General features: G+C 44.9%; 1 long non-coding RNA gene across 2 annotated transcripts; it reads right to left on the reverse strand.

Moving 5' to 3' along the window:
• Positions 1–34059: 34059 nt before the first annotated feature.
• Positions 34060–58616, reverse strand: LOC137383887 (uncharacterized). 2 transcript variants are annotated; one of them, XR_010977486.1, is made up of 4 exons: positions 58567–58616; positions 58290–58367; positions 48335–48462; positions 34060–36520 (listed from the first exon to the last, which is right to left on the reverse strand). It is a non-coding gene; the product is annotated as an uncharacterized lncRNA (long non-coding RNA). The 2 variants fall into 2 exon arrangements; XR_010977505.1 differs by lacking the exon at positions 34060–36520 and adding an exon at positions 37747–37829.
• Between the last annotated feature and the right edge of the window lie 13473 nt (positions 58617–72089).

A 72089-nucleotide genomic window follows, 5' to 3' on the forward strand; every position in this document is an offset into this window, starting at 1 on the left:
CCATGGTACTTTCAAAAATGTAGTAGTGCCGTCCATGTCTCCGTTATAAAGACGTCTGCAAACGCGACATGAAATCGTGTGACATTGATCACAAGTCGTGGGAGTCAGTTGCCAGCATTCGCCAGAGCTGGCGGGCAGCCATAAAGACAGGGCTAAATTGTGGCGAGTCGAAGAGACTTAGTAGTTGGCAGGAAAAAAGACAGAGGCGCAAGGGGAGAGCCAACTGTGCAACAGCCCCAACAAACAAATTTCTCTGCAGCACCTGTGGAAGAGCCTGTCACTCCAGAATTGGCCTTTATAGCCACTCCAGGCGCTGCTTCACAAACCACTGACCACCTCCAGGCGCGTATCCATTGTCTCTCGAGATAAGGAGGCCCAAAAGAAAAAGAGTAGTGCAACCATGTTAATTGGTCTTCTGTCATATTGTTCAGTGGGAAGAAGATGAAAGTGGTGTCTATGCTGACCAATGAACAAATTGCCTCTTTGTTCCATATGTATTACTCTAGTAGCCAGGTGGCTTTGCTAATAATTGCTAGTGCCATCCCTATGTTGCATATTTGATGGCTGCTGGTGTACTTAATGTAGGTGGAAAAATTCTACCCAGTTGCAGAATGTCAAGCTGAGGCTCAATCAATGGCAGGTAGTTCTGCCAAGATCTGTAAATATGATCTGGAGATTTATCTGCCCAGCATGCCTGCTTTCATCTTGTATCACCTGAGCTATTAAACAAAGTATTTGAAATGTTTTAAAAACAGTTTTGTTTCAAGTAATAAAAGAAAAATCCTCCAACCCTTTTTAGAAAATGCTCAAAAATTTAGCAATATGGTCAAATATTTAACAACAGTGGCACCATACCAAAAAGATACTTTAATATTGCAAAAAATACATTCCAGGCAATTCAAGATCTCCATCATTCTTGCAGTTTCCTTTGCTCACATTCCAAATTAATGTACAAAAGCAAACCTGGTGCAAATCCTACTGAATTGTGATTAATGCTGTATTAAATATCTTTGTATCAAACTTGTGGCCTTAACAAAGCTGACAAAAAGGATACAAGCACTTTAACTCACTAAACACAGAACAGCACTGTATTGCAGCCCAGAAAGAAAGTGATGCAGGGGCCGCCATTTGTGCAGTAAATTCTCCTCCCCTCTCCTCTCCACTCTCCTCTCCACTCCACTCCACTCTCCACTTCACTTCTCTTATCTCCCCTTCCTTCCCCTCTGCTCTGATTCCCCTTCCCTCTCTCCTTCCCCCTCCTCCTCCCCTTCCCCTCTCCCTCCATCTTTCCCCTCCCCCATCAGTCTCTTTCTCTCCCGAATACAAAAGTAAAAACAAAAGAACTGAACAGATTTGAAGCTCCACATAGTATAATAAATGACCGCAATGCTAGGGAGATAAAGGATACCGTTTTGGAAAAGAATGTAAAGGATGTGAAGCCTCCAGCTTTACATGCTTTTTTATTGTTTCACAAGCACAAAGAAGAGTAAGAGAATTGACCCACAGTCACTAATACCAGTAAGCTCAGTTGGGGAAACAGCTTGAGACCAAATTTAATGGTCTCAGATAAATCTTCAGAATGTGTTAATGAAAAAGAATTAAGAAAATAAATAAACAAATGCACTTTGCCACCTGTTTCCATTCATCCTTTAGAGTGAATCTATTTATACATTACTTTGATAGACTATTCATTAATAAACAGATTCTTTCAGCAAAACACAACCTTGCAGCATGAGAAAGCCAGATGTTCAGGGATATTCTGGTGCAACTCAGTTCCATGCTTTTTTCACACAATTGTTTCGCCTCATTATTTTGTTTTCCCCCTGTAGTGTTTTTCCTTTTCACATTTAGGTTGAGCATGTATGCAGCCTCGGCATGTCATCTGTGTCCATAGGGCTGATGTCTCACATCAACAAAATATGGCTGACTTCCTGTTCCTGTGCAGCTGTTGTTTGCAAGTGAATCAACTGAAGCTTTTCTGTCAGCAAGATTTTAATCATTGAAGCTTACTGTATTCAATTACATTCCACTGATTTAACAATAATTACTTTGCCACTTGGCTGCTTTCAATGAGCTTTGAAACCATTCCATAAATGTCCAATTTAATCTTTAAAATTTATAAAGGATAATGTCTATGGTTTAGCACATACTGGCTGGTCCATCAGGGGTTTAAATGATTTCCTGAATTGGTGAAGCTTTAGTATTTTACATATCCTATTTAGTTCCCAATATTATGGTACATCCTACATCCTAGATTTGATGCTGCAGTAAATGGAGAACTAGCATGATTGGATTTGTGCGCCTTTTATTATAGATCCTTACATATCTATTTTCAAAAACACAGTATGCATTTTTGTTTTTAATTGCAGGAAATGACAATTTCCTAAGGAATTCCCAATTGTCAGAGTAACCTCATCCTTATAAAGTGAATACATGATTTAAATATTTCTTACCTAAGCAAATGTATCAGTTGACTTCTTTGCAGGGTATTGAAAGATTGCACTTCAGTATGAAGTTTGGATTGACACCATACATATTCAGAGCACACTGAAGATCTTTTCATTATCTCCACACTTATAATATTACAAAAACATCATGGAGTGAATTTCCATCTTTAGCTCTCCTGGTGTAGAATGTTCTGTGTTAGAAGCTTGAAAAACTGAATATTACCAATACAATTTAAATGCGTGGTATGAACAATAATATGGTCTTTCCTCTGCTAATGCCTGCTAAACAGGTATGAAGAAGGATGAAATCAATTGAAAAAGGCGCACAAATCCAATCATGCCAGTTCCCCATTTACTGCAGCATCTAATCTACGGTTTGTTTCACACTAGTGCCGGGAAGCACCCAACATTTTGCTCTTTATAACATATCTGAATGGCTTACTAGGGACCTTAATGCAATTTTCCAATGTTTCACACAGGGATTGTGGATTCAATCAACCAGCCATTTAAAATTAATACCCATGAATACCATAGAAGGACCAGCTTCCTTTCTTTCTTTGGCCTCCTTATCTCGAGAGACAATGGGTAAGCGCCTGGAGGTGGTCAGTGGTGTGTGGAGCAGCGCCTGGAGTGGCTATAAAGGCCAATTCTAGAGTGACAGGCTCTTCCACAGGTGCTGCAGAAAAATTTGATTGTCGGGGCTGTTACACAGTTGGCTCTCCCCTTGCGCCTCTGTCTTTTTTCCTGCCAACTGCTCGGTCTCTTCGACTCGCCACACTTTAGCCCCGCCTTTATGGCTGTCCGCCAGCTCAGGCGAACGCTGGCAACTGACTCCCACGACTTGTGATCAATGTCACAGGATTTCATGTCGCTTTTGCAGACGTCTTTAAAGCGGAAACATGGACGGCCGATGGGTCTGATACTAGTGGCGAGCTCGCTGTACAATGTGTCTTTGGGGATCCTGCCATCTTCCATGCGGCTCACATGGCCAAGCCATCTCAAGCGCCGCTGACTCAGTAGTGTGTATAAGCTGGGGATGTTGGCCGCCTCGAGAACTTCTGTGTTGGAGATACGGTCCTGCCACCTGATGCCAAGGATTCTCCGGAGGCAGCGAAGATGGAATGAATTGAGACATCGCTCTTGGCTGACATACGTTGTCCAGGCCTCGCTACCATAGAGCAAGGTACTGAGGACACAGGCTTGATACACTCGGACTTTTGTCTTCCGTGTCAGTGCACCATTTTCCCACACTCTCTTGGCCAGTCTGGACATAGCAGTGGAAGCCTTTCCTACGCGCTTGTTGATTTCTGCATCTAGAGACAGGTTACTGGTGATAGTTGAGCCTAGGTAGGTGAACTCTTGAACCACTTCCAGAGCGTGGTCGCCAATATTGATGGATGGAGCATTTCTGACGTCCTGCCCCATGATGTTCGTTTTCTTGAGGCTGATGGTTAGGCCAAATTCATTGCAGGCAGCCGCAAACGTGTTGATGAGACTCTGCAGGCACTCTTCAGTGTGAGATGTTAAAGCAGCATCGTCAGCAAAGAGGAGTTCCCTGATGAGGACTTTCCGTACTTTGGACTTCGCTCTTAGATGGACAAGGTTGAACAACATGCCCCCTGATCTTGTGTGGAGGAAAATTCCTTCTTCCGAGGACTTGAACGCATGTGAAAGCAGTAGGGAGAAGAAAATCCCAAACAGTGTAGGTGCGAGAACACAGCCCTGTTTCACGCCACTCAGGATAGGAAAGGGGTCTGATGAGGAGCCACCATGTTGAATTGTGCCTTTCATATTGTCATGGAATGAGGTGATGATACTTAGTAGCTTTGGTGGACATCCAATCTTTTCTAGTAGTCTGAAGAGACCACGTCTGCTGACGAGGTCAAAGGCTTTGGTGAGATCAATGAAAGCAATGTAGAGGGGCATCTGTTGTTCACGGCATTTCTCCTGTATCTGACAAAGGGAGAACAGCATGTCAACGGTCGATCTCTCTGCACGAAAACCACACTGTGCCTCAGGGTAGACGTGCTCAGCCAGCTTCTGGAGCCTGTTTAGAGCGACTCGAGCAAAGACTTTCCCCACTATGCTGAGCAGGGAGATTCCACGGTAGTTGTTGCAGTCACCGCGGTCACTTTTGTTTTTATAGAGGATGATGATATTGGCATCGCGCATGTCCTGAGGTACTGCTCCCTCGTCCCAGCACAGGCGTAGCAGTTCATGTAGTGCTGAGAGTATAGAAGGCTCGGCACTCTTGATTATTTCAGGGGTAATGCCATCCTTCCCAGGGGCTTTTCCGCTGGCTAGAGAATCAATGGCATCACTGAGTTCCGATTTGGCTAGCTGTATATCCAGCTCATCCATGACTGGTAAAGGCTGGGCTGCATTGAGGGCAGTCTCAGTGACAGCATTCTCCCTGGAGTACAGTTCTAGGTAGTGCTCAACACAGCGGTCCATTTGTTTGCGTTGGTCAGTGATTATGTCCCCTGATTTAGATTTGAGGGGGGCGATCTTCTTGATGGTTGACCCAAGAGCTCTCTTAATGCCATCATACATTTCTCTGATGTTTCCGGTGTCTGAGGCCAGCTGAATATGACTGCATAGGTGTTGCCAGTAGTCGTTTGCGCAGCGCCTGGCTGTTCTTTGTGCAGTGCTTCTGGCTGCTTTAAGTGCTACGGATGTTAACTCGCTGGGGGCTTTCTTGTAGTTCAACAGTGCAATGCGCTTAGCGGCTATGACAGGTTCCAGCTCTTCATTATGAGGTTGAAAACAGTCTGCATTTCTCTTCGCACTTTTGCCGTAGGTGGTCAAAGCTGACTCATCGATGGCGTCTCTGATGTGGACCCACTTGGTCTCAGCATCCCCTGTGGGAGTGTTTTGAAGGGCTATTACAAGTTAATTTAGAAATTTTTGTAACAGCTGTAATCATCCAGCCATTTAAAATTAATACCCATGAATACCATAGAAGGACCAGCTTCCTTATATGGATTAAATAGTCCTATATGAGGAGATGTGGTAGCATTTTGATGCCATTTCTGAATTCTTTTCCTTCTACGTTTTTGTTGGTTTCATTAATGTCATCTGTTGGAACACTAATCTTTTGGCAACTTTGACATTCATAATATAATTTTCCCTCAAGAATCCCTGTGCCTTTTTGCTTTTTTGGAGGAAGAGAAGGAAACAACAAAGCTGCACAACAGGTTCGCTGCATCAAACCTCCAGAACCTCACATTTAGACTTACAGGAAGAGATATCCAAACCTTTCATTTCTCAGAGGATGCCTGCAGAGCCTTAGATTTACAAGGGACTGCATAGTATGTTCTAGAGTGACTTTACAGTTGAATTCCTCCACAGACATGGCGCCATCGCTGGATGTGAAGGCCACAGCCACCTTCAATGTCTATGCATCGGAATTATTTCAGGCTGCCACTGAGATAGTCATCAACATTAGCCTATTGGCTGTTTAAACATATATGGAGAAATGGAATCAAAACCTTGCTTGCATGAACAGCAATTTTGTCCCCAAGGCATGACAATACTCTTGACCTAATCCCCATGTCTTTCCCCACCCAACACCCGCCTTCACTCCCCATCCAACCCCCTTCACTCCCCATTCAACCCCCTTCACTCCCCAGCTCTCCCTCCCTTCACAACTCACCCAATGCCCCTTCACTTCCCACCCAATGCCCCCCTCACCACTTCATTACCCACCCACTTTCCCTGACACACATAGAATTGTCCTTGCTAACATTTTGAAATGTAATGATTAAAATTTGATTGATGAATGGCATTCCTCATATGAATGAGTCTGGAAGAAATATTGGTTATATTTAAACATTTGAGCTCCCTGAAAGAAGGCAGACGAAACCAGGCAACTATCTAGTTTCAGTCTTAAGACACAGTTCAGGTTCAGCTGATTATTTTGCAATTCACTGCAGGAAGGATCAAATCATTGCCACAGCTTGAAGTGGAAGTCACAACAACAATGTTACATTGTGGAATTACAGGCATCTGTGGGACATAAAGGAAATGGAAGAATAGAATCAGAGGCTGGACCAGCCGGTATTTAACATGGAAGAATTGAAAAAATAAAGTCTGGCTGGAAAGTTAGTCTAATTTATCCCAAAAATGCTACTGAAAATTGGGTGCTGTAACTGATTCTTGGTGTATCTCCATTTTCCTTATCCTGGTGAAAAAAGCTAGTTCACAGAAATGGTCTTCAAACAATGCACAGAATTATTGTGAAGAATTGGGCTGCTTTGGGCACAGTGTTCCATGAAAAATACACAGAGTGACTGCACACTGTACAGTCAGAGTGGAGATCTCTCAGTACTAAAGAAATGCATTTCCAGGTCACATTATGAAACCAGACACAAGCCACCTGTCAAATAATGCAGCTTTGCTTTCAGTCTCATTGACACAAACTCTTCTGCTTTCTTATTTTGCTTTCAGTCTATTGTTAGGTATCAGTCAAAGGTCATATTTTCTGCTTTATCCTTTTAAATATTGCTGCCATAACACATGTTAACAATCACATTTTTTTCTATAAATATCCTTAATCATTTAACATGGAAAATACGAATTAAAAACAAATTTTTATAGTAAAGGTATTAGAAGAAAGTCATATTTTTTCTTTCGGGGCATCGCTGGCTAGGGCAGCATTTATTGCCCATCCCTAATTGCCCTTGAGAACGTGTTGGTGAGCTGCCTTCTTGAACTGCTGCAGTCCTTGGGGTGTAGTACACCCACAGTGCTGTTAGGAAGGGAGTTCCAGGATTTTGACCCAGTGACAGTGAAGGAACGGCGATATAGTTCCAAGTCAGGATGGTGTGTGGCTTGGAGAGGAATTTGCAGGTGGTGGTGTTCCCATGCAACTGCTGCCCTTGTCCTTCTAGCTGGTAGAAGTCGCGGGTTTGGAAGGTGCTGTCGAAGGACCCTTGGTGAGTTACTGCAATGCATCTTGTAGATGGTGCATACTGCTGCCACTGTGCGTCGGTAGTGGAAGAAGTGAATGTTGAAGGTGGTGGATGGGGTGTCAATCAAGCGGGCTGCTTTGTCCTAGATGGTGTCGAGCTTCTTGAGTGTTGGTGGAGCTGCATCAATCCTATCAAATGGAGAGTATTCCATCACACACCTGACCTGTCCCTTGTAGATGGTGGACAGGCGTTGGGGTGTCAGGAGGTGAGTTACTCGCTGCAGAATTCCCAGCCTCTGACCTGCTCTGATAGCCACAGCATTTATGTGGCTGGTCCAGTTCAGTTTCGGGTCAACGGTGACCCCCAGGATGTTGATAGTGGGGGATTCAGCAATGGCCATTGAACAGCAAGGAGAGATGGTTAGATTCTCTCTTGTTTGAGATGGTCATTGCCTGGCACTCGTGTGATGCAAATGTTACTTGTCACTTATCAGCCCAAGCCTGGATATTTGTCCAGGTCTTGCTGCATATGGACATGGGTTGCTTCAGTATCTGTGGAAGCGCAAATGGTGCTTAACATTGTGCAATCATCATCAAACATCCCCACTTCTGACCTTATGATGGAAGGAAGGTCATTGATGGAGCAGCTGAAGATGGTTGGGCCTGGGACACTACCCTGAGGAACTCCTGCAGTGATGTCCTAGGACTAAGATAATTGACCTCCAATAACCAGAAATATCTTCCTTTGTGCTCAGTATGACACCAACCAGCAGAGAGTTTTCCCCCGATTCCCATTGACTCCAGTTTTGCTCGGGCTCCTTGATGCCATACTTGGTCAAATGCTGCCTTGGTGTCAAGGGCAGTCACTCTCACCTCACCTCACCTCTGGTGTTCAACTCTTTTGTCCATGTTTGAACCAAGGCTGTAATGAGGTCTGGAGTTGAGTGGCCCTGGCGGAACCCAAACTGAGTATTAGTGAGCAGGTTATTGCTGAGCAAGTGCCACTTGATAGCATTGTCGACAACCCCTTTCATCACTTTGCTGATGATCAGGAGTAGACTGATAGGGCAGTAATTGGTCGGTTGGATTTCTCCTGCTTTTTGATACACTGGACATACCTGGGCAATTTTCCACATTGCTGGGTAGATGTCAGTGTTGTAGCAGTACTGGAACAGCTTGGCTAGGGGCACGGCTAGTTCTGGAACACAAGTTTTCAGAACAATTGCCGGAATGTTGTCAGTGCCCATAGCCTTTGTAGTATCCAGTGCCTTCAGCCGTTTCTTGATATCACATGGAGTGAATCGGATTGGCTGAAGACTGGCATCTGTGATGCTGGGGACCTCAGGAGGAGGCTGGGATGGATCATCCACTTGGCACTTCTGCAGATGGATGCCCTCTTTGAGTTACTAGATCTGTTCGAAATCTATCCCTTTAGCATGGTGCTAGTGCCACACAACTCAATTGTAGGTAATCTCAATGTGAAGACAAGACTTCATCTCCAAAGGACAGTGCAGTAGTCACTCCTACTAATACTGTAATGGACAGATGCATCTGCAACAGGTAGATTAGTGAGGACGAGGTCAAGTAGGTTTTTCCCTCTTGTTGGTTCCCTCATGACCCTGACTAGTCGGGGGGACAGCTCTCCCAATTTTGGCACAAGCCCCCCCCCCCCCACCCCCCCCAGATGTTAGTAAGGAGGACTTTGCAGGGTCGACAGGCTTGGTTTGCCGTTGTCAGTGCCTAGGTCAGTGCCTGGTGGTCCATCCAGTTTCATTCTTTTTCTTAGGCTTTGTGGCAGTTTGATACAACTGAGTAGCTTCCTGGGTCATTTCAGAGGGCAGTTAATTGTCAACCACATTGCTGTGGGCCTGGAGTCACATGCGGGCCAGACCAGATAAGGACAGCAGACTTCCTTCCCTAAAGTGAAGGAGATGTGTTTTTACAACAATTGACAATGGTTTCATGATCACCACTAGACTAGCTTATTAATTCCAGATTTATTAATTTAATTCAAATTCCACTATCTGCTGTGGTGGGATTCGAACCCATGTCCCCAGAGCATTAGCCTGGCATTCTGTGTTACTAGTCTAGTGACATTACCTCTATGTCACAGGAGGGGAGGAAAAGGGGTGGGAGAGCTATAGTGATAGGGGATTCTATTGTAAGGGGTACAGATAGGTGTTTCTGTGGCCGCAAACGTGACTTTATGTATGTTGTCTCCCTGGTGCAAGGGTCAAGGATGTCATGGAGCAGCTGCAGGCTATTCTGAAGGGGGAGGGTGAACAGTCAGAAGTTGTGGTTCACATTGGTACCAACAACATAGGTAGAAAGAGGGATGAGGTCCTGCAAAAAGAATTTAGGGAGCTAGGTAGCAGATTAAAAATCAGGACCTCAAAGTTTGTAATCTCTGGATTACTCTCGGTGGCATGTGCTAGGGAGTATAGGAATAGGAGGATAGAGCAGATGAATGCATGGCTGAAGAGATGGTGCAGGAGGGAGGGCTTTAGTTTCCTGGATCACTGGGTCTGTTTCTGGTGAAGGTGGGACCTGTACAAGTCGGACGGGTTGCACCTGAACTAGAACGGGACCAACATCCTTGCAGGGAGGTTTGCTAGTGCTGTTGGGGGGTTTAAATTAATTTGGCAGGGGGGTGGGATACAGAATGGAGGTACAGTAGGGGGTGATGCATAGCCAAATATAGAAGAGAAACTGAGTCAGTCTGGAAGGCAGAGCAAATATAGACCTGTTGAGGAACAAGCGAATAATGCAAGGCTGGATTGCATCTATTCAAGAAGTCTTACAAGTAAGGCAAACGAATTGAGGGTGTTGATTAACACATGGGAATATGGTATTATTGCTATCACAGAGACATGGTTGAGGGAGGGGCAGGACGGGCAGCTCAATATTCCAGGGTAGAGAATCTTAATGCATGACAGGGGAGGGGATAAAAGAGGAGGTGGCATTGCACTGTTGATCAAGGAGTCAATTACTGCAGTAAGGAGGGATGATATCTTAGAAGGTTCCTCAAATTAGGCCATATGGGTAGAACTTAAAAACAAAAAGGCGGCAATCACTTTGCTGGGAGTGTACTACAGGCCTCCAAACAGTCAGGGAGAGATAGAGGAGCAGACATGTAGGCAAATCTCAGAGAGGTGTAAAAATAATAGGGTAATAATAGGAGGGGATTTCAACTTCCCCAATATTAACTGGGATAGTCTCAGTGCAAAAGGCTTAAAGGGGATGTAATTCTGAGAGTGCATACAGGAGAGCTTTTTGAGCCAGCACATAGAAAGTCCTACAAGAGAAGGGGCGATAATGGACCTAATCTTAGGCAATGAAGCCAGACAAGTGGTAGAAGTGTCAGTGGGGGAGCATTTTGGGGATCTTGACCATAACTCTGTAAGATTTAAGGTAGTTATGGAAAAGGACAAAGTTGGACTGGAAATAAAGTTACTGAATTGGGGGAAGGCTGATTTCAATATGATAAACCAGGATTTGGCCAAAGTGGACTGGGAGCAGCTACTTGTAGGAAAGTCTGCATTAGACCAGTGGGAGTCATTCAACAAGGAAATAGTGAGAGTTCAGGGCCAAAATGTTCCCGTAAAGGTGAAGGGTAGGACCAACAAGTCAAGGGATCCCTGGATGTCAAGGTATGTAGAGGATTGGATAAAGAAAAAAAAGGAGGCTTATGACAGATTTAGAGGGCTGAAAACAGCGGAGGCCCTAGAGGAGTATAGAAAGTGTAGGGGGTACATAAAAAAGTAATTAGGAGAGCTAAGAGGGGGCATGAGAAAACACTGGCGGACAAGATAAAGGAAAATCCCAAGGCGTTTTATAAGTAGATGAAGGGAAAGAGGATAACCAGGGACACAGTAGAGCCCTTCTGATATGTCCTCCTTTTTCCTCAACCGAGGATTCCCCCCCACTGTGGTTGACAGGGCCCTCAACCGTGTCCGGCCCATTTCCCGCACCTCTACCCTCACCCCTTCCCCTCCCTCCCAGAACCACGACAGGGTTCCCCTTGTCCTCACTTTCCACCCCATCTGCCTCCATATCCAAAGGATCATCCTCCGCCATTTCCGCCACCTCCGGCGTAATGCCACTACCAAATGCATCTTCCCCTCCCTTCCCTTGTCAGCATTCCGAATGGATCATTTCCTCCGTGACACCCTGGTCCACTCCTCCATCACCCCGACCACCTCATCCCCTTCCCATGGCACCTACCCCTGCAATCGCAGGAGGTGTAATACCTGCCCATTTACCTCCTCTCTCCTCACTATCCCAGGCCCCAAACACTCCTTTCAGGTGAAGCAGCGATTTACTTGTACTTCTTTCAATGTAGTATACTGTATTCACTGCTCACAATGTGGTCTCCTCTACATTGGGGAGACCAAACGCAGACTGGGTGACCACTTTGCGGAACACCTCCGCTCAGTCTGCAAGCATGACCCCGAGCTTCCGGTTGCTTGCCATTTCAACACTCCCCCCTGCTCTCATGCTCACATCTCTGTCCTGGGATTGCTGCAGTGTTCCACTGAACATCAACGCAAGCTCGAGGAACAGCATCTCATTTACCGATTAGGCACCCTACAGCCTGCCGGACTGAACATTGAGTTCACTAATTTCAGAGCATGACAGCCCCCCATTTTACTTTTATTTTTAGTTTTTTTTTCCTCTTTTTAATATATTTTTTGTGTTTATTTTATTTAATTCATCTTAGTTTGTTCAGTTTGCTTCCCCACTGTTTTTTTTCATATTTGTACTTGCGGCTGTTCAATTGTCAGTTCATTAACACCCTATCTGTACTAATGCTTTATCTTTAAACACACCATTAACATATTGTTTGCCTTTGCTCCACAACCTTCTGGTCAGCTATTCCGTGACCTTGTCCTATTTACACCTTCTCCTTTGTTATCTCTTGCCCCACCCCCGCTTTACTTGCTTATAACCTTTTACATTTCTAATATTTGCAAGTTCTGAAGAAGGGTCACTGACCTGAAATGTTAACTCCGCTTTTCTCTCCACAGATGCTGCCAGACCTGCTGAGTATTTCCACCATTTCTTGTTTTTATTTCAGATTTCCAGCATCTGCAGTATTTTGCTTTTATTAAAGAGTAGGGCCCATTAGGGACCAAAGTGGCAATCTGTGTGTGGAACCGGAGGACGTCGGTGAGGTTTTAAATGATTACTTTTCACCTGTGTTCGCTATGGAGAAGGACGATGTAGGTGTAGAGATCAGGGAGGGGATTGTGATATACTTGAACAAATGAGCATTGATATGGAGGAGGAATTAGCGGTTTTGGCGGGCTTAAAAATGGAGAAATCCCCAGGCCCAGATGAGATCTATCCCAGGCTGCTATGTGAGGCCAGGGAGGAGATTGCAGGAGCACAGACACATATTTTCAAATCTTCTCCGGCCACAGGAGAACTGCCAAAGGACTGGAGGACAGAGAATGTGGTACCATTATTCAAGAAGGGTGGTATGGATAAACCAGGCAATTACAGGCCAGTGAGTCTAACATCAGTGGTTGGGAAACTGTTGGAAAATGTTCTGAGGGACAGGATTAATCTCCACTTGGAGAGGCAGGGATTAATCAGGAATAGGCAGCATGGCTTTGTCAGGGGGAGATCATTTGTTTGAATTTTTCAAGGAGGTGACTAGACGTGTAGATGACGGTAAAGAAGTTGATGTAGTCTACATGGACTTCAGTAAGCTTTTGATAAGGTCCCGCATGGGAGATTGGTTAAGAAGGTAAGAGCCCATGGGATCCAGGGCAATTTGGCAAATTGGATCCAAAATTGGCTTAGTGGCAGGAGGCAGAGGGTGATGTTTGAAGGTTGTTTCTGCAAGTGGAAGCCTGTGACCAGTGGTGTACCACGGGGATTGGTGCTGGGACCCTTGCTGTTTGTAATGTACATAAATGATTTAGACGTGAATATAGGAGGTATGATCAGTAAGTTCGCAGATGACACGAACATTGGTGGTGTCGTAAATAGTGAGGAGGAAAGCCTTAGATTACAGGACAATATATATGGGCTGGTAAGATGGGCAGAGCAGTGGCAAATGGAATTTAATCCTGAGAAGTGTGAGGTGATGCATTTTGGGAGGACTAAAAATATACAATGGATGGTAGGGCTCTAGGAAGGGTCAGAGGGACCTTGGTGTTCTTGTCCATAAATCACTGAAGGCAGTAGCACAGGTAGATAAGGTGGTTAGGAAGGCTTATGGGATACTTGCCTTTATTAGCCGAGGCATAGAATATAAGAGCAGGGAGGTTATGATGGAGCTGTATAAAACGCTAGTTAGGCCACAGCTGGAATATTGTGTACAGTTCTGGTCACGACACTGTAGGAAGGACGTGATTGCACTGGTGAGGGTGCAGAGGAGATTCATCAGGATGTTGCCTGGGCTGGTGTGTTTCAGCTATGAAGAAAAACTGGATAGGCTGGGGTTGTTATCCTTGGAGCAGAGAAGGCTGAGGGGAGATATGATTGAGGTGTACAAAATTATGAGGGGCATAGATAGAGTAGATAGGAAGAATCTTTTTCCCTTAGCAGAGGTGTCAATAAACAGGGGGCATAGATTTAAGGTAAGGGACAGGAGATTGAGCGGGGATTTTTTCACCCAGAGGGTGTTTGGAATCTGGAACACACTGCCTGAAGAGGTGGTAGAGGCAGGAACCCTCACAATATTTAAGAAGTATTTAGATGAGCACTTGAAATGCCATAGCATACAAGGCTACGGGCCAAGTGCTGGAAAATGGGATTAGAGTAGATAGGTGCTTGATGGCCGGCGTGGACACGATGGGCTGATGACCTGTTTCTGTGCTGTATAACTCTATGACTCTATGACCTCTCCCCAACTGTAATCACTAACTGTAAGTAAATGCTATAATCAAATAATTGGGTCCAATTTTTGATGAGTGCTGATAATTCATTGCTAATTATACAAATACTGACTCTGTTACTGTCACATTTTCATGCTGTTTTGAAGTATTCTGCAATCTTATTTATGCAAGAAAGAACATCCAAACCATAAGATTACTATGCTATCTAGCTAGAGAATAGAAGATACAGACATTTAAAAATTATTAATTTATTGGGTGTGAGCCTTGATGGCAAGGTCGTCATTATTGCCCATCCCTAATTGCCCTTGAGAAGGTGGTGGTGAGTCACCTTCTTGAATCATTCCAGCTTCTCTGGTGACAGTACTCCAACAGTGCTGCTAGTTAGGGAGTTTTAGAATTTTGACCCAGTGACGATGAAGGAATGAGGATATATTTACAGTTCAGGATGGTGTATGATTTGGAAGGGAACTTGGAGGTAGTGGTCTTCCCATGTACTTGCTGCCCTTGACCTTCTAGATGGTAGAAATTGCAGGTTTGGGAGGTGCTGTCTAAGAAGCCTTGGTGAGTAGCTGCTGTGCATCTTCTAATTGGTACACAGTGCAGTGACAGTGCCCTGGTGGTGGAGGGAATGAATGTTTAAGGTGGTAGATAGGTTGACAATCAAGCGGGCTGCTTTGTCCTGGATGGTATTAAACACCTTGAGAGTAATTGAGAACTTGACTCATGATGGCAAGTTGAGAGTATTCCACCACACTCCTGACTTGTACCTTGCAGATGGTGGAAAGACCCTGGGAAGTCAGTTAGTACCAACCTGGTGGAGCTACAACATGGGGCTACATGCATGCTAAACAGTGGAAGCAGCATTCTATTGACAGAGCTAAATGATCTCACAACCAATGGACCAGATCAAAGCTCTGCAGTCCTGCCACATCCAGTCATGTATGCTAGTGGACAATTGAACAACTAACCAGAGGAGGAGGCTCTATGAACATTCCCATCCTCAGTGATGTCGGAGGCCAGCCTGTGAGCACAAAAGACAAGGCTAAAGCGCTTGCTTCATCTTCAGCCAGAAGTGCCCGAGTAGATGACCCATTTCAGCCTCCTCCTGAGGTCCCCAGCTTCACAGGAGCCAATCTTCAGCCAATTCAATTTACTCCATGCAATGTCAAGGGATTGTAAACAGCAAAGCTATGGACCCCAACATAAATTCCAGCTCCAGTGCTGAAGACTTGTGCTCCACAGCTAACGTCATCCCTAGAAAAGCTCTTCCAGTACACCTACAACACATGCATCTAGCCTACAAAGTGGAAAATTACAAGTATGTTCTGTCTACAAAAAAAAGGACAAATCCAATCCTGGCCAGTTATTGAACAATCAATCTACTCTCAATCATCAGCAAAGTGATGGAAGGGGCCTCGACAGTGCTATCAAGTGGCACTTAGTCACCAATAACCTGCTCACCAATGTTCAGTTTGGGTTGCATCAAGACCACTCGGTTCCAGACCTGAGTACAGCCTTGGTCAAACATGGAAAAGAGAGCTGAATTCGAGAGGTGAAGTGAGAGTGACTCCCTTGACATCAAGGCAGCATTTGATAGAGAGTGGCATCAAAGAGCACTTGTAAAATTCACATCAATGGGATTCGGGGGAAAACTGGAGTCATACCAATTACACAGGAAGGTGGTTGTGGTTGTTGGTGGACAATCATTTCAGCCCCAGGATATCACTGCAGGAATTTCTCAGAGCAGTGTCCTAGGCCCAACCATCTTCAGCTGCTTCATCAATGACCTTCCCTCCATCATATAGAGAGAAGTGGGGATGTTTGCTGATGATTGCAAAGTGTTCAGTACCATTCGCAATTCCTCAGATACTGACCACATTCAGGCTTGGGCTGATAAGTGGCAAGTGACATTCGTTCCTCACATGTCAGGGAATGACCACCTCTTACAAGAGAGAATCTAACCAGCTCCCCTTGACATTCAACGGCATTACCATCATTGAATCGCCCACCATCAATATTCTGGGGTATCACCATTGACCAGAAACTTAAGTGGACCAGCCACATAAATATTGTGGCTACAAGAACTGGTCAAAGGCTGGGTATTCTGTCGGAAGTAACTTACATTCTTACTGCCAAAGCCTTTCCAACTTTTCATCCCTGAGACATGCTCTATTTTCCTGGATCAGTGCAGCTCCAACAACCAGTAGCTCAACATCATCCAGGACAAAGCAGCCTGCTTTATTGGCAACTCATTCACCACATTAAACAGTCACTCCCTCCAATACTGGCGCACCATGGCTGCAGTGTGTACCATCTACAAGATGCACTCCAGCAACTCACCAACACTTCTTCAACAACAGCTCTCAAACCTGTGACCTCTTCTGCCTAGAAGGACAAGGGCAGAAGGTGCATGGGAACACCATCACCTCCAAGTTCTCCTACAAGTCAAACACCATCCTGACTTGGAATCGCCATTCCTTCATTGGTGCTGGTCAAAATCCTGGAACTCCCTACCTAACAGCACCTACGCCATATGGATTGCAGCAGTTCAAGAAGGCAGCTCATCACCATCTTCTCAAGAGCAATTAGGGATGGGCAATAAATGCTGCCTTGTCAGTAAAGCCCACTTCCCATGAATGAATTAAAAAATTCATTGCACAGCCCTTTTCGATATTTTCAGTTATTTCCTTAATAAATTCAATGGCTGCTTAAATGTAACCTCCTTTTTAGAAATCCATACTGACTTATTTTTGTTATGTTCTCTGTGTCTGGATGTTTTATTATCTCATCTTTCAGCAAAAATTCCAGTATTTTTCCTCGCACTGACATTAAGATGACTGGTCTATAGTTCCCTGGATTAGTTCTATCTAGTTTTGTGAAGATAGGAATTACAGTAGCTGTTCACCAGAACAATTCCCTTCTTCTATTGAATTTTGATGTACGGATAATAATGTCACTGTAATCTCCTCCCTAGTTTCTTTGTGCACACATGGGTGAAAACATTTATGATCACATCCTTTTACCTGGACCTACTGGAATGCTACTTCCAGACTTGGCACCTCCGTCCAATCAAAAGAAGACAGTGTGCCACTGGGAAATGTTTTCTTCTGCAGAAGGCGACTTACCCATAACACCCATCCAAAATAACTGGTTGTCACCTGGACAGGACTCTCATCTATTGGCTTTTTCTCATTGACACCTGCCAAAAAGTAAAAACCAGGGTGAATCGGGTCCGAAACTCATAGGAATGTCATGGGGAAGTAGAGCCAGAAGATTTCACACCAGAACAGTGGTCCTAGTCTACTGTGCTACAGAATACTGCTCTGCCTCATTGTCCTGTAATAGCCATACAAAGATCATGGACATACAGCTAAATGTTGCCATACTATGCTTAAATCACATCAGTCACAGCAACTGAGTGGATTCTGGCGCTGTCCCAGGTTGCCCTGCCTGCCATTTGCCATGATGCCATTCTGCTCCACAAGATGGAAAAAGTCATGAGCGACACCAACCTTCCCATTCATGAAGACGTGAAAAACCCACCACAAAAGCTCTTAAAATCACGTTGGCTATTCTGGGAAACAGCAGCTAACATCAACCCGCTATATAGATAGATGAAATCATGGCGTACTTGCAGCATAAAGAACCAACATCTCATCAGTGACCCAACAGCAAGTTCAAAGACAGTGGACAACCAAATGCACACAGGGGATGGACATTGTGGTCACCTGCTCCACAATTGGAAGATGAGGTATGACCTGAAATGTGATTATGGCCATGAGTCCCATGTTGTGGGCTATAGGGGGAGGTGGTGGCATAGTGGTAATGTCACTGGACTAATAATCCAGAGGCCTATGCAAATGTTATGGGGACATGGGTTTAAATCCCATCATGACAGATAGTGAAATTGAATTCCATTAATAAATCTGGAATGAAAAGCTAGTCTAATGATGACCATGAAACCATTGTCAATTGTTGTAAAAACCCACCCTTTAAGGAAGGAAATCTGCCATTCTTACCTGATCTGGCCCAGACCCACAGCAATGTAGTTGAATTTTAAATTTTCTCTGCAATAGCCTAGCAGGTCATTCAGTTGTATCCAACCTAAGTCTAAGAAATGGCCTACATCCCAAGGACTGCTGTGGTTCAAGAAGGCAGCTCACCACCACCTTCTCAAAGGCAATTAGGGATGCACAATATATACTAGCATAGCCAGCGATGCCCCCATCCCATAATTAAATAATAAAAAGTACAACACATCAACCTGCCAACTAAGATCTGTTGTAAGAAGCATTTCTGCATTCGGCATCTCAGAAGACCATCGAATGGATAGCCATACTAAACATCCCATTATTAAATGTTTCTTGTCATATGAAAATATCAGTATCATATTCCCTTTTGTCATCTACTTTTTTTCTCCAGTTTACCTTCCTTAGCTCCATCCTCATTGCTTAGTAGTTGTTTTTTTCTATCTACATATACTTTCTTTACTATCTATATCTCTCTCAATCATTACATTAAACTTGATTATTTTATGATCACTATGATGTTCTCTCATGCTTACTTTTATTGCCTACTTTGGTTAATTTCCCATTACTAGGTCCAGCAGTACTTCCTTTCTTGTTGAGCTTCTCACATGTTGGATCAGAAAGGATTCTTGTACGCACTGTAGAAACTATCCCCATCTCCCCTTTCACTCCCTCTCCTTGTCAGTTTATTTGATCATAGTTGAAATCTCCCATAATTATGATTCTGTGTATTTTACTCATTTCATATATATTTCTTCCCCAGCGCTGTTTAGTGTTTTGTAGCATACTGCCTAATAGTATAACCGATCCCTTTCTATCCTTTATCACAATTCATATGGATTCTGTTTCTATCTCTGTGTTAGTTATGTCCTTTCTTGCTACTGCCATTTTGTTATTTCTGACTAACATATCCACTCCACTATGCTTTCTTTCTTCACTATCATTTCTAAATACATTATAACCTACAATATTTAACTGCCAATCTTCTCTGTCTGTAGCTATGTTTCTGTTATCTCTATTACACCTATTTCCTCACTTCTAATTATTGCCTCGAATTCCCTTGTTTTGTCGATATTTTGTTTATTGCTACACAAGCAATTTAATATAATCTTATTTTTCATTGCTCCTGAATTAATTTTATTAGGTATTTTGTTTTTCCTTTCTATACCCTTTCCTGTTTCCTGAGTATTTAAGTTATTTCTATCAATTTTTGCACTCTTATTTTCTCTCCATCCCTTATTTTTCTTTAAATTGCTATTATATCTACTTGAACCCTTGCCCCTTCTCTTTTTGCTAGTTTGAAGTCCTTTTTAAAATTTGTTTGTGGGATTTTGACATCATTGACTAGGCCAGCATTTATTGTCCATCCCTAATTGCCCTTTGAACTGAATGGCTTGCTCGGCCATTTCAGTGGGACTTGAGCCACATGTAGACCAGAACAGCTAAGAACAGCAGATTTCCTTCCCTAAAGGGCATAAGTGAACAGATGGATTTTTATAACAATTGATAATGGTTTCATGGTCACCATTAGACTAGCTTTTAATCCCAGATTTATTAATTGAATTCAAATTTCACCATCTGCCATAGTGGGATTCAAACCCATGTCCCCAGGACACTAGCCAGGGCCTCTGGATGTTAGTCTATTGACATTACCACTATCCCACTGCCTCATTAGTTCCTAATATTCCTTTACAGTTCTACTTATCAGTTCCACTAGGTCACAGCCCAGTCCAATTTGCTCACAGCTCCCCTCGGAGGTAATTGAAACAAAAACTCTGAAATCAGTCAGTAGGCAGTTGGATGGTCTGGTTGAATATCTTTGGTTTCTATTGAATGATGAGTTAGATGAACTAATGGCCTCCCTCATCAGCACTTATGTTTAAATCAATTTAACTTTAACATGCACATTATAAATAGACCATATATGTCTGTTGGAAGGAAAGATTTGTGACCAATTTTGAAATTCGTCTTCCATTGAGGAACTAACTTGTTTCAAGTCCTCATTTCCCATTTTGCTGCCTTCAGAGAGGATCTGAGAACTCCTGTTTAAACTATAAGGACAACATTTTTGTAAATGCACGTTGGGCTGTAAATTGGTTTTGTCCCATTATGGGGCCTGAAGTAGGTGACGTAATCGGAATGCAGCTAGAAGCTGGAGGCAGGGAGGTGTTTGGAAGGGAGGGAGAGTGGCGATTGAGGGGGATGATGGGGTTGATCAGGAGGGAAGAAACAGCACTTGTTCAGCACTGCTGTAGGGCTGGGAGGAGCACTCCTCCCTCTATTCCCCACCCCTTGCCCCAACACACCCCCAGCCACCAATTTCCTAATCCCACTACCAACCGCCTGACCTGACTAGCAATCTCTGCATCACACCCAACCAAGATACTGATCATTCGGTCCAAAGCCTGAGCATTCCCAGCCAGACAGCATACCTCCACCAACTGGCCAACAATCACTCTCCCACTATCCCAAGGTCCAGTAACCCACCCCTCCTGGCCTAAGGCCTGGTCTTCCACCCTCTGACTGCCAATTATCCCTGCCACCCTCCTCCAACCCAGTCTGGCTCGAGAGCTAATTCACTATCCTTTCTCAATTAACCGAGGGCAGCAACAGCCCAACGTTCAGTTGCATTTCACTGACAACTCTGCACAGCTTACCAGCACCATGGAAGTGAGGCCCGACATCCAATATCGGGTACATATTGGGCTCATCATTCAGGGGCAGTGGTAGTACCCTGTGTGCCCCACATGTCAAAAATTAGGGAGGTCTTAATTTCTACCCCATTATATCAAATACGATAATTTCTGATTTTTGCTTATTGACTGTTAATACTTTTACTATTTTTTTGAAAAGTTGAACTACAAAATGGAAGCCAGCACCAGCTGCCTACAAACCAAAGGCAGGTTCTTTGATTTGCAGAATTAGGCTGCAGAAGCTTTGGGCTGGATTAAATGTGCAGACTTCCTGGTAGCAGTGGGACCTGATAATGCGTGGGAAACCCAGAAGTATGTGAAGCCCATCCGTCAGGGGCTTTTTAATACAGCCAGGGCATTAACATATGATTGCTGGACTTCCCAACCAATTAGCATCAGCGGTCATGCTGATGACCTGCCTGACATGTTTTAAACTCCATTATTTAAAGGGACACTCCAAACATGCAAGTTTAAGCAGTTGGAGGTGGGAAGGAGAGAGAAAGAAGTGTTGCCATGGAAGGTAGAAGGTCAAAGGCAGCAGCGTGCTTCAGTGATGCCTCCCTAGATGTGTGGCTGTGGGCTGAAAGAACTGACAGGAAGAGGAAGTCTGCAGGTGACACAAAAAAGGTGTAATTGAAGATTGCGGAGGAGGCCACCAGTAGCAGTGTGGTGCCACTTTCCTGGATTCAATGCAGAAACCAGTTCAATGACCCACGCAGGGCAGAAAAGATGAGTACAGTGCCACATTCAAAGAATCATAGAATTGTTACAGCACAGAAGGTAGCCATTTGGCCTGTCATGTTTGTGCCAGCTCTCAGCAAGAGCAACTCAGCTAGTCCCATTCCCCAGCCCTTTCCCTGTAGCCCTGCAATCTTTTTTCCCTTCAGGTGCTTGTCAAATTCCATTTTGAAGGCCACGATTGAATTTGCCTCCACCACCCTCTTTTTTAGTTTAGAGATACAGCACTGAAACAGGCCCTTCGGCCCACTGAGTCTGTGCCGACCATCAACCACCCATTTATACTAATCCTACACTAATCCCATATTCCTACCACATCCCCACCTGTCCCTATATTTCCCTACCACCTACCAATACTAGGGACAATTTATAATGGCCAATTTACCTACCAACCTGCAAGTCTTTTGGCTTGTGGGAGGAAACCGGAACACCCGGAGAAAACCCACGCAGACACAGGGAGAACTTGCAAACTCCACACAGGCAGTACCCAGAATTGAACCCGGGTCACTGGAGCTGTGAGGCTGCGGAGCTAACCACTGCGCCACTGTGCCGCCCCTCTAATGCAGTGCAATCCAGATTCTAACCACTCGCTGTGTAAAAAAGTTTTTCCTCATGTCGCCGTTGGTTCTTTTGCCAATTATCTTCAATCCGTGTCCTCTGGCTCTTGACCCTTCTCCCATAGAAATGATTTCTCCCTATCTACTCTGTCTCGACCCTTCATGATTTTGAACACTTTTGTCAAACTTCCTGTCAACCTCTCCTCTAAGGAGGACAGCCCCAGCTTCTCCAATCTATCCACATAACTGAAGTCCCTCACCCCAGAACCATTCTCATAAATATTTTCTGCACCCTCTCTAAAGTCTTCACATCCTTCCTAAAGTGTGGTGCCCAGAATTGGACACAATACTCCAGTTGAGGCCAAACCAGAGTTTTATAAAAACTCATCATAACTTCCTTGCATTTGTTTTCTATGCCTTATTTATAAAGCCAAGCATCCCAAATGTCTTTTTAACCACTTTCTTAACCTGCCCTGCCACCTTAAACAATTTGTGCACATATACTCAGGTCCCTCTGCTCCTCCACCCCCTTTAGAATTGTACCCTTTATTTCATATTGTCTTTCCTCGTTCTTCCTACCAAATAGTACCATTCCACACTTCTCTACATTAAGTTTCATCTGCCATGTGTCTGCCCATGTCACCAGCCTGTCTATTTCCTCTTGAAGTCGATCGTTATCCTCCTCATAATTCACAATACTTCCAAGTTTTTTGACATCTGCAAATTTTGAAATAGTGCCCCGCACACCCAAGTCTCAGTCATTCATATATATGACGAAAAGCAGTGGTCCTACCGAACGCTGGGAAACCCCAGTGCATACCTTCCTCCAGTCTGAAAAATAACCATTCTCCATTACTCTGTTTCCTGTCACTCAGCCAAATTTGTATCCATTCACCTCCATCCTAATGTGTGTATCACCCTTACCCTGTCACTCTGCCTTCTCAAGCCTACTCCGGCACATCAATCTTCATACCAGTTTACCTTGCAGGTGAGCCCTTCCATCTCTATCTATGCACTTACTCACATCCCCATCTATCCATCCACCACTGACACTCACCCTAGCCTTGGCCATTCATCACCTCACTGATCTGCAGCAAAGTGATCTCCAGCTCACTGTTAGCAGGGAAGTATGGTAGGGCCATGAGAGGGTTGAGGGTGAAAGGAAGTAAGGAAAAGGGGATTCAGCTCAAAGCGCTGCCACTCCTCACCCGTTGCCTCCTACTTCAGTCAGTACCTGACATGCTGCCTCATGTCCCAATGGCTGAATCCGCCCTGCACTCCACAACCCAGAGGATGTCGACCAAAAGCATCTCAGTAGTCAGAGCAGGGATATGAGCAGTCTGCCTCTACCTCTGATAAAATTACAGGCTAGGAAGTGCTAGGAAAAGGAAGAGTAAAGATCTTGCACACACCTGTGTAGTATAAGGGTCTGAAAGGGTTAATCTTGAGAGTATATAAAGAATACCTCCTACCATGATGACGTAAGAGATCATGAGAGAGAGACTTGAAGTTGGATGCAGCGTAGCTTTTGGTGGGATCACTCAGACTGGTGTGAAGGTGTATATAGTTCTAATATAGTAAGTTTTATAACTAACATAGACTGAAGTACCTCAATCAGCTAGACTAAGTAAGGTGACAGTGCACTAAACCAACATACAACAACCTGCATAAAGATCTTTCTGTGGTCACACACCAGCTGCACATTGATGTGGAGTGGAGGCTCTTGCAGTTGACGAACACTCCTGGGATACCTAGGGGTGTCCTAATTGCTATGTGTTGATGATGCCCTGCACCTGAGGGAAGCCGGTCAGAACCACAAATCCAAGCGCCCATTCATTCTGACTGGTGTTATTGCAGGAAAAGTGGAGATAATTGCCGACCCTGACAAAGAAGCAATCAGTCACCTGTCATATGTATTTGTTTGAGGCCGACTGTAAAGTCCTACAAATGTCTCTGGCACAGCCCTGGAAGGATCTAGAGGCAAAAATATTGAGGGCGGTGGTGACTCTGACAGCCACTGGTAAAACATGGCCATGAGGTCCAGTTGGTAGCAGGTCTTGGTCCAGCAGGCTGTAAATGTTTGCCCCCACCTGATACAACACCCTGAGCCTCCTGAGACACTGGTGTACTGATATAGAGAGGAAGTGTAATCTCTGTCTGTAGACCCTGTGTTCTGGGTGTGGCCTTCTTTGAGCTGCACCTCTGCTGATCCCCTCTCCCATGGAGCCGCTGGTCTGTGAGCTGTAGGTTGTTGGTGCAGCTCCTGCTGCTCTTGTTGCTCCTGGTGCTGCTGGTCCTGCTGATGCAACTCCTGCTGCTCCTGCTGTTGCTGCTGCTCTTATTGCTGGTTACCTTGGTTCTCATCTCAGTTCCAAAGTAATACAGCGTAAGTGGCACCCATGCTGATCTGTTATATAAAAGCTCTAAAATTCAGATCAGACTGCTGAGCTTCCAAAGGTGGAGATTTTTTTTTTGGAGATACAGCACTGAAACAGGCCCTTCAGCCCACCAAGTCTGTGCCGACCATCAACCACCCATTTATACTAATCCTACACTAATCCCATATCCCTACCTGTCCCTATATTCCCCTACCTATACTAAGGGCAATTTATAATGGCCAATTTGCCTATCAACCTGCAAGTCTTTGGCTGTGGGAGGAAACCTGAGCACCCGGCGAAAGCCCACACGGTCACAGGGAGAACTTGCAAACTCCACACAGGCAGTACCCAGAATTGAATCCAGGTCCCTGGAGCTGTCAGGCTGCGGTGCTAACCACTGCGCCACTAACCACTGCGCCACTGTGCCACCCTTTAAAGTGTGTAAAGTCACCTCAGTGCAAGTATTGTGAATGAACCCTTTCACACAAGCAGACAGGAAAGCAGCTCTGAGTACTGAGTTATTATTGGTATATTTCCCTGTTGTGTCTTCATCCCCCTCAGTTGCCACTGTGTTATCGCTTTGCTCTTACTGGCGAGTTTCAGAAAGGCTGGGATACCTGTAGACCCAAAGTTAAATTGCAAACCCACATCAATATCACTCTAGTTGACTTGTTAACATCTTGAAATTGACAACCTGCCTCTCCCAAGGGGTTGTACACATACAGCTTAATGCACTGGAGTGAAATGTGGAAGTCGACAGGTTGAGAAGCCTTAGAGCTCCAAAATGGCGTCTGCAGCACGCTGGCACACATGTGGGACGAATTGCAACAGATGTCATATTGGCACAGGCATTAGTCTGTGCAAATTGAACATCCGCCAAAAGTATGCAGAGCAGGTAGATCGTGATGCACGCTGATTTGATGTCAGTGGTGTCATTTTGAATCTCAATACACCAGCCAAGATCTTAATTAACCTCACACAGCTGAAAACGTGTTCAGCAGCAGTGCTATTTAAAGAGATTATCAACTACATACAGGTTAGCTGTTGTTTGATTTATTCTTGCTATTGCTATGATTCTACAAGTGTTTGGGGTTTTCTATAGCTGTTTCAAGTTGCAAAACTTTACAGGGAGTGGTGTCACAGAAGCAGAAGGACTTTTTGCTAACTTCAAGGCTTCTGCACAAACCAGTTACCCACAGGCAAGCTTCACTCACAGGTGTATTAAAGATATCAAGGGATATGGGATAGTGCGGGAGAATGATGTTGAGGTAGAAGATCAGCCATGATCCAGTTGAATGGTACAGCAGGCTCAAGGGGCTGAATGGCCTACTCCTACTCCTATTTCCTATGTTCCCCTTGGAACATGACTAGGAAAATTAACAGTGGCCACATAGAGCAGGACAAGCTGCTGGAAGAGGGAGGAGGAGAGGGGAAAAAAACTTCCAGCAGGAAACCATATCCACACCAGGTGTTCAGGGAGCAATTGTCCTTCCTGAAATTCAGTGAGAAACAATGTGTGTGATATCTGTGTTTCAGTAAGGACAGCCTCACTGCAATCTGCCACCAGCTGCAGCTGCAGCTGCAACCTTGAAGCAGGCAAAGGACCGAATTAACAAAGGCTGTGAAGTCACCAATAGCCATTGGGCCTAATGCTTGTATCTGGTCAGACATCCTAGATTACAGCAGGATGCCCAAACCAATAAGGTATGGCACAAAACCCGGTGTGGAATGAGTGCACATATGCCATATTGAACCCTTCAGAGCCTATGATATTGCAGAAACATTTTTAGTGAGAGCACTTCACTTGGATATAAAGAGACATAGCACGTGGCAGCAGCTGGTGCAGGAACCCTTTTCTCTGTGTATTTTTCTAGCATTGTTCGGGTGGGGACTGAGAAGGCCATTCTTTTGCAGTTAACTAGGCTGGAAATCGGGACTGGAAACTAAAAAAAAATGATGGTTGAAATGCACCCATTCTAAATGGCGCAGCATTTTCATTCTGCTTGTAACTTGAGGAGTTAAAATACTATTTTAATGTATTGTATCATGCAGACCCCCTGCTAAGAATGAGGCATTAATTTCGCCAGATGAACATTGATTTTTAAACTGCTACCAGAGTAATGGAAGAACTTGTTTTAAAAAAAAATACCAGACCCTTGACTGGAAAGACATTTGCATAGTAACTGAGAGTACTTGAAAAGGACAAAGGGGCCACTCCCTGCCATAATTTAATCCACAATGGACCTTTGATTACCAGACATTGAAGGTGGAGAGGCTAGCATTCCCGGTTAACCGCTAAGATAACCAAATACACAAACAGATGTGGTCAAACCAGTTTAGTCACATGACTAACTGGCTGTTGGAGATTTTTGAATTTGAACTTGCCACAGAGAATTTGAACTCAGAAAACTGTTTGCTCCTGAATTGAAAAGAGCCTCTCCTGCCTGCTCTCATCTCTTTCTCACGGAACTGAAGACCCATTGAAGACACAGGAACCCCAAGAGAGAAAAGTCTCCCACAGTGAACAAGGATTAAGAAAAATACTGGGCCCCAATGAAAAGCAAGACTACCTACAAAAAGACTACAGTGAGCTCGAAGCAGAGTGACAAGAAACACTTACGATATTGCCTCAGACATCTCCATTTTATTTTTCTTCTGCTCTTTTCCTATTTGCACGTGCGTATCACGAATTCTTGCTAGCGTGGGGTGCAGCGTATATCCGTAGGCATTATCCAAATTAGAGTTTAAGTTTTAATAAATTTCACTTTTCTTCTTTAAACCTACGAAGGCCTGTTTGTGCTCATTTCTTTGCCTTATAATTGGAAAGCGGTGAACAAGGATTCACCAAAGGGGAACTCAAAACACAGCGCATTTAAAAATAAAACTCTGTTACAACAAGACCAGGTGAAGACTGAAAGAGACCCCTAGACACCTTTTTCACCTGGTTGTAACAATAGATTAGTGCTGTAATTTAAATTCCTGTGTGCATTACTTTTGTAAAGTTGCTAACCTATTTGTTTTCCCTTGTTGACTATAATGATCCAATAGACAAACAACCCAACAATTACTGTCAAAATTTGCGCCGGAGGCTGAATCCTGCTGGGTATTCCTTCAGAACAAAAGAGGAGCCAGCTTCAGAACAATTATTCTGGGGAAAAGAAAGGATGGAAACAGAAAGAGAGGTCGGCTTAGAATTAAGTACGGTCCTAAACTTCTATGGGATACAGAAATTCCTATAGAAGAATTATCATCAGTCATGATGCTGTCAGGGGAAAATTTTTATGCAATGATTTTATTCAGCTATTTGCTCAGACCAAAGAAGTTGCATCATTCCAAGCAGAAGGGCCACCCGCGCATCAACACGAGCAGAATTTCTCACCCACAGCTGTTACAAAAATTTCTAAATTAGCTTGTAACAGCCCTTCAAAACACTCCCACGGGGGATGCTGAGACCAAGTGGGCCCACATCAGAGACGCCATCTATGAGTCAGCTTTGACCACCTACGGCAAAAGTGCGAAGAGAAATGCAGACTGGTTTCAATCTCATAATGAAGAGCTGGAACCTGTCATAGCCGCTAAGCGCATTGCACTGTTGAACTACAAGAAAGTCCCTAGCGAGTTAACATCCGTAGCACTTAAAGCAGCCAGAAGCACTGCACAAAGAACAGCCAGGCGCTGCGCAAACGACTACTGGCAACACCTATGCAGTCATATTCAGCTGGCCTCAGACACCGGAAACATCAGAGGAATGTATGATGGCATTAAGAGAGCTCTTGGGCCAACCATCAAGAAGATCGCCCCCCTCAAATCTAAATCAGGACAGAATCACTGACCAACGCAAACAAATGGACCGCTGTGTTGAGCACTACCTAGGACTGTACTCCAGGGAGAATGTTGTCACTGACACTGCCCTCAATGCAGCACAGCCTCTACCAGTCATGGATGAGCTGGACATACAGCCAACAAAATCGGAACTCAGTGATGCCATTGATTCTCTAGCCAGCGGAAAAGCCCCTGGGAAGGACGGCATTACCCCTGAAATAATCAAGAGTGCCAAGCCTGCTATACTCTCAGCACTACATGAGCTGCTATGCCTGTGCTGGGACGAGGGAGCAGTATCCCAGGACATGCGCGATGCCAATATCATCACCCTCTATAAGAACAAGGGTGACCGCGGTGACTGCAACAACTACCGTGGAATCTCCCTGCTCAGCATAGTGGGGAAAGTCTTTGCTCGAGTCGCTCTAAACAGGCTCCAGAAGCTGGCCGAGCGCGTCTACCCTGAGGCACAGTGTGGCTTTCGTGCAGAGAGATCGACCGTTGACATGCTGTTCTCCCTTCGTCAGATACAGGAGAAATGCCATGAACAACAGATGCCCCTCTACATTGCTTTCATTGATCTCACCAAAGCCTTTGACCTCGTCAGCAGACGTGGTCTCTTGAGACTACTAGAAAAGATTGGATGCCCACCAAAGCTACTAAGTATCATCACCTCATTCCATGACAATATGAAAGGCACAATTCAACATGGTGGCTCCTCATCAGACCCCTTTCCTATCCTGAGTGGCGTGAAACAGGGCTGTGTTCTCGCACCCACACTTTTTGGGATTTTCTTCTCCCTGCTGCTTTCACATGCATTCAAATCCTCTGAAGAAGGAATTTTCCTCCACACAAGATCAGGGGGCAGGTTGTTCAACCTTGCCCGTCTAAGAGCGAAGTCCAAAGTACGGAAAGTCCTCATCAGGGAACTCCTCTTTGCTGACGATGCTGCTTTAACATCTCACACTGAAGAGTGCCTGCAGAGTCTCATCAACAGGTTTGCGGCTACCTGCAATCAATTTGGCCTAACCATCCGCCTCAAGAAACCGAACATCATGGGGCAGGACGTCAGAAATGCTCCATCCATCAATATTGGCGACCACGCTCTGGAAGTGGTTCAAGAGTTCACCTACCTAGGCTCAACTATCACCAGTAACCTGTCTCGAGATGCAGAAATCAACAAGCGCATGGGAAAGGCTTCCACTGCTATGTCCAGACTGGCCAAGAGAGTGTGGGAAAATGGCGCACTGACACGGAACACAAAAGTCCGAGTGTATCAAGCCTGTGTTCTCAGTATCTTGCTCTATGGCAGCGAGGCCTGGACAACGTATGTCAGCCAAGAGCGACATCTCAATTCATTCCATCTTCACTGCCTCCGGAGAATACTTGGCATCAGGTGGCAGGACCGTATCTCCAACACAGAAGTCCTCGAGGCGGCCAACATCCCCAGCTTATACGCACTACTGAGTCAGCGGCGCTTGAGATGGCTTGGCCATGTGAGCCGCATGGAAGAAGGCAGGATCCCCAAAGACACATTGTACAGCGAGCTCGCCACTGGTATCAGACCCATCGGCCGTCCATGTCTCCGCTTTAAAGACGTCTGCAAACGTGACATGAAATCCTGTGACATTGATCACAAGTCGTGGGAGTCAGTTGCCAGCGTTCGCCAGAGCTGGCGGACAGCCATAAAGGCGGGGCTAAAGTGTGGCGAGTCGAAGAGACTTAGCAGTTGGCAGGAAAAAAGACAGAGGCGCAAGGGAAGATCCAACTGTGTAACAGCCCCGACAAACAAATTTTTCTGCAGCACCTGTGGAAGAGCCTGTCACTCTAGAATTGGCCTTTATAGCCACTCCAGGTGCTGCTCCACACTACACTGACTACCTCCAGGCGCTTACCCATTGTCTCTCGAGATAAGGAGGCCAAAGAGAAGAGAATTTGCTTGGAGCAGTTTTTGCTGGATTTCAGTTTATGTTTTAACAGTTTATCAAATTGCGAAATGTGTTTATTGCAGTTGTAAACTGGGACTTGATAATCTTGTGTGCAGAGTTTGACTATGGTTGGCAGAAACATGGAATGCGGAGGACATTGGGATGAAGGGAAAAGATTTCTGACATCATCGCTGGGGCTCATATTGGACTTTAAAAAAATAAAGACAGTGTAACTGAACAAAAACACACACATACACACATACAGAGACACACACACACAGACAAGTCAGGACATGCCACTAAGGTGGTAGCTCCAGGCTATTACAACATCAAACACTCTGTCTACTGCAACTCTCATGGACAATGGCCTGTTGGAATATGCGTAATGGCTTTCTTCCTGTGTTTGCAAGAAGCAGATATCACATCCATTGCTGGTATGCACCTAAGATCCCCCCACCGCACCCTGCTGCTGACAGCAGGAAATGACCACATGCAGGTGGTCTTGTATAGCTTTAGTTGGATTGATAAAGCACTGAAACCCAATCGGATGACCCAATTCGAGACATTCGAGGGGGAGCCAGTGGATGTGGTTTATTTGGACTTTCAGAAGGCTTTCGACAAAGTCCCACATAAGAGAATAGCATGTAAAATTAAAGCATATGGGATTGGGGGTAGTGTATTGCGATGGACAGAAAATTGGTTGGCGGACAGGAAACAAAGAGTAGGGATAAATGGATCTTTTTCCGAATGGCAGGCAGTGACTCGTGGGGTACTGCAGGGATAGGTGCTCGGATCCCAGCTATTCACAATATACATTAATGATTTAGATGAGGGAACTAAATGTAATATCTCCAAATTTGCAGATGACACAAAACTGGGTGGGAGGGTGAGTTGTGAGGAGGATGCAGAGAGGCTTCAGGGTGATTTGGACAAGTTGAGTGAGTGGGCTAATGCATGGCAGATGCAGTATAATGTGGATAAATGTGAGGTTATCCACTTTGGTGGCAAAAACAGAAAGGCAGATTATTATCTGAATGGCTATAAACTGAGAGAGGGGAATATGCAGCGAGACCTGGGTGTTCTCGTACACCAGTCGCTGAAGGTAGGCATGCAGGTGCAACAGGCGGTAAAAAAGGCAAATGGTATGTTGGCCTTCACAGTGAGAGGATTCGAGTATAGGAGCAGGGATGTCTTGCTGCAATTATACATGGCCTTGGTGAGGCCACACCTGGAATATTGTGTGCAGTTTTGGTCTCCTCATCTGAGGAAGGATGTTCTTGCTCTAGAGGGAGTGCAGCGAAGGTTTACCAGACTGATTCCTGGGATGGCGGGACTCACGTATGAGGAGAGATTGAGTCGGTTGGGATTATATTCGCTGGAGTTCAGAAGAGTGAGGGGGGATCTCATAGAAATCTATAAAATTCTATAGGACTTGACAGGGTTGATGCAGGAAGGATGTTCCCGATGGTGGGGAAGTCCAGAACCAGGGGTCATAGTCTAAGGATACAGGGTAAACCTTTCAGGGCTGAGATGAGGAGAAATTTCTTCACCCAGAGAGTGGTGAACCTGTGGAATTCGCTACCACAGAAAGCAGTTGAGGCCAAAACATTGCATGTTTTCAAGAAGGAGTTAGATATAGCTCTTGAGTCTCAAGGGATCATACGGTATGGGGTGAAATTGGGAACAGGTTACTGAGTTGGATGATCAGCCATGGTTATAATGAATGGCTCGAAGGGCCGAATGGCTTACTCCTGCCCCTATTTTCTATGTTTCTCTATTACCTAATATGTTGATGGACTAGGGTCAGAAAGGTATATGAAACCACAACCCACAAGGACATTGTTGCTGTAGTCGGGAAGAGTGACCTGGTCAGTCACTGAAGACGTGAAGAGAACTCGTTCGGTGTACCGACCACCTGAGGACAAACTCTTGCACATGGGGTTACCAACTACCAGTACAGTGAGTATATCTGTATAGAACATAGAACATAGAACAGTACAGCACGGTACAGGCCCTTCGGCCCACGATGTTGTGCCGAAACTTTAACCTACTCTAAGATCAAACTAACTACCTCCCCTTCATTCTGCTATCATCCATGTACCTATCCAAGAGTCGCTTAAATGCCCCTAATGTATCTGCTTCTACTACCACCGCTGGCAGCGCATTCCACGCACCCACCACTCTCTGTGTAAAGAACCTACCTCTGACATCTCCCCGAAACCTTCCTCCAATCACCTTAAAATTATGCCCCCTGGTGATAGCCCTTTCCACCCTGGGAAAAAGTCTCTGACTATCCACTCTTTCTATGCCTCTCATCATCTTGTACCCCTCTATCAAGTCACCTCTCATCCTTCTTCGCTCCAATGAGAAAAGCCCTAGCTCCCTCAATCTTTCTTCATAGGACATGCCCTCCAGTCCAGGCAGCATCCTGGTAAATCTCCTCTGCACCCTCTCTAAAGCTTCCACATCCTTCCTATAATGAGGCGACCAGAACTGAACACAATATTCCAAGTGTGGTCTAACCAGGGCCTTATAGAGCTGCAGCATAACCTCGTGGCTCTTAAACTCAATCCTCCTGTTAATGAAAGCCAACACACCATACGCCTTCTTAACAACCCTATCAACTTGGGTGGCAACTTTGAGCGATCTATGGACATGGACCCCAAGATCCTCTGTTCCTCCACACTACCAAGAATCCTGTCTTTAAACCTGTATTCCGCATTCAAATTCGACCTTCCAAAATGAATCACTTCACACTTTTCCAGGTTGAACTCCATCTGCCACTTCTCAGCCCAGCTCTGCATTCTGTCAATGTCCCGTTGCAACCTACAACAGCCTTCCACACTATCCACAACTCCAGCAACCTTCGTGTCATTGGTAAACTTGCTAACCCAGCTCATCCAAGTCATTTATAGTTTGGGTAGAAGGTAAATAAAGTAGTTTGTGAGAACAAATACTTTATGTGTCCTTGTTATGTGCCATTGATATCAAGAGTAAGGCAAGATTCCACAATATTTGGGGGAAGGTACCTGGGGTAAATGGGTGACTGGCTTACAATCCAAAACTCTACTGCCGGCATCTGAATTGTAACAAGGCCTGTTCAACCCATCATCCCTGACTCCTGGCCCAGCAATGTCTCAAAATTAAAGTTCCCATCCTTATGTTCAGATCCCTCCATGGCCTCGCCTCTCCCTATTTCTGTAACTTCCTCCAGCCTTACAGCTCTCCGAGAACTCTGCCTGCCTTGAGCTCTGACCTCTTGTGAATCCCCAACTTCCTTCGTCCCACCATTGGTGGCTATGAAATTGCCCCCTTAAATCTCTGCACCTTTCCAGGTCTCCTCCTTCAAGCTGCTCCTTTAAACCTACTTCTTTGTCCAAGGTTTTGTCACCTGCCCTAATGTCTCCTTCTTTGGTTCACTGTTAATTTTTGTCTGACTGCACTCCTGTGAAGCACTTTGGATTGTTTTATTAAGTTAAAGGCATTCTATCAAGGCAAGTTGGTGCAATTGTTGTTATAAAGAGGTGTAGGGGACAGTCACAGGAGCTCCGGCAATAGTAGGCCAATGATTGTTATTTACATAAGAGGACTGTCACAACCTGTGGTACCTTGACCAGGATAAACCACTGCCTTTGGTAGAAGAAATGGTAAGCAGAGAAAATCAGTGAGAAAATTGGCAAATATTTCTTTTTTAATGTATTTTTGGTGAGTGTTATACAGCTCTTAGAATATGACACAGAGACAAAATAATTGATAGATAGGAATAGCAGCTAACATCCTCTAGTTAATATAATGGAAGCATTACATTGTGTGACTCGAATACTTTCAAAGGAAAGCTGATTTTAAGGTAAACTGACTTGCCAAAGGATACGATTGATGTAATTATACATTGTGGAGGTAAATGCCACTCATCATCACTTGAGTCCCTGAAAAAGCTGCTATTCTCACGTAAGGAATGTACCATGACTCTGAGGTTAATTGCAAAACTAGGACACACTTTTTAATTGAGGGGCATTGCCTGTTTGGAAACTGGTGTCTAGCTAGGAACACAAGTAAAAGGTGTTGGGGGAAGAACTGTAACATTACAAAGGAATATCTATTTGGGATGCAATGTATCAACTGCGGTCCTATGTTAGCAAAAACATCTGCGCACAGGGCTGTCAGGAGATTGCTAAAAATTTACCAACAGTGACTAATCACGTCTAAGTAAAACCAACTGACTAAATTTATAATAGCACTCTTTGCACCATTTCCTTAGGAACTGTGGCCTTAGTTTAAAAAAAACATAGATTGATCTATATCACATACAACCACAAAGTCGAAAAGTGACAGAAATGGTCAGAACAAAAACAAGTGAAAAAAAATCTGAATATAGAAGGTTCAGAAGCACCATATAATGGTTTAGAAAACAGACCACACTCAGAATCAGGTATGAGGGAACAGGGTGCACAATACACAGGCCAGCTGGTATTGACTCAGGCTCAATATTTACGCTGCTGTATCATTTTAATCATGCAAGCGTGCAGCCTGTGCAATCTGCCACTTACATGCAGTCAGCACCTCTTAAACGGGAGGTACACTCTGGCTGCAGACATCAGGGAAAGAATTGCAAGCAGAGATATGACTGAAACAAGTGCAGAGAGAGCACCAAGATTCTTGGATGCTGCCTTGGAGGCCTTGGTGCAGACATTTGACAGAGTAAGGGACATCCTCTTTCCTCTAGGGGACAGGAAACCCTCCAGGCATCAACTCCACCGGCAATGGTAAGTGCAGAATATGTCAATGGCAGGAGCTGGGCACCCAGGAAATGGCTGCAATTCTGGAAGAAGATCAGTGCCTCACTAGAGTTGTCAAGGTATGCTCACACCTCCACCACTTATAGCCTCACTAATCACAAGACTCATAAGACTCTCCTCCTTCACTTCCCTTCATTCTCATACAATCACTGCACCATGCTTCAATACACCTCCTGCTCATGCACTCCCCACTATTACAACACTCACTCGCACTTGCACATTGGGAGGCCCCACATGTTTCAGGGCCATAAACTTTTAGGGCAGAGAAATATTTTGGAAGTGGTTTCTCCAAGATGTGCTTCCGGCAAGCACCACTCCCTGCTGGAACATATTACACATCAAAGGGTTCAGATGAAGTCATTGTGAACAATAGACTCCTACAGTCATATTTTTTAAAGTTGATCTCCACACTGCTATTGTAAGACATGATTTGAACTGCAGTAATATCAGGTTTCATTTCAATGTAGAGTTGCAAACACAGCATGTATGTAATAAGCTAACCATCTAGGACTAAATATGCTAGGTGTCATATCTGCTTTTCCTTCAAGGGCATTAAAATTTTCATGTTATTTGTTTATTTTATTTTATTTATTTGTTTGCTCTAGATTTGTCTATTCAAACACTGTCCTGGCTCACCTCTCACCTATCACCCTCTGTAAACATGAGCACATCCAAAACGCTGCTGCCCATGTCTTAACTCACACTAAGTCCCATTCACCCAGCACCCCTGTGCTCACTGACCTACACTGGCTCCCAGTTAAACAATGCCTCAATTTTAAAATTCTCATCCTTGTTTTCAAATCCCACCATGGCCTAGCCCCTCCCTATCTCTGTAATCTCATCCAACCCTACAACCCCCCGAGATATCTGCACTCCTCTAATTCTCACCTCTTGAGCATCCCTGATTTTAATCGCTCCAGCATTGGCAGACATCCCTTCAGCTGCCAAGGACCTAAGCTCTGGAATACCATTCTTAAACCACTTTGCCTCTCTACCTCTCCTTCCTCCTTTATGATGCTCTTTAAACCCTACCTCTTGACCAAGCTTTTGGTCAATTGCCCTAAAATTATGTGTCAAATTTTCCTTTATAATGATTCTGTGAAGCACTGTGGGATGATTTGTTACATTAAGGGCATGATATAAATACAAGTTGTTGTATGATTATAATTCATTTTTGCATTACATGGGGGAAGATTTCCTATAAGCAATATGCGGTAAAATAACCTGCTATTTATAAATAGGTTAACATTTTGATTTCATGCAGCACACAATGGAAATATTCTATGCCATCATGATTTTCATCATCAACATCTCCCTTCTCCTCCATTGTGCAGATGGATCCTTTGAGCAACTTTGACAAACTGGCTGTCGATCAACTGTGGAAGCAACATAATTTTTTATTAGTTAATTTATGACTGTTAATCACTTTTTTTACAATTCGATAGTTCCAGAAGAAATAAAATTAGCAATTAGAACTTACTTCAATAACAGCAAATGATTATGGAGGCAGAATTTTATCATCAGAGATTTGCAAATATCACTATTGGTTTAATCTATTTTGAAAAAGTTTGTTAGTGTTGTTATGTTATTACTTATTTATGATTAGCTTCTATGAAAGTATATACCAGAAAACAGAACTATATCAGACCCAAGGTATGTCATTAATTTCTCCCTCATGCAGAAGTTTAAAAGGCTTTAGATATTATGTTATATGGTCTTACTAGTGATTTCTTTCTTCCCTCCAGTCCTGGTCATCACTTATAAAACACTGGGGGCTAAATTGGATAGGCTCCAAAAGACTGGTGCAGTGATTAACCTGCAGGTCAACTTCATGCTGCCAGCTCAATTGAATTATCTCTGTGTCCAGCCACCACTAACTGTGCTGTTGATTGGCTGGATGCATCAGCAGGGGACCAATATTGTGAGTGACCAGCATCACTGCAAGCTAGTTTGCACCTCTTAAAGGGGAGGTGCATTGTGGCTGCAGCAGGTACTGAGAATCATAGTTGAAGAGAATCTGACCTGGGAAAGATTGAGGAATGGTACAAGAGGGGAGAGAGCTGGCTCCAAGGTTTTTCGATGCTGCATTGGAGGTCTTGGTAGAAGAAGTGGAAAGGAGGAGAGATGTCCTGGAACCACAGGGGATCATCCAGCTCTCCAGATATATAGTCAAAAGGCAGTAGGAGCAGATAGCTGTGGAGATCAATGCCAGGAGTGAGGCCCAGAGGACTTCTGAGGCAATGCCACAAAAAAGTTCAATGACCTCACATGAGTGGTAATGGTCAGTGAATGCATCTTCAAATGCCTTATCCTACCAACTGCACCACTAGCCTCAAACACTGCTCAATTCACCACAGTCCCATCACTCACCTACCAACAATCTCTATCAATCAGTCCTCATATCCAGCATTCATAGCTTCACTTCACCTTCACACACTTAGCACTGCTACAAGCCTCACACTCACATTCAGTTCGTGCACATGCTGCCAGTTATTCAACCATGACAGCTGCATCAGTTAAACAGATTGCATGACACTCACTGACATACTTCCCTCTCTCTTGAAGGGCAAGGTTGTGCACAACCAGAGGCAGCAGGAGCTAACCAGAAGGGGGAAGTGTGCCTGCATATCCTAAATCCCATGGAGGAGATGGTATTGGCCATTGTTGGAATGCCAGATGCTGAGACTGTGAACAAAGAACAAAGAAAGAACAAAGAAAATTACAGCACAGGAACAGGCCCTTCGGCCCTCCAAGCCTACGCCGATCCAAATCCTCTATCTAAACCTGTCGCCTATTTTCTAAGGGTCTGTATCTCTTTACTTCCTGCCCATTCATGTATCTGTCTAGATACATCTTAAAAGACGCTATCGTGCCCGCGTCTACCACCTCCGCTGGTAATGCGTTCCATGCACCCACCACCCTCTGCGTAAAGAGCTTTCCACGCATATCCCCCCTAAACTTTTCCCCTTTCACTTTGAACTCGTGTCCCCTTGTAATTGAATCCCCCACTCTGGGAAAAAGCTTCTTGCTATCCACCCTGTCTATACCTCTCATGATTTTGTACACCTCAATCAGGTCCCCCCTCAACCTCCGTCTTTCTAATGAAAATAATCCTAATCTACTCAACCTCTCTTCATAGCTAGCGCCCTCCATACCAGGCAACATCCTGGTGAACCTCCTCTGCACCCTCTCCAAAGCATCCACATCCTTTTGGTAATGTGGCGACCAGAACTGCACGCAGTATTCCAAATGTGGCCGAACCAAAGTCCTATACAACTGTAGCATGACCTGCCAACTCTTGTACTCAATACCCCATCCGATGAAGGAAAGCATACCGCATGCCTTCTTGACCACTCTATTGACCTGCGTTGCCACCTTCAGGGAACAATGGACCTGAACACTCAAATCTCTCTGGACATCAATTTTCCCCAGGACTTTTCCATTTACTGTATAGTTGACTCTTGAATTGGATCTTCCAAAATGCATCACCTTGCATTTGCCCTGATTGAACTCCATCTGCCATTTCTCTGCCCAACTCTCCAGTCTATCTATATTCTGCTGTATTCTCTGACAGTCCCCTTCAGTATCTGCTACTCCACCAATCTTAGTGTCGTCTGCAAACTTGCTAATCAGACCACCTATATTTTCCTCCAAATCATTTATGTATATCACAAACAACAGTGGTCCCAGCACGGATCCCTGTGGAACACCACTGGTCACACGTCTCCATTTTGAGAAACTCCCTTCCACTGCTACTCTCTGTCTCCTGTTGCCCAGCCAGTTCTTTAGCCATCTAGCTAGTACACCTTGGACCCCATGCGCCTTCACTTTCTCCATCAGCCTACCATGGGGAACCTTATCAAACGCCTTACTGAAGTCCATGTATATGACATCTACAGCCCTTCCCTCATCAATCAACTTTGTCACTTCCTCAAAGAATTCTATTAAGTTGGTAAGACATGACCTTCCCTGCACAAAACCATGTTGCCTATCACTGATAAGCCCATTTTCTTCCAGATGGGAATAGATCCTATCCCTCAGTATCTTCTCCAGCAGCTTCCCTACCACTGACGTCAGGCTCACCGGTCTATAAGTACCTGGATTTTCCCTGCTACCCTTCTTAAGCAAGGGGACAACATTAGCAATTCTCCAGTCCTCCGGGACCTCACCCGTGTTTAAGGATGTTGCAAAGATATCTGTTAAGGCCCCAACTATTTCCTCTCTCGCTTCCCACAGCAACCTGGGATAGATCCCATCCGGACCTGGGGACTTGTCCACCTTAATGCCTTTTAGAATACCCAACACTTCCTCCCTCCTTATGCCGACTTGACCTAGAGTAATCAAACATCTGTCCCTAACCTCAACATCCGTCATGTCCCTCTCCTCGGTGAATACCGATGCAAAGTACTCGTTTAGAATCTCACCCATTTTCTCTGACTCCACGCATAACTTTCCTCCTTTGTCTTTGAGTGGGCCAATCCTTTCTCTAGTTACCCTCTTGCTCCTTATATATGAATAAAAGGCTTTGGGATTTTCCTTAACCCTGTTTGCTAAAGATATTTCATGACCCCTTTTAGCCCTCTTAATTCCTCGTTTCAGATTGCGCCTACAATCCCGATATTCTTTCAAAGCTTCGTCTTTCTTCAGCCGCCTAGACCTTATGTGTGCTTCCTTTTTCCTCTTAGCTAGTCTCACAATTTCACCTGTCATCCATGGTTCCCTAATCTTGCCATTTCTACCCCTCATTTTCACAGGAACATGTCTCTCCTGCACGCCAATCAACCTCTCTTTAAAAGCCTCCCACATATCACATGTGGATTTACCTTCAAACAGCTGCTCCCAATCTACATTCCCCAGCTCCTGCCGAATTTTGGTATAGTTGGCCTTCCCCTAATTTAGCACTCTTCCTTTAGGACCACTCTCGTCTTTGTCCATGAGTATTCTAAAACTTACGGAATTGTGATCACTATTCCCAAAGTAGTCCCCTACTGAAACGTCAACCACCTGGCCCGGCTCATTTCCCAACACCAGGTCCAGTATGGCCCCTTCCCGAGTTGGACTATTTACATACTGCTCTAGAAAACCCTCCTGGATGCTCCTTACAAATTCTGCTCCATCTAGACCTCTGACACTAAGTGAATCCCAGTCAATGTTGGGAAAATTAAAACCTCCTATCACCACCACCCTGTTGCTCCTGCAGCTTTCCATAATCTGTTTACATATTTGTACCTCTATCTCACGCTCGCTGTTGGGAGGCCTGTAGTACAGCCCCAACATTGTTACCGCACCCTTCCTATTTCTGAGTTCTGCCCATATTGCCTCACAGCTCGAGTCCTCCATAGTGCCTTCCTTCAGCACAGCTGTGATATCCTCTTTGACCAGTAATGCAACTCCTCCACCCCTGTGGCCAGTGGTAGGGCTGAAACCATATGGGCGGCACAGTGGCGCAGTGGTTAGCACTGCAGCCTTACAGCTCCAGGGACCCGGGTTCGATTCTGGGTACTGCCTGTGTGGAGTTTGCAAGTTCTCCCTGTGTCTGCGTGGGTTTTCTCCGGGTGCTCTGGTTTCCTCCCACAAGCCAAAAGACTTGCAGGTTGGTAGGTAAATTGACCATTATAAATTGTCACTAGTATAGGTAGGTGGTGGGGAAACATCGGGACAGGTGGGGATGTTTGGTAGGAATATGGGATTAGTGTAGGATTAGTATAAATGGGTGTTGATGGTCGGCACGGACTTGGTGTGCCGAAGGGCCTGTTTCAGTGCTGTATCTCTAATCTAAATCTAATCATACCTAATCCTCCTTCTCATATCCCACTTGTCCCTCATCCCGTGCTTTCTTATAATTCACAAACTGCAGATGGTGTAAGAATGCATCTCTTACTTTCCCCCTCCCTTCACCACACTACAACCCTATCCTTGTGTCTTTTTCCTTTCACCCGAGGTGCAACCAGACCAGGCAGTGGAGGAACAACAAGAAAAGAGTGATGATGAAGACACAGCACCATCTCATGATTTCACACTCACAGCCACCAACGCATATACTGACACTGCACATATCTCAAAGGATACATTAGAGGAGGGATCTGCACATGCTGAGAAACTGGACATGAGTAACCTGCAGCCAGGGCAGGAGACAAGGATACTGCAAGTGCCAGTTCACCAGAAGACGAGGTCATACACGGGTTCCGCTGCAAAGGATTCAGATGAGGACTTCGATGGGGCAGCCTACCGAATAAAGCTGATAGGTATACACATCAAAATGCTTGGTACATTGGGAAGTCTGCCAGAAAGACTGCATTGAACATCAGTGAGCATGGAGGAGTCTAGCACCAACTTGGCAAAGGGATTTGCACAGAGCTTAGAGTCCATCCTTTTTAGCATGGAACTGGTGTTCAACTCTGTTCTCGTGCCTGAGGATCCAACAATGACACAGTATCTGATGACCGATGTTGCAACTTCCCTTGCAACACATACAACAGCCACCCAACATCTGGGTGCTGCTGTGGAAGCTCAGACTGCTGTCAGTCAGGGTGATCTTGCTGCCATGCAAGCTCGGACTGCTACCATCATGGCTACAGATTACAACTTGCAAAAGGACTTCCAGTGTGTCACAGCAGACCAGGAATCTGTCCTCCAACAAATTCCTAGGATTGTTGAGGCTCTTCCCAGAGGAGTGGCAGTGGTTCCATGGAGCACAAACCTCTCAGGAAGACAGCATTCACCCTCCCACCCCTGCCACTCTGCCAGTGCACTTGCTGTTTCCTCTCAGCCAGCCAGCTCACACTGCTACCTTCTAGGCCGAGAGCTGCTCTAGGTCACCCTGCATGGCCTCCTGCAGGCTCCCTGACCTAAAATCAACAGCCTTTTATAAAATCATAGAATATTTACAGCACAGAAAGAGGCCACTTGGCCCATCGTGTCTGTGCCAGCTGGGGAAAAAAGAGCCACCCAGCCTAATCCTACTTTCCAGCATTTGGTCCGTAGCCCTGCAGGTTACAGCACTTCAGGTGGACATCCAGGCACTTTTTAAATGAGTTGAGGTTTTTTGCATCTACTAAGCTTTCAGGCAGTGAGTTCCAGACCCCCACCATCCTCTGGGTGAAAACATATTTCCTCATCTCCCCTCTAATCTTTCTACCAATCACTTTAAATCTATGCCCCCGAGTCACTGACCTCTCTGCTGAGGTAAATAGGCTCTTCACCTCCACTCTATCCAGGCCCCTCACAATTTTGCACATCTCAATCAGATTTCCCCTCAGCCTCCTCTGTTCCAAGGAGAACAATCACAGCCTATCCAATCTTTCCTCATAGCTACATTTTTCCAGTCTTGGCAACATCCTTATCAATCTCCTCTATACCCTCTCTAGTGCAATTACATCCTTTCTGTAATCAGGTGACCAGAACTGCACACAGTATTCAGGTTGTGGCCTAACTAATGTTTTTTTTTCATTTGTTCATGGGATGTGGGTGTCACTGGCCAGGCCTGTATTTATTGCCCTAACCGTAATTGTCCTTGAGAAGGTGGTAGTGAGCTGCCTCTTGAACCACTGCAGTCCTTGGGGTGTAGGTACACTAACAGTGCTATTAGGAACATAGGAGCAGGAGTAGGCCATTCGGCCCATTAGGCCTGCTCTGCCATTCAATACGATCATGGTTGATCATCCACTTCAATGCCTTTTTCCCACACTATTCCCATATTCCCATAGGGCGGCACAGTGGCGCAGTGGTTAGCACCGCAGCCTCACAGCTCCAGGGACCCGGGTTCGATTCCAGGTACTGCCTGTGTGGAGTTTGCAAGTTCTCCCTGTGTCTGCGTGGGTTTTCTCCGGGTGCTCCGGTTTCCTCCCACAAGCCAAAAGACTTGCAGGTTGATAGGTAAATTGGCCATTATAAATTGTCACTAGTGTAGGTAGGTGGTAGGGAAATATAGGGACAGGTGGGAATGTGGGATTAGTGTAGGATTAGTGTAAATGGGTGGTTGATGTTCGGCACAGACTCGGTGGGCCGAAGGGCCTGTTTCAGTGCTGTATCTCTAATCTAATCTAATCTAAATCCCTTTATGTCATTGATATTTAGAAATCTGTCAATCTCTAAAGGAAGGGAGTTCCAGGTTTTTGACCCAGGGACAGTGAAGGAACAGCAATATAGTTCCAAGTCAGGATGGTGTGTGACTTGGAGGGGAGCTTGCAGGTGGTGGTGTTCCCATGCATCTGCTGCCCTTGTCCTTCTAGGTGGTAAAGGTCGCTGGTTTGGAAGGTGCTGTCAAAGGAGCCTTGGTGATTTGAGAGTTGTTGGAGCTGCACCGATCCAGGCAGGTGGAGTGTATTCTATCACAGTCCTGGCTTGTGCCTTGTAGATGGTGGACAGGCATTGGGGAGACAGGGGGTGAGTTACTCGCTGCAGGATTCTCAGCCTCTGACCTGCTCTTATAGCCACAGAATTTATGTGGCTGGTGCAGTTAAGTTTCTGATCAATGGTAATCCCCAGGATGTTGATGGTGGGGGATTCTGCGATGATGATGCCATTGAACGTCAAGGGGAGATGGTTAGATTCTCTCTTGTTTGAGATGGTCATTGGCTGGCACTTGTGTGGCACAAATGTTACTTGCCACTTATCAGACCAAGCCTGGATGTTGTTCAGGTCTTGCTGCATATGGACATGGGCTGCTTCAGTATCCGAGGAGTCGCGAATGGTGCTGAACATTGTGCAATCATCAGCGAACATCCCCACTTCTGACCTTATGATGGAGCGAAGGTCATTGATGAAGCAGCTGAGGATGGTTGGGCCTAGGACACTACACTGAGGAACTCCTGCAACAATGTCCTGGGGCTGAGATGATTGACCTCCAATAACCCCAACCATCTTCTTTTGTTCCAAGTATGACTCCAACTAACGGAGAGTTTTCCCCTGATTCCCATTGACTCCAGTTTTGCTAGTGTTCCTTGATGCTACACTCAGTCAAATGCTGCCTTGATGTCAAGGGCAGTCACTTTCACCTCACCTCACCTCACCTCTTTTGTCGATGTTTGGACCTAGGGTGTAATAAGGTCAGGAGCTGAGTGGTCCTGGGGAACCCAAACTGAGCGTCAGACAGCAGGTTATTGCTGAGGAAGTTCCGCTTGATAGCACTGCCGACGGCCCCTTCCATCACTTTACTGATGCTTGAGAGTAGACTGATAGGGCGGTAATTGGCCAGGTTGGATTTGTCCTGCTTTTTGTGTACAGGACATACCTGGGCAAATTTCCACATTGCCGGGTAAATGCTTGCGTTGTAGCTGTACTGGAACAACTTGGCGAGGAGTGCAGCTAGTTCTGGAGCACAAGTCTTCAGTACTATTGCCGGATTGTTTTCAGAGCTCATAGATCTTGCAGTATGCAGTGCCTTCAGCCATTTCTTGATATCATGTGGAGTGAATCGGATTGGCTGAAGACTGGCATCTGTGATGCTGAGGACCTCGGGAGGAGGCTGGGATGGATCATCCACTCGGCACTTCTGGCTGAAGATGGATGCAAATGCTTTAGCTTTGTCTTTTGCATTGATGTGCTGGGCTCCCCCTTTGTTGAGGATGGGGATATGTCAGTTGTTTAATTGTCTACCATTCATGACTGGATGTGGTACAGCTTAGATCTGATCCGTTGGTTGTGGGATCGCTTAGCCCTGTCTATTGCATGCTGCTTCTGCTGTTTGGCATGCAAGCAGTCCTGTAATGCAGCTTCACCAGGCTGACAGCTTATTTTTAGGTATACCTGGTGCTGCTCCTGGCATGCCCTCCTACACTCTTCATTGAACAAGGGTTGGTCCCCCGGCTTGATGGTAATCGTCGAGTGGGGGATATGCTGGGCAATGAGGTTACAGATTTTGGTTGAGTACAATTCTGCTGCTGCTGATGGCCCATAACGACTCATGGATGCCCAATTTTGAGTTGCTAGATCTGTTCAAAATTTGTCTCATTTAGCACGGTGGTAGTGCCACACAACATGATGGTGGATACCTTCAATGTGAAACCAGGATTTCATCTCCACAAGAACTGTACGGCGGTCACTCCTACCAATGGTTTCATGGACAGATGTATCTGTGACAAGTAAATTGGTGAGACAAGGTCAAGTAGGTTTTTCCATCTCGTTGGTTCCCTCACCACCTGCTGCAGACCCAGTCTAGCAGCTATGTCCTTTAGGATTCAGCCAGCTCGGTCAGTAGTGGTGTTCCTGAGCCACTCTTGGTGATGAACATTGAAGTCCCCCACCCAGAGTACATTTTGTGCCCATGCTACCCACTAAGTGCTTCTTCCAATTGGTGTTCAACATGGAGAGGCATTGGGGGGGGTAACCAGCAGGAAGTTTCCTTGCCCATGTTTGACATGATGCCCTGAGACCTCATGGGGTCCACAGTCAATGTTGAAGATTTCCAGGGCAACTCCGTCCCGACTGTATACCACTGTGCCGCCACCTCTGCTTGGTCTGTCCTGCTGGTGGGACAGGACATACCCAGGGATAATGATGGCAGTGTCTGGGACATTGTCTGCAAGATGTGATTCCATGAGTATCACTATGTCAGGCTGTTGCTTGACTAGTCTGTGGGACAGCTCTCCCAATTTTGGCACAAGCCCCCAGATGTTAGTAAGGAGGGCTTTGCAGGGTCGACGGGGCTGGGTTAGCCATTGTCGCCTCTGGTGCCTAGGTCGTGCCAGGTGGTCAGTCCAGTTTCATTCCTTTTCTGAGACTTTGTAGCAGTTTGATACAACTGAGTGGCTTGCTAGGCCATTTCAGAGGGCATTTAAGAGTCAACCACATTTCTGGGGTCTGACCATGTAAGGACGGCAGACTTCCTTCTCTAACGAACATTAGTGAACCAGATGGGTTTCACCCAGTAGTCAGCCGCTGTTTTGTTATGATGGCTCAAATTCAAATGGCAGTGCAGACTGGCACAGAATGAAGGCATCATGATACAACAGGACAATGTTTGAGTGGTGCTTTTGCTCATCAGTTTTGCCAAAGGCAAGTTCGAAGCAATTTCGAGGCTTAAACATGGCTTATAAATGGCGAATTCTGGGCCCTTAATATTGGATGGTACAAAGTGTTCAGAAAAGATAGGGAAGGAGAAAAGGGAGGTGGGATGGCAGTACTGATTAAGGAATACATTGCAGTGTTGGAAAGGGAGGATGTCCTTGAGGGGGCAAAGACAGAATCCATTTGGTCAGTGTTGAGAACAGAGTATTAGTCACCTCCTTGATGCAGCAATGGGCTGCTGCCTGGGCCACACCACACATATTCCCAGTGGATCCCTGGAAAGATCTGGCAGTGAAAAAGTTGAGTACCATGGTGATCTTCAGGGCCACGACCATTGGGTGTCCACCAAAGCCCGTGGGTCCCAGCTTATCCTGCAGCATGGAGCATAATTCGGCCTCCCCAAGAGCCACAGTCTTTACTGACACTGCCACTCAGACATTTGAAGATAACTGAGGCAAGACCAGTATACTCTCTGCCACAAATAGGTCCTTCTTAGTGCGGTCGGCTGCTGTAGTCAATTTTTACCAGCTTTCTCAGCCACTGCCTGACCCTGCCTCCCTCTGAGTCTCTGCCACGCAATGTGGGGATCTACGAAGACTGGGTGTATGAGACACAGTCGAGCTGGCCAACATCGTTCCCCCCCACCCCCAACCCAGTCCTGTGTGCTGTCCCTGAAGAGACAGGACTTTACCTTTGGAACCTTTCACTTGCCACTCCACTCTGAACATGGACTAATGCCCCTCAGCGTTCACCCTCGCAGAGATTCCACCATCCGAGACAAAACCCACTCTTGCCACGTGGGCTGCAACCCCTCTGCGCCCACCCTTGCCTCAAGGGTTGCACTGCTGTCAGGCAATGGATGCTGCACCCCCAAGTTCCTCTTCCTGCATTCATCCAATATTCCCCATGCTGCCTTTCTGTGACGGCACTGAAGTCTTGCCTCGGTGCCGCCACCTTTAAACAACCTGGGATCTGAAAGCATGTGATCGCCATCACCGTTCACTAAACTGGAAACCCCCAATAAAATCCAAGTCAGGCTTATGCAAATACATGGTAAATACCATTTTAGCAATTGTAATTTCCGCCCTGCGGCATCCGAGTGGTAACGCTGCCTTGGACCTTTCCCGCCCCTGACAAAATCCAGAACTGATGTCATGACCATAGAACCATCGAACCATAGAAAAATTACAGCACAGAAGGAGGCCATTCAGCCCATCATTTCTGTGCCGGTCGAAAAAGAAAACTAGCTGCCCAATCTAATCCCACCTTCCAGCACCTGGTCTACAGCCTTACAGGTTACAGCACTTCAGGTGTATGTCCAAGTACCTTTTAAAAGAATTGAGGGTTTCTGCCTCCACCACCAATCCAGGCAGTGAATTCCAGACACCCACCACCCTCTGGATGAAAACTTTTTCCTCATGTCTCCTCTAATCCTTCTACCAATCACTTTAAAACTGTGCCGCCTGGTAATTGACCTCTCCGCTAGGGGAAACAGGACCTTCCTGTCTACTCTATTTAGGCCCCTCATAATTTTGTACTCAATTAAGTCACCCCTCAGCCTCCTCTGTTCTGAGGAAAGCAACCCTAGCCGATCCAATCTTTCCTCATAGCTGCAATTTTCAAGCCCTGGCAACATTCTTGTAAATCTCCTCTATACTCTCTCCAGAGCAATTATGTCCTTTCTATAATGTGGTGACCAGAACTGTACACAATACTCGAGCTGTGGCCGCACAAACGTTTTATACAGTTTCAGCTTTACATCCCTGCTTTTGTATTCTATACCTCGTCTGGTTTCTGGACGAGCACATCCCCTCCTGATTTTTCAGCCCCCCCATGCCTTCACTCCCACTCCTGCTGGTTGAATAAAATTCAGCCCTTTGACTCTAAACTGCACTGCAGTACCAAGGGTAAGATGCATTGTTGGTGATGAAGTTTTTCAAATGAGACATTAAACCAAGGTCCCATCTATCTGTTCTGGTGGCCGCAACCCTTGCCTGCAAAACACCAGTGACTGCACTTCACAAAAAATTAGTTGGCAGTGAAGTGCTTTGGGACATCCTGAGGATGTGAACAGCGCTGTATAAATGCAAACACTTCTTTTAAAGAATCATTACGCTTCAGATTAAAAACTTTTTGGTGTCGGATCTCAGCTGTTACATTTCAATAGGTTGTGAGCTACAAACCTGCCAAGAATTTTTGACTGAGTTGTATGACGCAGATGAACTCCCAGAGTGGAGCAGTTCCAGATACAGCTGAACTTTGATCCACGTATCACTGATTTGCCTACAGCTGTTTTACTGTGATCGGATTTCTGTGAAATACAAGTCATAGTCAAATCTTTCAACTTAACAATGCATGGAGCAATAGTGTTTATATTCTACAGCAACGACAACTTGGATCTATATAGTGCCTTTAATGTAGTAAAACATACCAAGGGGTTTCATAGAAGTGTAATGAGGCAAACTTTGACACAAATGAAAAGGAGATATTAATTCAAGTGACGAATAGCTTTGATAAAGAAGTAAGTTTTAAGGAGGTTCTTAAAGGATGAGAGAGGTGAAGAAATGGAAAAGTTTAAGCACAAATATTATTGGAAAATAATGACATTTTCAAGTGGAGTGACTGAAATTTGGATGGTTAGTATTTATAAGAAACAATACATCATTCAGAAATATTTTATCCCCAGATTTATTCTCCCACCAAATTTTGCAAGTTATTTTGTCCCTCCTTGTTAGACTTGTGTTGTACCGCTTGCCATTCCCCAACTAAGATAGCAGGGAATTAACCAACTGCCTATATTTAGCAACTGCCACTCTTAAATTACCTGTACAACATCACATGGCATTAATGCAGGACAGTCCTCATGATACTATACGTAAGTGTAATATTTGTGTCATGAATTCTGTATTATATTCTACGATACACCCTGTATCGTTCCATTGAATAAGGGCAGGTTTTACCAAATATTATAAAGAATAACTCGTTAAACTGTATTCAAGGCAACAATTACAACTCAGTGTTGAGGTGGTTTGTTTTCATGTTTCCTGATGCCACCCCAACATCTTAAAATGTTACTGCTAATAGCCCTCAAAGCTCAGGAAACAGCTCTTGTACTTAATCAATAGTGCTGTTTCCCTCAATTCCTTTTGATAACACTACCAGGCACAGGTTGCTCCTTCTGGAACAATTTTCTAGGTCTTCTTATTTGTTTTCTTGTTTGCTACAATTACTTTCAATACCAGGTGAGGTTGATGCATCTCTTCTGATTCCATGATTCTGCTTTTCCCAATATTTTTGCCATCTAATTTACATGTTGCATCAACTCCAGTTTCCATATCACAAGCATCCAATCTTAGCCGAGCTGCAGCTCCCCAGTCTGAGAGACCAACTGAATATTATTATCTCTTTTTTCTTCCTTCTGTACTGTTTCCCTAATTTGCAGATCCAGCAGAGGAATAGTGTGTGGCTGCTGAGTCAAATGCTTTGTTCTCAAAGAGGATTTCCTGGTTTTCACAGGAACACCACTCAAAATACTCCAGCATCTGACATGACACCAGCACAATGCACCTTAAATTAAACTGAGTTTTGTGTTGACGATTGATGCTAACTTCTACATACATGTCAACTATCTGCATTTTGTACCCGACAGTGCAAATAAAAATCTATGGAATATCAAACTTCACAGGATCCCCGAAGGTCATCCATGAGTCAGTGTAGCTCTGTTTTTCTGTGTACTTACAAACTTGCTGCTCTATTTTCTGCACTGACAGAGAGGAAGAGAGATGCTTCAGATCTGACCAGAAGTTTTTCATTTGAGTTGTAAAAATATTAAATTACCGCTGATGCCAGGCAATCACCCTCCCTCCAACATAAGGTCAGAAATGGGGATGTTCACTGATGATTGCACAATGTTCAGCACCATTCATGACTCCACAGGTACTGAAGCAGTCCGTGTAGAAATGCAGCAAGGCCTGGACAATATTCAGGCTTGGGCTGATAACTGGCAAGTAACATTCAGGCTGCACAAGTGCCAGACAATGACCATCTCCAACAAGAGAGAATCTAACCATCTCCTCTTGACATTCAATGGCATTACCATTGCTGAATCCCCCACTATCAACATCCTGGGGGCTTACCATTGGACAGAAACTTAACTGGATCAGCCATATAAATACTGTGACTACAAGAGCAGGTGAGAGGCAAGTAACTCACCTGATTTCCCCAAACCAGCCCACCATCTACAAGGCACAAGACAGGAGTGTGATGGAATACTGTCCACTTGCCTGGATGGGTGCAATTCCAGCAACACAAAGAAGCTCGACACCATCCAGGACAAATCAGCCGTCTTGATTGGTGCCCCACTCACCGCCGTAAGCATTCATTCCCTTCACCACTGATGCAAAGTGGCAGCAGTGTTTATCATTTACAAGATGCACTGCAGCAACTCACCAAGGCTTCTTCAACAGCACCTTTCAAACCCACGACCTCTACCACCTAGAAGGACAAGGGCAGCAGACACATGGGAACACCACCACCTGCAAGTTCCCCTTCAATTTACACTGTCCTGACTTAGAACTATATTACCCGTTCCTTCACTGGCGCAGGGTCAAAATCCTGGGACTTCCTTCCTAACAGCACTGTTGGTGTACCTACCCCACATGGACTATCGCAGTTCAAGAAGGCAGCTCACCACCACCTTCTCAAGGACAAATAGGGATGGGAAATAAACACTGGCCTAGCAAGCGATGTTCCCATCCCAAGAACAAATAAAAAAAAGTTCTTTTTAGACCATAGAACAAACTTGGGCCCTTTGACTTTCTTCAGAGTTTTGGCCAATGTTGTTCCCCTGCTCTGATGGAGTTTGCACCACTTGGCTTATCGGGCACAACCTTATTGTAGCCAGCCCGTTGCCTTACCCAACCCTTACCCGATCCTATAATAGATTTCACTCCCTGCTTGCTGCCTTACTGACTCAACCCAGCAGCCACTGCAGTTCTGTTTAAGTTGTAAAGCGCAAGTGACCAAGTCACTTGTTCTGCATTTTGAACTGGCTTTGTCTACCCTCTGTTCACACTGACAGCATGGAAAGACTGATAGTCATTTTACTTCTACGCCCTTTTGTTAAAATTTAAATGGGGTTTCTTTCTCAATTGAGCGATCTGGAAGATACCACATATAATGGAAGATTTCTGCATATCATGCTGATCTTGATGGTCAGAATGTTCTATTCAGTGTGTTGAATTAATGGCAGAAGGGTTGAGAGCCAAAGGACACAGATTTAAAATGACTGGCAAAAGAATCAAAGGCGACATGAGGAAAAACTTTTTTACACAATGAGTGGTTAGGCTCTGGAATGCACTGTCTAAGAGCATGGTGGAGGCAGATTTAATTGTGGCTTTCAAAAAGCAATTGGATAAGCACCTGAAAAGAAACAAAATTGCAGGGCTACAGGGAAAGGGCAGGACTGGAACTATCTATATTGCTCATGCAGCGAGCTGGCACGGCCAAAAGGGACTGAATGGCCTCCTTCTGTGCTGTAACTATTCTATGATTCCTTGATTCTAACTATGTGTGCTCCGTGCAGAACCATATAATCTTACTGCACAGAAAGTGTCAAATGCTCCATCAAGTTTGTGTTGGTGTTTTACTCCACGTGGACCACCTTGTGTAATCCAACTTTCTTGCTGAGTATTAAATATACTCTTTAACATTCCTCTTGCTTTTTAAGTAAAAGTTCCCTTTCAAAAGTACTTCTGGATACTGCTCGAACAATGGTTTGTGGGAATAAACTTCACATTCTAACAACAGAAAATGCTGGAAATGCTCAGCAGGTCAGGCAATACCTGTGGAAAGAGAAACAGAGTTAAAGACCAGGATTTTACTGGCAGCCACGCAGTCCCGATATCAGGACTGAAAGCAGGTGCTATGGCCGCGTGGGCAGGGGCCAAGTTGCAAACATGATATTCTCAGGATTAGCCAATTAATGGCCTGCAGGCACAGAATCACAGAATCGTTACAGTGCAAAAGGAAGCCATTCAGCCCATCGTGTCCGCACTGCCTCTCTGAAAGAGCAACTCCCTCAGTTCCATTGCCTTGCCTTCTCCCTGTAACTCTGCACATTCTTCCTTTTCGTATAACTGTCTAATTCCCTTTTGAACACTTCAGTCGAATCTGCCTTCACCACACTCTCAGGCAGCGCATTCCAGACCTTAACCACTCGCTGCATGAAAAAGTTTTCCTCGTGTCACTTTTGCTTCTCTTACCAAATACTTTAAATCTGTGTCTGCTCGTTCTCAATCGTTTCACAAGTGGGAACAGTTTCTCCGTGTCTACTCTGTCCAGACTCCTCATGATTTTGAATACCTCTATCAAATCACTTCTCAGCCTTCTCTTCTCCAAGGAAAACAGTCCTAACTTCTCCAATCTATTTTCACAACTGAAATTCCTCATCCCTGGAACCATTCTCGTGAATCTTTTCTGTACTCTCTCCAATGCCCTCATGTCTTTCCTAAAGTTTGGTGCCCTGAATTGGACGCATTTCTCCAGCTGGGAACGGATTAGTGTCTTATACAAGTTCAACATAACTTCCAGCCAGTGAGGTGATGCGGAAAGAAGTTCCAGCTCATGCAATACTGGTGCCATTTTTAAAAGGCAGCCAGCAGTACTGCACATGCAGCATCCCTGGAGGGAACAACGAGGGAGTCCTGGTGACTGCACAAACTGATGAAATGGCCAAAGGCAGATCAAGGGTCACTCCAAGTTTCGACGATGCCTCCCAGGAGGTGCTTCTCCAGGCTGAAAGGACACAGAGGGAAGTCCTGGCTGCAGTGCTGAAAGAGACTCAATGGCAAGGTGAGTGCAGCACACAGCATTAAGCTTTCAGCCTTAAATGTGACTGCAGATGAATATGAGATTGGAGAACCGGTTGCCCACCCAGTTAGTGGAGATGCCCAGGCGTCAGCATTGGCTGTCAGATGCATGTCATTCTCTCTGTGCAGGACACCGATCAAGCAGAGGTGACTCCTGCACCGCCAGTACTGATTGGTTGCATGCAGAAGGCATGGCACCATGATGGACAGTCAGGCTACCACCAACATAGGAGTTGTGTATGCTTTTGATAGACAATAACAATGGAAATTTCTGTGCTTTCAGGAGAAGAAAGCTTATAATACAAGGAAATGTTCAAGAACTGGAGGCAGTGTGCCCTCCAAGGCCATCCTAAAGCCTTTTTTAAAATTCATTCAGGGATGTGGGCGTCGCTGACTAGGCCAGCATTTATTGCCCATCACTAATTGCCCTTGAGAAGGTGGTGAGCTGCCTTCTTGAACCACTGCAGTCCATTTGGGGTAGGTATACCCACAGTGCTGTTAGGAAGGGAGTTCCAGGATTTTGACCCAGTGACAGTGAAGGAACGGCGATATAGTTCCAAGTCAGGATGGTGTGTGACTTGGAGGGGAACTTGCAGGTGGTGGTGTTCCCATGCATTTGCTGCCCTTGTCCTTCTAGTTGGTAGAGGTCGCGGGTTTGGAAGGTGCTGTCTAAGGAGCCTTGGTGCATTGCTGCAGTGCATCGTGTAGATGGTACACACTGCTGCCACTGTGCGTCGGTGGTGGAGGGAGTGAATGTTTGTAGATGGGGTGCCAATCAAGCGGGCTGCTTTGTCCTGGATGGTGTCGAGCTTCTTGAGTGGTGTTGGAGCTGCACCGATCCAGGCAAGTGGACAGTATTCTATCACACTCCTGACTTGTGCCTTGTAGATGGTGGACAGGCTTTGGGGAGTCAGTGCAAGATTAAAGTAAGTTTATGTTCTCTTGGATGTAAGCCATAAGATCCCAGCTATTTTCTAACTTGCCGACTACCACCATTCTTTTTTTTTTGCTGCTATCTGAAAGGCCACGAGCAACATCACATAGCAGTTATGTGACAGGCAACTAAATATTTACAGACTATCCTAAGCTTCTCTTATGCTCTGCGCCTTGTAAAATTTACATACCAAAACGTCAAATGCCAAAAATGTGCTCTTTGACTGTCTTTGTGGTATTTTGTGCACTATATTACATCTCTTTTGTGGTCTGGTGTGGGGATTTGACATGGAAGTTGTGAGCGATGACAAACAAACCACAGTGTAAAGGATGTATATCAACTGCCAGAGAAAGAATAGCATTATTAACAAAATAAGTAGTAACAGATGGCAAACACACAGTTCCATAGGATAGCATCTTACCTGACAGCCGTCCACTAGTCAATTTTCCAGATGTAAGCTCGCTGCTTATTCAGGACCAGCAGGAATTAGAGTCATAGGTACAACCAGGAGTACTAGAACATAGCCCATTTGGAAATTCTTGACATTTACAATTAAGTCTTTAATAGAATGGAATCTCTCCTGTTACAGTAGGCAGACACAGCAGCCAGAACTATAGCTCTGTGTGCATTGATATATTCGATCATGCCCAATATGCTAGGGATGTCCAAATTGTTAAAGAATGCTTTACTGCTCTGTTGCGGATTCAGACATTCTACTGAGCATAGTAATGACAACTTGACAAATTACCATGCATCCCACTAATGGTAAAAGCTGCTCAAGTGAAGGTCTGAAAAATATCATTAGCATAAAAATGACCACCTTTACAGGTTCTCTCAAGACATAGCTGTTCTGAACCTCCTCATTGAATTTTAGATTTGCTTTTCCATTTTAAATCGAAATTCTGCACAAACGGCAGTTGTCAAACTGGTCAATAAAACTAAAACAAGGAGGTCTCTAAATTCCATGTGCCTCTTTATTATGTTTTAGGTTTTATGCAAGATTTGATTAGAAATTAATGTAATAAAATATACCTTTAATATCACTACGATCATTTTGCTTGTTGTATCTATTCAAAAAACATCACATATTCAAAGATAATATTGTCTTGTGTTACTGATTGCATTTTGTTAACTCTGCAAATTAATTCATAAGGAGATACCTAATATTCCAAGTATTGATTTTTTGTGTTTTTAAAAATTAATGCCAATTTGCTTGCTATTTACAAAAGTGAAGCAAAAGTTCAGAAAGTGTAATATAAATGCCAGTTAATATTCAGTAGATTGTAATATTATTGAAAGAGACATTTAGAAAAATATTCATTTGTGTTTAATTTGTCAGTCTCATTTCATAGGAAAATGTGAGATCTCTGTGCTGCTTTAATGCAATCAAAAACAAAATTAATACTTGTTAAGACATTGCATGAACTACTTTCTTGACAAAAACTCAATGCAAGATGTTAAGGCTTGTTCCAAAACAATTATGATAGTCACTGATAATGCTGACCCTTGTATATTATTGTTAGTGTAGTTCAAGCATTGTTTACAGATGTCTCGGTGTCTTTAGCCGGGAGTTTTCCCTCGGTGGACGGGAGTCATCCACCGACTGAAAAGTCGGTGCGAGTCCACTTCCACCTGGCCTGAGGATCCAATCCGCATTTTGCGGTTCCCCGGCCTTTAATTGCTCTGAGGCAGGACTTCCACCTGCTTGAGGTAGGAAGTTCCGCCTAATGGAGCTGCCGGCCAATCAGCAGGCCAGCAGCTCTTAGTCCCAGCAGTGCCACCGGGAGTAGTGGCCACTGTTGGACTGCAACCCAGCTTCCACAAGAAGATGTTAGGGAGCCCCGGGACCAAGGTAAGTTTTAGGCTCTATTTTGTCTTCTGACCTCTGCCTGTCACACCATCTGAATCGTTTTCTCAAAAGTGAGGTCATCTTTGACTGTAAGAGATCTGATTAAGAATCGTCAACTGTTCCCATTGTTATTCAGTCCCTTATCAACTCAGTTCTCCATACTCCCTCAGCCAGTCTGTACAAATCATTAATGAAAGTGTCCACAGATTTGCCCAGTTTCTGGATCCTTTTATTAAACTTTTCTCTATCCAGGTTCTTGTAGCTTCTTAAATTAAAGTATTTATTGAAAGCTTGTAAAACATCATCAAACTTGTCTGAAGCCTCATTGATGCCTTGTCTTACCATCATGTCATCAGCAATTGCACGCATAGAGTATAGTACTGTTTATTTGCTCTGCTTCAGATCTGGTATGTAGCTGAGAAGCTATTCTAAATCTTAGAAAGCATTTTCTCCACATCGACCAATTCTGTATCTGATTGGGTCTTTCTGAATTCTGGAAGCTTTCAGTCATCGTGTATTTTGATTCCATTTTTCCAAACTCTTTAAGATTCTCTTTCTTCTAAGAATTTTTTCTTTGCTTTAATGGAGGTGTTCCCACACTTTTTGGAGGCTTCCCGCTCTTTATGGGTGTTCCCGTACTTTTTCTCCACGGTCTGCTTGAGTAATGCCTGCTGACTTGCCCTTGTAAGGGATCAACTTTTTTTCCCATCTTGCCTGCCCAGTGCATTGTTAAACAATAAATGCACCCTTTCCAAAATGTTACTCACCTGATCCCCGACCATTATTCGGGTATTGTGACTTGCAGCCAGATCGCTGGACCTGGTTGTTGCTCACAGACTACCATGTTTCTGTGATGCAGACTGAATGCCTGCATGGCTGACTCACTGACTGTCCATGTCTTCCTTCAGCTACAGAGTAGCTTTGGAGGTCTTCGCAGTCTCCCTTCGAGATCTCCCATCTTTTTGGCGCTACTGTATAAGGTGAGGTCTTGGAACAATTTCTGGGTGTGTTCACCATTGCCACCAGGTTTATATTGTTGTTAGTGTAGTTCAAGTATTGTTTACAGATGTCTCAGAGTCTTTGCATAGCTAAATAGTAACTTGTTTATTTTATATACATAACTATATACACTCTCATTAAGCATGTCCAGCTAACACCTCTCATTATGCTTTGAGCTTCTTCCAAGCCCCTAATACTCATGTGACCATTACAACATCATCACTACAGTGGTGGGGGGGGGGGGGGGGGGGGGTTACTCTCACTGTCTCAAACATTAACCCTTTCTGACCCTTATACTACACTGACCACACGCATTATTTTCCCTTTAATGCAATAGCTCTAAATGCAAACATATTTCCAGTCATGAAATGGTTCTAACCCTGGCATTTATTGAATTGGGCTATAGTTTTTTTTAAGCTCAGGCCCCTTCGCTCCCCTGCCCCACCACAGCACACAGAAGCACTTCCATGATCTCCTTCCAGTGCCAGGGCCACCTGGCTTTCACTTCTCGGATTTTCACATCTGAAACAAGCCCAAGTGTATATAATACCAATTCAGAACTTCAGAACTTTTGTTTTAACAACAATAGGTCACACTCTGGGGAATATATACATTTTAAATAATTGTTTTAAATCACACAGTGTATCTTTGTTGGAGGCTTTTATTATGATTAGCATATACTTTCTTTCTTTCTTTGGCCTCCTTGTCTCGAGAGACAATGGGTAAGCGCCTGGAGGTGGTCAGAGGTTTGTGAAGCAGTGCCTGGAGTGGCTATAAAGGCCAATTCTAGAATGACAGACTCTTCCACAGGTGCTGCAGATAAAATTGGTTGTCGGGGCTGTTACACAGTTGGCTCTCTCCTTGCGCTTCTGTCTTAAATATGTAAGTCATCATATGTATTAGTAGATATTTTTCCTGGCCACAACCAACATGTGTGAAGTGTAAAAACTTCAATTTAGGAGGATCAGCTGCATCCCCTGTGGTAGTTTTGAGGATTAAATGCACCCCAAACCAATACTTTAAGAAGACTTCTTGTGCAAAACTGACCCATGCTTTTTAAATTAAATTTTTGCAACACTATGAAGACAACTAATTTTTTCCAGTAGAACTACAATTGCACAGTGCATCAGGCTAACTCAGGATTGGATCTCCCAATTTACAAAGGCATTGTATTTTCAGGACACCCTAAAGATGCAGCCTATCAAATTTAGTCAGCATTCAAAGCAGGGTCAAATCACCATCCTAGCAATGTCAACTTTCAATTTTTCTTTTAGCACTGTCTGGGAGTCATCCCTAGAGAAGTGACAGGACAAGATCTCGGTCCAACTGCCCCAGTATGGTTTGTCATTTGGCCTGGATTGATGAGTATAAAAGATTTGCCCACACACGGATATGAAATTCTGCATCAAGTATTCCTATATCCTCACTCACAGAACTATTTATATCTTGCAGTTTTGCATTCAAAAGCATACTTTTGCAAAACATACCTTTGATGTAGCAGATCCATTTGTCTTATTTTGGGACCATCTTCTGACCAGATCTGGATTCAGATCTGGATTTACATTCTGTAAATAAAAAGAATATTAAGATCGAATTATCTTCAATATGGAAATATCCAATGACAATACAGTGGGTTTCCAAACTATAAATCAATGCACAACACAGGTTTTCAGCAATATTTTCCAGATAAACTGCTGTAGCTGTAGTCTTGTATCCCTCTTTTATGCTCTTCCACTACACAACTGTCTTTCAGCTTGAAATCACCTTTGAAGTATTAAGTTCTAAGATATGTGTCAGTCCCCTTGGGGGTTAGGCAGTACACTTGGGATTCATGGTATTTCCTCTTTGTGCATTATTATAAAGCTTATGATGGGGGAGGGTGAATGATAAGATGTGTGAGTCACGGTTCAATTCTATTGATTAAACACAAACCCACATTTTTTCCATAAAATCACTGCTTTTTAGTGAATCTCTCTGGCCATTAAAACTTTGTAACATTATTTTCCAAAACATACACAACTCAGATGTAGCTTTGTTTCTATGTAGAGAATACACGCCATTTTCTTTCCAAGACCAAATAGCAGAATGTATGGATAATGTGAACCAAACCATACATTGTCCCTTTTTTTGATTGAATACAAGGCAATGATGAATGAAAACCAATGCAGGGAATAAAAATATCTGATGTGTAAGGACACGATTCATATTACTTTGACATGTGGCTTTAGATTGATTACAGAAAAATGAAATTTGTGATAATCCAAAAATGTTGAAGAAGGCCAGACTTGTTTTGTAACTGCATATTTTATTTTTTCTACATGATTATGCAAGGGTTCTTTGTTGCGCAAACAAGCTGGATAGCAATCCAAGGTAGAAGGAAGCCTTGTAACTCTCCAGATAAGATAATAGTTATTCTTAGGGTGGCTGTGGTCTTCATGTTTGTGTAGATTGCAGATGGGTGATCTTAATGTAAGAGAGCGTTACAAAGAGTGCAGTGGTGCACTTCCCTAAAACAGAGAACATCAAACCACAGAAGGATGCCCATTTCCCGAGCAGCTGTGGTTCATGGAAGTTTGGATACATTTTTCTGCCATTTCGACAAGCTTCTTGCTTCCTCTTTGTAACTGTTGAACTACTGTAATCAGCCATCCAAGCGCTAACTTCAGTCTAATCCCCTTCTGAACTCCTGTTCCCTGTTTTTACAAATACTATTATAGTATTTGCAGAACATTTGATTTATGGTTATAGGGGTTTATATGGTACTCTGGTTCTATTCACAAATGGTAATTCCTCTGCCCGATACTTAATGTGATGATTGATCACCTCAGTAATTTTTAAAAATTATTACATAGATGTGCTCCAGCAACACTGAAGCTTAAAATATTGGAACAAGGCAAAAGACCATTTTAGCTAAACTACAACATTTCATGAAATTCAAAATCCACCATTTCAAATAAATCACGGAGTTGGAAGGAAATCATTCAGATGTATGGAGTTTTCACTCAATAATCTTAATTAGTCAGTGAGAAATTTCCCAGAGTTTTAGATTCTGAGAGTTTAGGTTGTGTTTATTTGCCTCCTTCAGCAGCTGAATTAACCTGGGTAGAATCTAGAACAATACAGGTTACAGGGATGACTTTAAGAGAAGTGCACTTGCAAACAATAAGGATTGGAAAGTTGAGGCCATATTGATTGCCGCTACACAAGAGCAAAATACTGCGGATGCTGGAAATCTGAAATAAAAACAGTTCGGTATACTGTATTCACTGCTTATAATGTATTCGGCTCTACACTCGGGAGACCAAACGAAGATTGGGTGACTGCTTTGCAGAACACGTCCCTTCAGTCCGCAGGCATGACCCTGAGCTACTGGTCGCCTGTAATTTTAATTCTCCACCTTGCTCTCACACTACCCTCCCTGTCCTCGGCTTTCTGCAGTGTTCCATTGAAGCTCGGTGTAAACTGGAGGAACAGCACCTCATCATTTGATTAGGAACTTCACAGCCTTCTGAACTCAGCATTGAGTTTAACAATTTCAGACCGTAATCTCTGGCCGCCCTCCCATTTTGTTTCCTTTTCTTTACACGTTTCAGTTTTTCTCTTGCTTTTGCTTTTGCGCTTAGCTTACCTGCTCTAGGCACATCTTTTGTTTCTTTGTTTCTTTTCTTGCCCAGTGCCACTCCCTTTGGCCTTGCATGACTAGCTCTTCTGTCATTTAATCTCTCCTGCCTTCCACCCTGTCACAAACCTTCCCTTTTGTTCTATTTCCTACCCTCCCTTTGTTCAAAACCTATTGCATTTCTGATTCTGATGAACAGTCATCGACCTGAAACATTGGGCTGAATTTTCAAGCTCGTCACCGAGATTGGCAGCAAGCTTCAAAGATGGTGGGGCGCATGCGCGGGATTTATCTATGGAGCCGCCACGATATTAAATGCGGCAGCTCATTTACATGGCCAGGGCGGACTGCTGACCCCCCAATGATGTGGAGAGGGTGGGCGCTCCATCCCCGGCAATAGCATCCAACACCACTGCGCAGGCGCCGGCGTCTGTTTTAAAGGGCTTCCAGTCTTTACATTTAATTGAAATTTTTAAAGACACATTGCCTTAAAATTTATTAAAACTAATTAAATAAATGTTCCCAACCTTTCTCCCACCCTCCCAATACCTTACATTCCATTCATTGCCCTCTGTCCCCTCCCCAAATACTTACCTTGTCTACCTGACCATCCCCCCCACCCCGCACCCACCCCAAAGTTCAGAAACTTTTAACTTTACCCCTTCCCATCACCCCCTAGACAAATCAGGTATGTTTGACCCCGCTCCCCACCCCCCACATTGATATACTTACCTCCTCCTCCCTCGCCACCAATGGTCCCTCTTACAACACTGGTCGTAGAACCGACAGCATGGGAGTGCCGGCCACCGACCGCAATATCAGTGTGGGACGGCCGGTGGGACCAGGTAATTAATTAATTCCTTAATTTACATTAATTACTATATTTAAATGTGACTCCCATTGCCGAGTGGTGGGGGGGTGGGGTGCTGCCACAAGGCCTGACCACGCCGGCAATATGGGGCGGGGCCTTCCCGGCGTCGAGGCCCATGCCAGGCCTCTCCCGGAGCCATTTTATGGCACCCCCATCACGACCCCTGACATCTGGGGTCCTTTAAATTCAGCCCATTAGCTCTGTTTCTCACTCCACAGATGCTGCCAGACCTGCTGAGTACTTCCAGCACTTTCTGTTTTTGTTTGCCCCTATCTCTGGTTCACGCTCACTCTGTGGATGGCACTGTGCTGGGAGCTCCAAATCATGAAATCATTCCTTATATATCCATTGGGAAGTATCAAATCAAAGAATTGATGTATATTCCACAAATCCCATGTCTCATTAACAATGATCATTGTAGCTGATGAAACTAATGTTTTAAAAATGTTTACTCCTCATAAATAGGTTTCCATCTTATAGCTGTTTGGCAATAGCAACAGATCAATTGAACATTCCCTGTATAATCAATGCAAAAAGTTTAGATTTGGGTGGTTAAATAAATTGTGGATAAATTCATTACAAACTAACTGTAAAAGTAATAAAAGGCTTATGAAAATTCTAGATTTATTCTTTCAGAATCTCTGTTCTGACTTTGTAAAACAAAACTTCTATAGGTTAACAGAACATTTGATGAAAAAATTGCCAGTGTGTTTTATACCAAGTAATAATATAACAAATAAAAAGGTTTAGGCATATTTTAGGTAATGACTTGCATAGATTAAATGCCCAAAACTAGGCATTCACACTTCCTCTTAGATAAATTCAGAGACTGTTAAAGTAACAGTTGCAGAGTAGCCATTTTATAAATACACTGTAGCATTTAAATTATACAGAACATCACTTTGTTGCCTTTATAAATAAAGTAAGATTTTTAACAGTGGTAAAGTTTTCACAGTATAAACTTTTCACAATTTTAAACTGTTGAACAAGGCTCTGGAAAAGGATACATAATATAAGTTATTTGGCCAGGAAAATTGAAACCTATCAAAATTATTAATCCAATCAGGATGGAAGGTGTCATTGATAGTGCTGTCAACCAGCTCTTACTCAGCAATAACCTGCTCATTGATGCTCAGTTTGGTTCTGCCAGGATGACTCGGCTCCAGGCCTCATTACAGCCTTACCCACACATTGACGAAAGCTGTATTCCAGGGGGAGGTTACAGTGACGGCCCTTGACATCAAGGCAGCGTTTGACCGAATGTGGCATCAAGGAACCGAAGTAAAATTGAAGTAAATGGAAATCAGGGGGAAAACTCTCCACTGTTTGGAGTCATGCCTGCCACAAAGGAAGATGGTTGTGATTGTTGGAGGTCAATCATCTTAGCTCCAGAATATCGCGGCAGGAGTTCCTCATGGCAGTGTCCTAGGCTCAACCATCTTCAGCTGCTTCATCAATGACCTTCCTGCCAACATAAGGCCAGAAGTCGAGATGTTCGCTGATGATTGCACAGTGTGCAAGACCACTCACATCTCCTCAGATACTGAAGCAGTCCGTGTCCGCATGAAGCAAGACCTGAACAACATTCAGGCTTGGGCTGATAAGTGGCACAGAACATGCATGCCATGCAAGCGCCAGGCAATGACCATCTCCAACAAGGGAGAATCTAACCATCTTCCCTTGACATTCAACAGCATTACCGTTACTGAATCCCCCACCATCAACATCCTGGAAGTTACCATTGATCAGAAACTTAACTGGACCAGCCATATAAATATTGTAGCTGCAAGACCAGGCCAGAGACAGGGAATTCTGTGATGACTAACTCACCTCCTGACTCCCCAAAGCCTATCCACCATCTATAAGGCACTGGAGGAGTGTGATGGAATACTTTCTGTCTGGATGAATGCAGCACATTTGATCGACGCCACCTTAAATGTTCACTCACTTCACCACTGGTGCACAGTGGTAGCAGTGTGTACTATCCACAAAATGCACTGCAACGACTCACCAAGGCTCCTTCTACAGCACCTTCCAAATCCATGACCTCGACCACATAGAGGGGCAGCAAATGCATTGGAAGATCACCATCTGCAAATTCCCCTCCAAGTCATGTACCATCCTGACATGGAAATAAATCACCACTCCTACATCGTCGCTGGGTCAAAATCCTGGAACTTCCTCCCGATATGCACTAGCCTAGAGTCTTAGGATATATGAATGTGTTTTACATTTCAATGATTCACGAATAAACCTTATTGCAAGAAGATATATTATGTACTTAGTTTTATGGTTTGATTGTATCACAAGTGAATATAAGTATTGGTTTCTGATCAGTAGTCACAACATAATTCATAGCACAACAAAACAAAATTCGCTATCTAGCCGAGACATCTTATCTTCAAGCTGCACCTTCATATCTTCATCATCCATCAGCATTGATGGCCTCAGAGGCGGTGGCGTAGTGGTATTGTCACTGGACTAGTAACCCAGAGACCCAGGGTATTGCTCTGGGGACATGGGTTCAAATCCCACCACAGCAGAAGGTGGAATTTGAATTCAATGAATAAATCTGGAATTAAAAGCTAGTCTAATGATGGCCATGAAACCATTGTCAATTGTTGTAAAAACCCATCTGGTTCACTAATGTCCTTTACCTGGTCTGGCCCACATGTGACTCCAGATCCAAAGCAATGTGGTTGACTCTTACATGCCCTCTGAAATGGCCTAGTAAGCCACTCAGTTGTATCTAACTGCTATGAAGTCAATAAAAAGGAATGAAATCAGACGGACCACCCGGCATCAACCTAGGCACTGGAAACGACAAGGGCAAACCCAGCCCTGTCGACCCTGCAAAGTCCTCCTTACTAACATCTGGGGGCCTGTGCCAAAGTTGGGAGAGCTGTCCCACAGACTAGTCAAGCAACAGCCTGACATAGTCATACTCACGGAATCATGCCTTACAGACAATGTCCCAGACTCTGCCATCACCATCCCCAGGTATGTCCTGTCCCATTGGCAGTCTCATGGCATCAGGTCAAACATGGACAAGGAAACCTCCTGCTGATTACCACCTACCGCCCTCCCTCAGCTGATGAGTCAGTACTCCTCCATGTTGAACAGCACTTGGAGGAAGCACTGAGGGTGGCAAGGGCACAAAATGTACTCAGGGTGGGGGACGTCAATGCCCATCACCAAGGGTGGCTCGGTATCACCACTACTGACCGAGTTGACCGAGTCCTAAAGGACATATCTGCTAGACTGGTTATGCGGCAGGTGGTGAGGGAACCAACAAGAGGGGAAAACATACTTGACCTCGTCCTCACCAATCTGCCTGCTGCAGATGCATCTGTCCATGACAGTATTGGTAGGAGTGACCACCGCACAGTCCTTGTGGAGACGAAGTCCCGCCTTAACATTGAGGATACCCTCCATCGTGTTGTGTGGCACTACCAGTGTGCTAAATGGGATAGATTTCGAACAGATCGAGCAATGCAAAACTGGGCATCCATGAGGTGCTGTGGGCCATCAGCAGCAGCAGAATTGTACGCAACCACAATCTTTAACCTTATGACCCGGCATATACCCCACTCTACCATTACCATCAAGCCAGGAGACCAACCCTGGTTCAATGAAGAGTGCAGGAAAGCATTCCAGGAGCAGCACCAGGCATGCCTCAAAATGAGGTATCAACCTGGTGAAGCTACAACACAGGACTATCTGCATGCCAAATTGCGTAAGCAGCATGCGATAGACAGAGCTAAGCGATCCCATAAGCAAAGGATCAGATCTAAGCTCTGCAGTCCTGCCACATCCAGCCGTGAACGGTGGTCGACAATTAAACAACTAACTGGAGGAGGTGGCTCCGCAAATATCCCCATCCTCAATGATGGGGGAGCCCAGCACATCAGTGCAAAAGATAAAGCTGAAGCATTTGCAACAATTTTCAGCCAGAAGTGCTGAGTTGATGATCCATCTTGGCCTCCTCCTAAAGTCCCCAGCATCACAGATGCCAGACGTCAGCCAATTCGATTCACTCCGCGTGATATCAAGAAACGACTGAAGGTTCTGGATACTGTAAAAGCTATGGGCCCTGACAATATTCCGGAAATAGTACTGACGACTTGTGCTCCAGAACTTGTCGCGCCCCTCGCCAGGCTGTTCCAGTACAGCTACAACACTGGCATCTACCCTGCAATGTGGAAAATTGCCCAGGTATGTCCTGTACACAAAAAGCAGGACAAGACCAACCCGGCCAATTACCGCCCCATCAGCCTACTCTCAATCATCAGTAAAGTGATGGAAGGCGTCATCAACAGTGCCATCAAGTAGCAATAACCTGCTCAGTGACGCTCAGTTTGGGTCCCGCCAGGGCCACTCAACTCCTGACCTCATTACAGCCTTGGCTCAAACATGGACAAAAGTGCTGAACTCAAGAGGTGAGGTGAGAGTGACTGCCCTTGACATCAAGGCTGCATTTGACCGAGTATGGCATCAAGGAGCCCTAGCAAAAGTGAGGTCAATGGGAATCAGGGGGAAAACCCTCCACTGGCTGGAGTCATACCTAGCGCAAAGGAAGATGGTTGTGGTTGTTGGAGGTCAATCATCTGAGCTCCAGGACATCACTGCAGGAGTTCCTCAGGGTAGTGTCCTAGGCCCAACCATCTTCAGCTGCTTCATCAATGACCTTCCTTCAATCATAAGGTCAGAAGTGGGGATATTCGCTGATGATTGCACAATGTTCAGCACCACTCGTGACTCCTCAGATACTGATGCAGTCTGTGTAGAAATGCAGCAAGACCTGGACAATATCCAGGCTTGGGCTGGTAAGTGGCAAGGAACATTTGTGCCACACAAGTGCCAGGCAATGACCATCTCCAACAAGAGAGAATCTAACCATCTCCCCTTGACATTCAACGGCATTACCATCGCTGAAACCCCCACTATCAACATCCGAGGGGCTACCATTGACCAGAAACTGAGCTGGAGCAGCCGTATAAATACAGTGGCTACAAGAACAGGTCAGAGGCTAGGAATCCTGAGGCAAATAACTCACCTCCTGACTCCCCCTAAAGCCTTTCCACCATCTACAAAGCACAAGTCAGGAGTGTGTTGGAATACTCTCCACTTGCCTGGATGGGTGCAGCTCCAACAACACTCAAGAAGCTCGACACCATCCAGGACAAAGCAGCCCGCTTGATTGGCACCATCTGCAAACATTCACTCCCTCCACCACCGACGTACAGTGGCAGCAGTGTGTACCATCTACAAGATGCACTGCAGCAATGCACCAAGGCTCCTTAGACAGCACCTTCCAAACCCGCGACCTCTACCAACTGGAAGGACAAGGGCAGCAAATGCATGGGAACACCACCACCTGCAAGTTCCCCTCCAAGTCACACACTATCCTGACTTGGAACTATATCGCCGTTCCTTCACTGTCGCTGGGTCAAAATCCTGGAACTCCCTTCCTAACAGCACTGTGGGTGTACCTACCCCAAATGGACTGCAGCGGTTCAAGAAGGCAGCTCACCACCACCTTCTCAGGGGTAATTAGTGATGGGCAATAAATGCTGGCCTGACCAGCGACACCCATATCCCATGAATGAAGTTTTAAAAAGCTGCAATGCCCATATATCCTACATTGTTAAAGTTGCTCTTTTATGCCAAACCCCTTTCCCCCTAAAAAGCTCTCTATAAAACTTAAGTTCATTCAGGAATTATAAACTGCTCCCATGTCTGGGGAAGCTTTTCCAGCACTTCTCTGATGTTCTTGGACAATTTACAAGAAAGGGCTCATTATCTTATAGAAAATTCCTGTCATACTCCAATCTTTCTCTCTCCAAGTTCCAGCATTTCATGAGACTGCGGATTTTATCAATGTTGATATAATCAATGCTCCACTGAATTTTTCTCTCTGGTTCCTTCTGAGCTCCAAATATGTTATCAATAAATCAGAAAATGTTGGAAACACTCAAGAGACGAGGCATACTCTGTGGAGAAAGAGAGGTAGATTGAAATATTCAGTTCGATGATCCTTTATACGAACCGCTGTGATGTTTCCAGGATTTTCTGGGATGAAACATCTTCCCACTCTTTACAAAACTAATGTCAATGTTGGGGTGGAGTTAGAGTCGAGCACTCCCTATGACAAGAGCTCATGCTAGCCTGTCTCAATCTGGATCCGGAATGGTACTGGAGGTCAGTAGTCCAGTGAGATGAGGTATACTATACTTGAGTTGGACTGGTGGATTCCATTGTGGGCAAGAGTTCAGATCAGGCAGGTACCTTTGATCCCCAAGAAATGGTAAATCTTTCTTTCAATTTGTGGTTTGGGCCACTACAAAGATCTTTAAGAGAGACGTATAATAGGTTGCAGGTGAGGGTTTTGCAGGGGAATCAAAGTGAGGAGCTTGAGCAACAGTTAATTTTCCCACTACATGGGGCTGTAAGGCATCAGAGATGCTTATCCTGTGCAAATTGGCAGCGGCACCCCTGACCCCTATAAGTCCAGCATGAGCAGCACTGGGGGGGCACCAGCAGGCACAATCCCAAAGTAACTGCAGTCCACAGATATCTTGGGTGAGCTTCTTTGCCTGTCGGGACTGTGAAATGAATAGTGCATATTATGAGGCAATATGGAGATGTAAAGCCTTAGCTGATTCTTCTTCTGTGCCTTTATCTTTTACTGGCATTGTTATTCTCACCAACATTTGCCAACATCTAAAAGACGGCAGACCGAACAGTTATTAGGACCAATATTACAAAACCACGCATCTGCATGTCAGTGGGATGCCAAAGGCTTGCCCAAATTTTTGCCAGCAAGCAGCCGCTTCCCACTTACTTCCTGCCTTTTCCATGAGGGAAGTTGACACTTGGCAGATTATTGAGGCTCAGCAGTTAAAATTGCCATTGTCTCATTCTACCACAGAGGAGTAGGAATCCAGTTGAAACCTATGGACTTCCACTGGAAATAAGCTGGCAGTTAAAATATCACAGACAACACTTATCATCATCAGTAAACCCACTCAGGACCAATGAGCCATCTTCAGTGGTGAATTTCCTCAGGATTTCTCCCGCTCCATTGATATAACTCCAGCTGATGTTCAACAGGGACTCTATTTACTGCATAAACTGGCTTTCCACCGAACTTCTGGCAGCAGAGAAGGCAAAGCCACACAGAAATTCACCCTGTTTGTTTTCTCTTCCACCAAAGATGAATGCCTTAGCTTTCAATGTACTTCGAGATAACAGGTTGTGTGAGAGCTGATTAAACAGTGCCAACACTAAGTGGGGGGGAGGGGTAATTTTGGGTTTTGGTTAAGAAGCGAACACCTTACCACGTGCCACTTGTCACTCAGTTGTGTTTTAATTTTGAGATACTCAGGCATACAGACCTGTAAGATTCTGCCTTTGAACCCAATTTTGTGCTGAGATAACCGTGGCTATATTTGATAACTCCAGAAGAGGGACAGGGATTGTGATGCCTGATTATCCCACACCCATTCAATGTAGTGCAGGCAGCACATCAACTTTCTGCTGCCTGCTGCTATACATGATTGCATTACTCAGCCAGCACTAAGCATGCTGTTGAATGGGTGCACAGGTTCAAGTTAGCCTGCACTTCTTAAAACCAGCCTGCACCTTTTAAAGAGGAGGTACATTGTGGCTGGAGCAAGTGCTTGAAGTCATTCTACAACTGATTCTGACCTGAGAAAGACAGAAGAGCAGCACAACATGGGAGAGAATAGGCTCCAATGTTTCCAGACACTGCCCTGAAGGCCTTGGTGGAGGAGATGCCATGGAGGAGAGGTGCCCTGTGTCTGCAGAGGGGAGTAGGGGGTCTTCCAGACACACATCCAGAAGGCTGTAGGAACAAATAACCTTGGAGATCAATGCTAGCAGTCAAGCCCCAAGGGTTTGGATGCAGGGCCTCAAGACGTTCAATGACTTCACATAAGTGCTCAAGGTCAGTGAATGCATCTTCAAATGCCACATCGAATTAACTGCACTACTAATCTCAAACCCTGCTCAATTCAGCACACCTTATCACTCACCAACCAACAATTCCTATCAATCAGGACTCAAACCTGACATTTACATACTGTACTGTACCCTTACACATTTAGCACTGTTGCAAGTCTCACACCAACATCTCACAGATTGCACAGAATGCAAGCTACTCAACCATGACAGCCACATCACCCCAAACAAATTGCACCACACTCACTGACACACTTCCCTCGCTCTTGTAGGGCAAGATGTGCACAACCAGAAGAAGGAGGAGATAACCAGAGGGGGCAGGCACGTCTGCATATCCTAACCCTTTAGAAGGAGACGGAGCTGGCCATTATTGGGATGCCTATTTCTGTGGCCAGGGCCGTGGTCAGCAGCAGGGTTGAAACCATTGAAGATGTGTTATGCTCATACCTAATCTTCCCTTTTCACATCCCACCTCCTCCTTATCCTACATGCTCTTCTTATTTACAGGGTGCAGATGGTGTAAGCATGCACCTCTTACTTACCCCCACCCCTTTTCTGCACCATGATCTTACCCTTGAGCCTTTCTCTTTTCAAATACACAAGAAGTGCAACCTGGCCATGCAGTAGAGGAACGCTAAAAAGAGAGCGATGATGAAGAAACACCATCACTTGATTTCACACTCACAGCAACAAGCTCAGCTACGGACACTGTGCATATCTTTGTGGATAGCATAGAGGTGGCATCTGCTTGTGGTGAGGCACTGGAAATGAGTGACTTGCAACCAAGGCATGGAGCAAGGATAGCACAGCTGCCAGCACGCCAGAGGACAAGGCCGCACTTGGACTCTGCTGCAGAGGACTCAGATGACGACTTCAATGGGCCAGGCTACCGAGAATGCTGATGGGTACACACACCCGAATGCATGGTGCATTGACAGGCCTGTCAGAAAGCCTGTATTCAATGTCAAGGAGCATGGAGGAGTCCGGCACCAACTTGGCACAGGGCTTTACACAGAGCATGGAGCCCATGCTTTCTAAAATAAAAGTGGTGACCATTTCCATCGGCACATTTGTGGACCCAATTTTGATGCACTATCTTATGACCAATGTCTCAGTTTCCATTGCAATACAAGCATCAGCCACCACAAGTCTGAGTGTTGGGGTGGAAGCTCATACTGAAGTCATGCAAGGTACGCTTGCAGCCATCCAAGCTCAGACTGCTGCCATCAGGGCTGTTGATTACAGTGTGAAAAAGGGTTTGCAGAGTCTCACAGCAGTCCAGCAATCTGTCCTCCAACAGATTACTAGGATTCCTGAGGAGCTGCCACAGGGGAGTGGCAGTGGCTCGGTGAAGCATGAACCTGCTGTCGTCTCTCGGGATGACAACATTTGTGCTCCCACCACTCCCACTCCACCAGTGCCGTTGCTGTTGCCGTTCACCCAGCCAGTCCAGATTGCTGACACATGTGCTGAGGTGGTGCAGACAAAATCTGGGCATTTTAAGGCCAGGGCAGGTCAAGATTGCCCTGCAAGGACATCTGCAATCTCCCCCATTGAAAGTCAGCAGCCTTCCACCAACCATACTGCAGCAATTGGGGTAACATTGTGTAGAAGCTCTAGGACAGGCAAAGGCACATGAAAGAAAGGTAGAAAAGGAGTGCACAGGATGATTAATTGACTTTTATAAGCAATATGGCATGATTTTATTTACAAATTTGGTTTCAAAGGTTTATTTTATGCTGTCTTTTATTTTTACATTGTGATTAAGTGGATGCTGTGATGGACAGTGACAGAAGGAAGGGGACGTACGGGACTGTTAGTGAATAGGAATTGGGGTTCTGGTTAATGGTATCACACTCAGATGAGTTATTCAGAGACAGCCCAAGCAGTAAAGAACTGTCTCCCTTTCTTTTTCTCTTTCTCCTTGTTCCTCTTTTACTCCTCCTCGTGCTCCTGCTCCTAAACTGGTCACTGTATACCAGATGGGAAGGGCTGTGCCCTCATGATTGCGAGATTGAGCAGCGTGCAGCAGGCCATGCTGAATCTGAACACCCACTCTGCTGAGTACTGCAGAGCTCCTCCAGAACTGTCCCGGCAGCAGAGATGTTGTTTCAATACACCAATAGTCTTCTCCATCACATTTTGTGTGGCAGCAGGCTTTCATTGTATGCATGCTGCCCATGTGTGTGGGTTGCAGACCGGGATCATCAGCCAAGTGGTCAGCAGAGCACCCTAATTACCCAGTAGCTACCCTTTAATTTTCCATGGCGTCTCAAATGCAGCTGGCACTGCAGGCTGCTGCAGAATGAAGGCATCATGACTGCTGCAGGGATACCAGGCATTGTCCTGCATGATTCTTCAACTATTGTCACACACCAGGTGGATGTTCAGGGAGTGGAATTCCTTTCCATTTTGGTATACAGCAGTGTTGACATGTGGCACCTGCAAAACAATGTGCATGCCGTCAATGGCACCTGCTTCATGGGGAAGCCTGCGATCCTCACAAAGCTGCCTGTTCACTCTACCTGCTTCACTCTGGCAAAAGAGAATGAAATGTATTCAGCTCTCAATGAGAGCCTCAGTGGCCTCCCTCACTGAAAGTGGATGGCAAACTGCAAGATGTTGCAACTATCTCCAGCACCAGCCTGGAAGGAGCCAGATGTATAAAAATTCATCGCCACAGTCACCTTCATGGCCACTAGCAATGTGGTTCTTGCCCTGCTCTGAGGTTGCAGTTTGGTTGCAGCATGGTCAGATTTCAGTAAAGTCATTCTTACAGAAGACCAGACATCTCATACACTGTTTGTCGCTAAG

This window comes from Heterodontus francisci, chromosome 1 (genome assembly GCF_036365525.1).
Source record: "Heterodontus francisci isolate sHetFra1 chromosome 1, sHetFra1.hap1, whole genome shotgun sequence".
Classification (NCBI taxonomy): domain Eukaryota; kingdom Metazoa; phylum Chordata; class Chondrichthyes; order Heterodontiformes; family Heterodontidae; genus Heterodontus; species Heterodontus francisci.